Source organism: Callithrix jacchus, chromosome 1, assembly GCF_049354715.1.
Source record: "Callithrix jacchus isolate 240 chromosome 1, calJac240_pri, whole genome shotgun sequence".
Lineage (NCBI taxonomy): Eukaryota > Metazoa > Chordata > Mammalia > Primates > Cebidae > Callithrix > Callithrix jacchus.
In genome coordinates, this window is record NC_133502.1 from 20,822,182 (window position 1) to 20,894,270 (window position 72,089).

General features: G+C 35.0%; 1 long non-coding RNA gene across 4 annotated transcripts; it reads right to left on the reverse strand.

Moving 5' to 3' along the window:
• Positions 1-19,679: 19,679 nt before the first annotated feature.
• Positions 19,680-53,563, reverse strand: LOC118152306 (uncharacterized). Of its 4 annotated transcripts, XR_013525553.1 has the most exons (6): positions 53,355-53,563; positions 37,384-37,534; positions 35,670-36,472; positions 25,573-25,676; positions 24,954-25,140; positions 19,680-24,212 (listed from the first exon to the last, which is right to left on the reverse strand). It is a non-coding gene; the product is annotated as an uncharacterized LOC118152306 (long non-coding RNA). The 4 variants fall into 4 exon arrangements; XR_004740948.3 differs by having other exon boundaries at positions 19,680-25,140; positions 35,670-35,877; XR_008478148.2 differs by having other exon boundaries at positions 19,680-25,140.
• Between the last annotated feature and the right edge of the window lie 18,526 nt (positions 53,564-72,089).

The following is a 72,089-nucleotide window of genomic DNA, read 5'->3' on the forward strand; positions in this document are numbered from 1 at the left end:
TGACAACTGATTGCGCATAGGCAAGATGTGGTGACAAGAGCAGAAGCAAGGAGTTAAAGTTGGTGAAACTAACAAGGAATTAGTTATTTCAGCTTGGTGAACAAAGCATGGCCTTGAACTAATACAGTAGCTGTACTAGTGGTGAGAAGTAGAAATATTATAAACATGTTACGAAGGTAGAGCTAAAAGGATTTGTGAGTGGATTAACCATGGAGTGTAGGACAAAGATCCATTAAAGTTGTCTCTAAGGATTTTAATCCAAAGAAATGGAAGAATGGAGTTGTCATTTATTGAAATAAGAAGGAGTCTAGGATGAGCTCTTTTGAGGAAATAAGTGTGAAAACAATAATCTCAAGCCTAAAATGCTCCTGCAATGCAGGTATTACTTTTGCTATGGAGATGAAGAAAAGTTGCCCAGAAACACCAGGAATTAGCTGGAAGATCTTAAACATATTAGTGTTATCTAGCAAAGGCAAGGATGTTTGTTTACAAGGTGACAAAGAATAATACTTAGTACCTAGTAGGTACTCGACTAATAACGGTAATCTTATGCAAAACCTTTTTGCATATTTTACATATAAATTTGTATTTAGAACTTAGGTTTATTCCTAATCATGGTGTTTAATATTCTGCAAATTTCACTGAACACAATAGCTTTCAACAAAAAAACAGACTTTGACAAAACGAATGAAATTGTCATGCACCAAGAAGAATAAGGGATAAAATAAAGTAATTCGAATTTTATATGTGAAGCAAATAAAACTTCAAATAAAAGTATAGTCTTTGCAATAAAAGCAAATTAATTTCAGAGAACCACACAGGAAATATATAATTTGGTCACGTTACAATAAAGGAACTGTACATAAAAAAATTCTTGGTTACTTTCCAAGAAAGATTACTCAGTGCTTTCATTAATAGTTTCAATGTCTTAATATTTCCAAATATATTCAACTCTAAGTTATTCAGTGAGAGATTAGTCAACATTAGGATCTTTCAGTCACTGAATTCTCCTAATTATTCTTCTAAGTCTTTAGGCACTATCTCTAAGTTTATCACTGATAACTTTTTAATGGCTGAAGGCAGAAGAAAATTATGTTGTAGAATCTGGCTGATTATAATTGTTTTATTAAGGTATATGTAGAGAAGAGGTTGACACTTTAGACTTCCATAAGATGTTTAATAGGTTAACATTAAGACTTCCATAAGATGTTTACTTTATAAATTATGGAAACCAGAGAAAGCTGTATTTTAAAATTATTATTTGAAGTAGAAATCAGTGTTTTTGAAGATCAAGAATCTATGGTGAAAACTAATTATAAACTATGCTATTTCTCCCTCAACTTTCTTAAAATAATTATTTTGAATTCTTTTTCAGGTAACTCAGAGATCTCCATTTCTCTGAGGTCATTTTCTGAATAGCTATTTTGTTCCTTTGGGGGAGAAAAATAATTTTTGCTTCTTTTGTCTTCCTAGTGACCTTGCGTTGAGGTCTATAGGGAGAAGCCACCACTTTCTGCCTTTTCAAACTGGATTTGGTGAGGAAAGATATTCGCCGTGTGACTAGCTGCTTAGGGACTGCCTGGGTGTGGCACAGCATCTCTGGTTCCCAGAAGGGCACAGTGGCTTGGTCTCTCTGCAGCCACAACAGCTAAAGTAAATATTGTCAAAGACCCTGGGGGCCCACAACAACCAAAGCTATGATTGGCTGTGGCAACTAGTGTTGTTGGAGTCCTTTGTGGTGAAGGCTGCTGGGTTTATCTGCTTTTCCCTTTCTCCTGCTGGGTGGAAGTTCTGGCACTGGCATGTACAGAGCTACAGCAATTCTGGGATCTTGTGTGTAGGGGAGGCTTCCATAGCAGTAGTGTCAGTATTTAATGAGATAAAAGAGAACATAAATATTGGGAGGCCGAGGTGGGTGAATCCTGAGGTCAGGAGATCGAGACCATCCTGGTCAACATGGTGAAATCCCGTCTTTACTAAAATACAAAAATAAATAAATAAATAAATTAGCTGGACATGGTGGCATGTGCCTGTAATCCCAGCTACTCAGGAGGCTGAGACAGGAGAATTGCCTGAACCCAGGAGGCAGAGGTTGCAGTGAGCTGAGATCGCACCATTGCACTCCCACCTGGGTAACAAGAGCGAAACGCCGTATCAAAAAAAAAAAAAAAAAAGAACATAAATAAATATGTTACACAGGTCAATATCCCTGATGAACACAGTTGCAAAAATCGTCAGCAAAATACCAGAAAATCAAATGCAACAGCACCTTAAATGAATCAGACATCAATATCAGCTGCAATCTATTCCTAGGGTGCAAAGATGATTCAACAGGTACAAACTAATAAGTGTGATTTATCACATTAATGGAATGAAGAACCAAAAACCATGTGTTCATCTTAATACATGCATAAAAAGCATTTGACAAAATTCAACATTCTTTTTCAACAAAAGCACTCTACAAATTAGATATATAAACAATGTACTTCAATATAATAAATGCTGTAAATGACAAGTCTACAACTATCATTATACTCAATGGTGAAAGCTTTTTCTCTAATATTAGGAATAAGACTCAAAAGGCCAAATCTTGTCACTTCTATTCAACAAAGTAATAAAAGCCCTAGCCAGAGCAATTAGGCAATAAACAGAAATAAAAGACATTCAAATTGTAAAAAATGTAAAACTGTCTTTGTTTGCAGATAACATAATCTTACATATAGAAAATCCTAAAGACCAACAAAAAATTGTTAGAAGTAATAAATGAATTTGGTAGAGGTGCACAATACAAAATCAATATATAAAACTAAGTTGTGTTTTTATACATAAATCAAAAACTACCTGAAAATGAAATTAAGAAAGCAGTCCATTTACAATGACATCAGAAAAAATACAATATTTTAAAGTAAATTTAACCAATAAAGTGAACATTGTATGTATAAAACGTTGATGAAAGAAACTAAAGAAGATACAAATAAATAAATATATATTTTGTGTTTATGGATTGGAAGAATTAATATTGTTAAAATTACAGCTCTAGCCAAAGCAATTTACAGATTTAATGCAATCTCTAACAAAATATCAAAGACATTCTTCACAGAAATAGATCAAATAGTCCTGAAATTTACTTTGAACCAAATAGACCTCAAATAAGCAAATAAATCTGGAAAAAGAAGAACAAAGCTGGAATTCACATTTCCATTTTAGGCTATATTACAAAGCTATAGTAATCAAAGCAGAATTGTACTGGAATAAAAACAGACACATAGACCAAGGGAACCAAATTGAGAAAACTGGATAGTTACATATAAAATGAAATTGAATTCTGGTATTAAATCACTTGCAAAAATTAACTGAAAATGCATTGAAGATTTAAATATAAGCCCTGAAATTGTAAACATTTTAGAAGAAAACATAATAAAAGAAGGTCTATGATATTGATTTTGGTAAATGTTTTTGGCTATGACACCAAAATCACAAGCAACAAATGCAATAGTAAATAAGTGGGACCATGTCAAACTAAAACGCTTCTGAACAGCAAAGGAAATGATTAGCAAAATCAACAGGCAACCTTTGAATGAAAAAATATTTGCAAATCATATATCTGATATCTGATAAGTGGTTAATATTATATATATATATATGAACTAATAGATACTTAAAGAGTGTATGTAAGAAAGTCATACAGCTCAACTGGAAAAAAGTCAAATAATCTGATTAGAAAATAGGCAAAGAAATATAATTGACATCTTTCCTAAGAACAGTAAATGACCAACAAGTACACAAAAATATACTCGACAACCTCACCTTTCACCAGGATAAAGCAAATCAAAACCACACTGAGATAACACCTCACACCTGATAGGATGGCTCTTATCAAAAAGAGAAGCAGTAACACGTATTGGCAAGAATGTGGGGAAAAAGAAATCCTTGTGCAGCCTTGGTAGGTGTGCAAAATCAGCAGCTCAAAGACATGTTTGTACTCTTACATTCATTGTAGCATTCTTCACAATAGTGAAGATAATAAAACAACCTAAGTGTCCATAGACAGATAAACAGGTAGACACATGGTGAGATATATATGAATATTGTTCAGCTATAATAAAGAAGGACATCTTGACATTTGGGACAACATGGATGAACCTTGAAGGCATTCTGCTAAGTGAAATAAGTCAGACAAAATGCAAATATTGTAAAATCTTACATGTATAATCTAAACAATTAAGCTCATAGAAACAGAGAGTAGAATGATGGTTTCCAGGGATTGGAAGATAGGAGGAATGATGAGGTGTTAATCAAAGGTTACAAACTTCCAGGTATAAGATGGACGAGTTCTGGGGCTTTCCAGTGCAGCATACTGACTATAGTTTATATGGTATCCTAGATTTGAAATTTGTTAACAATGTCAATCTTAAATATTCTCACCACAAAACAAAAAACAACAAAAAAGGATAACTAAGTGGGATAATATAGATGGAAACTAACTTGAATGTAGTCATCATTTCACAATATTTTGCATATATCAAAATTATTATATACATTAAACTTGCATAATTTTATTCATCAATTAGATCTCAATAAGGTTGGAAAAGAGAGAAGCACCAAAAAAGAAAAAAGTATGCTATATCTCTGATACAAATATAAGTATATTCTATATGTCATGAAGAATGATTATTTTCCAAAATTATAGACTTTTTTTAAAGTTCAATATTTAGTGAGAAAAAAACATTAAAATATCTTTGGATAACTGGAATTGAAAAACGAATAGATCCTTAAATAGTCTAGATATTTAACAGGCATAATTTACATCTTTTGAGGAAAAATTGTAAAAGCTACCATACATGTTACAGTCTTCAATATTTATGTTGTGAAGCATAGAGCATGAGATTTACAAATTATAGTTTCCCATACTTTATATTATGTCTGTTTTTATCTTCTCTTTTTGTCTTACCCACAAACGTTTTTTAGTACAATAACTTCAGAAACTAAACAAGGGCAAAAACTTAGATGTATTTTCTCCTCCACACGAACAAGAGAACTCAAAGTATTGGTCACATGGTCACATACATTATGATAATTATTCTTGCAAAAAAATATTGCAATATCTCTTTCTAAAGAGTAGATGGCATTATTTGTCATCAAAATTGTGAAAAAATCAACTTGAAATCACAGGTTCTGTGAACATATTTACTGCATTATGCCTATATAATTTTAAACAGAGTATTGCATTTTGTATCTTCTAGGAACCAAGTATAAAGTACTGAACAATAACATATTAAAGAGTTATACCTTATTACAGTAATATTCTTGATTATTTATACTAGAACGTGATTGGCTATTAATGTGATTATTAAAAACAAAATATTATTTGTCTTATTTCTAATTCAGCATCAGATATTTATTGGCAAAAAACATTGTATAATGTTCTCAAGCATTTCTATTTAGTAAACAGTTTGCAGAGACTTTCACCATGTCCCAGTATGTTTATGTGACATATCAGAAAATGTTAGAAAAATGTGTCACTATGGGTCTGTGATTAAGAGTGTGAGAGAGAAGGTGCAAGATGATGAAAGATACATAGCAAATTCAATAAATAAGCTGTTTATTTTAAATGCTCCACTTATTACCATAAAGTAAATTAAAAAACATTGAAATAACCTAGCTGTTCTTGCATCCTGCTTATCTTAATGTATTGTCTCAATATCACTTTCAAATAAAGATGTTTGAAATAGTGTCTGCAATCTACATATTTGATCTGCCTAAATAGCTGCTGGCTTCAGCAGAACATTAATGCAAATCTAATGTACCTGCTGGTATGATTAGCTGAATCAAATGATGGCATTTAAGTAACACCTAAATAATCTTAATTAGGATCTTCAACTCATCTTAGCACTTAGAACTCTACAGATGGATAGTCTTAATTATCAGCCTTTTGATTAGGATAACAGCCCTAATCAAGATGATGTGGGCCTGATAGACAGAGTATCAGTAAATTAATGACTGCTGTTAAGTGGGAACATAAGCACAAAATATAGAGCCGCTTTCTATGAGAGATGGGATGATGTCTATGAGAAGAAATTAAAATGGTTGGCAAGAAGATCAGAGTAAAGAATTGTGAATGGGGATTACTGTTATTATATCAGATATATTTGAGACCTTATTTTCAACATGATTGTATTGCACGATTACATTAATTTAACATTTTCATAAAAATGACAAGGCAGGTTATTTTTATGAATGTTTCTAAGTTCTGTATTGGTAACTTGCTAAAACTTCATAGATTTGAAATGTGTTAATTAAAACTATCAGAAATGGATTTATCATGATGGAAATATTTTTTGCTTACTAGTTTCTCCAGAAATAGTATCTTTTATGAATTTTAACTTTCCAAATTACCAACTGCCTGATTAATTAGGCATAAAGCACTATGAAAAAGTGTTTTCTTGTAGTAGGACAAGGACTCCTTGATTTTGAGGCTCTCCTAGTGTTTAATAAATGAGAAAACAAAACAAGCATTGTATTTACATACTGCGTGTGGGACTGTGAATTGATGTAGAATCGATTTAAAGAGAGTGTTAACTTATTTCCTTTTCGCATGTGACCATACCAGATCTTCAGCATGAAGGCTGCCATACCATTCTGGCTTTCGCCAAGGAACTTTCCTTAAGGCTCACTCCCAAACCTGTGCGTGGGGTCTCATCTAAACTTCTCCACTTGGCCCCCCCATGCACCCCTCCTTCATCCCCGCTACCTCCACCTTCTCACTCATATTTTAAAATCATGCCTGGCATGTTCCGCCTCTCCTGTTCTCTCTCACTCTTTCTTTCTTTCCCACTTTCTCTTCTGTCTAGCATGAATCCTATTTAGACCCTGGTAAATATTCACAGACACCCCTGCCTTTCACTGAATAACCATTAAAGTTTAGACTCAGAATTCACATCTTGGAATGGGAAATGCTGCTAAAGATGACATCAGGACTTTGACACACTATTATTTCCTCGTGTGAGTAAGTGAGGAGGGCTTGAGCCTCTCCTTGGCTGAGAGGAAGAGAAAAGCAACACATTCATTACTGTTCAGCATTATAGGCGTTACAGATACATATAATGCATTGGCTAGGTGATGGGGAATTCAGCAGGAGTGTGCAAACTGTGGCAAATAATGCAGGTTAGAGAGAACAGTGTTTATTATTTCATGCTTAAATACTTCATCCCGAGAGTGATAACAGTAGCAGTAGCATATAATAATTAGGTGTGGCTGACCCTCCATTGTGCACTAATACATACAGCGAGAGACTTCTCTATGCAAAATCACAAACACTTCATCTGCTAATGTATTCACTAATTGATCCAAATCCTTGAGAAAGGAAAGCTGTAGAAACACTGCCTCAAAATCCAATGTCACTGCAGAGTCTGCAGTCACCTCTTCTCTGACCATAGTGTCTTCCATGTAATTAACAAGCTTCCTTTCATATACCAACCCCCTCAATGTTTTTCAAAATTCTGCCATGTGATTTTCCTACATCAAAACTCTGCTTTCATAATCTCATCTCCTCATAATAGTTGGTATTCACTTCTTTGTACCTGAGTATCTTCAACCCTGATACCTCTGTGTTTCCTCCGCTTATGTACCCAAATGCCTTGCAGGTGTTCCTATCTGGGTGCAGTCTAATGACTGTACATCTAAATGCATTATATTTCTTCTCACCATTATGTTCCCATCATTCAGGCCCAGATCCATGCAATCTTGTTTACTGTCTTCCCCTCACTGTTCACCTGCAGAAAATCACCAAGGCCTCCCACCTCTGCCTCATATGTGTTTCCTGTTTCTCTTTCGTTATCCTCATTGCTGACTAACTGTTCACGCCCTGCCTTGGTTACCTCTTCATCTTATCTCTAACAAGCTTTTCTTCCCTGACCTACTGGTCATTTAATAAAGTTCAGCTATCAGCAATAGAATCACCCCCTATGGGAAAAGACTGAAGTGTTTGCAACTGGAGCAGAAAAAGAACAAACTTTCCTTTGACTAAATCTAGTTCAGTACTATCTGGAGACACTTGCCCAACACTGTCTGGCTATTGAGGAAGCTCGTTTCCCACTTCCCCGTTCCTGCTCATCTAGAGATGCTTCCAATTATCTCAACCCATTTCTACTTCTGGAACACACACTCAGACTTGGCACCCAACTGCAAGGCTCAACTCTGCTTATTACCAGCTCTTTGAATTTCATTCCAGTCTCCAGAGGGTCTCCAGGATTTTAGGTGCCTTTCTGACCATCTGCTTTCACACTTGAATTTTGTTAGGTATAGCTAAGCTTTTCCTAGGATTTTCTTATTTCTATATATTGTCTCTTTTTCCACTAAAGGCAGGAACATTTCCTGACCACCTGCTGCCTCAATTCTGATTGTACCTTAATTGTTATGCCATTGGAGAAGTTATATCTAGTTGTGACCTATCTGCTGACATTTAGTCCTGATTAACGGTTAATATTCCTTCACTATTAGTGTTTACTTTTTACTCTTGAGTTGTCTAATACGAAAAGAAGACAATAAACCAGTTGATGTTGTTAAACACATATATCCCATACATAAAGGAAATGTACTATTGCAGACTGAAGGGAAGATTGTTATAATGTACAGTAAATGTCAGCAAAGGATAGAGTTCAAGTTTTAGTGGATCTAGCAGGATACTGGTATCTTGCCCTACCCTTAGATTTCCTCGGAATTACTCACTATCATCTATAGTCCATCTTACATCCAGCCTATAAAGGAAAATGTAGGGCTATCATTCTTATATTTGTTGGTTGGGAATATCATGTAGACCCAGAGTTATTATCTTATCCACTCCAACATATTCATTACATAATCTGTAAAATTTCTAGATTCCTTCATGGTGACAAGGCCACCTGTGGATCAGCCACCTCAAGGAAGTGATATGAATTTTTCCTTTAGGTATAAAGGCTGGGGATAGTAAGCCTTATACCACAAACTAGTTCCACAGAAAGAGCCAAATTGCCAGCTGCATTTGCTGTAGTCATCAAGAAAGTCACAGCAGCAGGTACACACCTATGTTCTGGAAAGGGCAAGAGTCTAGCACTGTTCCAAGGGTTATTGTCAGAAAGATACTGATTGTTTCTGAAAACACACGGAGAAATAATGTTATTATGTTCATGTCATATTGTGCAATTAAAAACTAGTTATGTGGCCGGGCGCGGTGGCTCAAGCCTGTAATCCCAGCACTTTTGGAGGCCGAAGGGGGTGGATCATGAGGTCAAGAGATCGAGACCATCCTGGTCAACATGGTGAAACCCCGTCTCTACTAAAAATACAAAAAATTAGCTGGGCCTGGTGGCGCGTGCCTGTAATCCCAGCTACTCAGGAGGCTGAGGCAGGAGAATTGCCTGAACCCAGGAGGCGGAGGTTGCAGTGAGCCGAGATTGTGCCATGGCACTCCAGCCTGAGTAACGAGAGCAGAACTCCATCTCAATAAATAAATAAATACATAAAATAAAAACTAGTTATGTTTTTACAGATACATTGACTACATTTTAATAGCTGGGATGTTCTGTAGGGTTCCACGTAAGTGACAAGAGCCTTGTTGGTTCGTTCCTCTTGACTATTACTTCAGAGCACAGTTTGTCCTCAATATGTTAAAAAATATAATTTGAATGTTATCGTTCAGTCTTCTTAAACTTGCATTTTTCTTGTGATTACCTGTTATGTCTACCAAAACAGTTATATCCTTCAAAACTAGTTATTAAAAGATAAAGCACTACGAAAATAGTAACAACACTATATCACACTAGGAAGCAAAAGTAAGTAGTGAGCCAACTCCAGTGCAAATGCGGAGTGTGAACCTAATAGTGGCTTGAGTCGCTAAGTGTGACAATTGTATGCAAATACCTGGAAGAGCAAAGCATGGCCAAAAGCATGGATGGCACACATATAAAAACTGGATTTTTTTGGTTCGGTGATCCGTAGTGCAATGTCTGTTGTAAAACTTTGTCAACTAGAAGTAGGATTCCATTGAAATGTTTATTTTCATCAAAACCAGCAAACCAACTAAAATTTCTGAGAACAAGTTAAAAGTATTTTCTCATACAAAATTAATTTTAATTAAGGTAAATAAGACAACAGAGCTACAAAAGCGTCATTTGCCGTCACAGTCTTATTTAAACAGACACAAGTCACCATATTTCGGGTAAGTAAATAATGAACATATTCCATTTGAAATCAGAAAAAGAAAGCTCTTAGTAAAATCCTTTAATCAAATCTCACTTAGACATAAACACAAATTTAAATTAAACTAATAATAATTGCAACCAATGTAAAAAAAAGACTGTATTATTTCTTGTTGGCTATATTTTGTTTTAGATTTAAATAAAACATTTTGTATTCAGAATGTTAATCAGGTCCAGATGTTTGTATTTTGAGGAGGAAAGAGCTCATCCACCGTTTGCTCTAAAACCTTCAGTCTGAATATCTTGTTTTGTTTATTTTTGTTTTCAGTCATAATGTGACTCAAGATTAACCCGATTTACTGGCACCAGTGATAAAAAATTTCCTATATAAATAATACTGTCTCTGTCATTGATATGGCACCTATATTTTATTTACACTAAAAATATACATTAGAGGCTTTATTATATTGTTTTTGAAGTATTTATTTCAATATTGAGGGCCAATATGCATGATCCACTAAGTGGATGACTCGATATTCAGAAATACTGACAAATTCTTCCCTTTAACTTTTACTAGTGAGTCTTTTTCATATCCATTTGACTTAGAATCAGTTATATTTTTCTGTTTATAAAGAAAAAGATGGTGGATGTCAGCAACCACCACAATGTCATCTATTGAGGACGTATGTTTCCTTACGGCTTCCTAGGAGTCTATACAGGCCTTAAAAACTGCTGCATAATTGACATCAGTTTTAATTATTAATATGATAATATCAACATTCCTGTTAAAAACATTTTATAATTTCCCACTGACTAATAGATTGAACTCAATCTGACATTCATACCTCTGTTCAAGGCTTTGTCCCCACACTTTATCCTAAGATTTCTCTGCTGTTGATCTCAATGAGCATAAACTCCAACCTAGGCTGTGTTTAGTTTTTAATTCCATTTGACCCAGCAATCCCATTATTGGGTGTATATCCAAAGGACTATAAATCGTTCTCCTATAAGGACACATGCACACGAATGTTCACTGCAGCACTGTTTACAATAGCAAAGATGTGGAACCAACCCAAATGCCCATCAATGATAGACTGGACTGGGAAAATGTGGCACATATACGCCATGGAATATTATGCAGCAATCAAAAATAATGAGTTCGTGTCCTTTGTAGGGACATGGATGAATATGGAGAACATCATTCTCAGCAAACTGACACAAGAACAGAAAATGAAATACCACATGTTCTCACTCATAAGCGGGTGATGAAAAATGAGAACACATGGACACAGGGAGGGGAGCACTACACACTGGGGTCTATTGGGGGAATAGGGGAGAGACAGCGGGTGGGGGGGAGCTGGGGAGGGATAGCATGGGGAGAAATGCCAGATGTGGGTGAAGGGGAGGAAGGCAGCAAATCACATTGCCATGTGTGTACCTATGCAACTATCTTTCATGTTCTGCACATGTACCCCAAAACCTAAAATGCAATTAAAAAAAAAAAGAACGTAACTAACACTTTTCCTCCTTCTCAGTCATTCATATCATTTCTTTAATCTGTAATTTTAAAAAATCTTTCTCAGTTGTCATTTTTCTGTCCAGAGTTAGGATCCAGCTCAAATTTTCTCTTCATATGAATAATTTTCTGTCATCAAAAAATATTATCTTCACTGACCCAATAGCATTTGGAATCATGTGTCTGAGTGGCATTACTTAATGGCAAGTACACATTCTGAGAGATGCCTCATTAGGTGTTGTCATTTTGCAAATATCATAGAGTTTATTTACACAAACATGTATGTTTAGCCTACTACACATAAAGGGATATATCATACAGCCCATTGCTCCTAGGCTATAAACCTGTATCGCAGGTCATTCCACTGAATACTATAGGCAAGTGTAACACAATGGTGAGTACTTGTGTATCTAAACATAACTAAACATAAAAAAGGTACAGTTAAAGTACAGTATAAGCTGTTTCTAAATGGTTCACCGGTATAAGGCGGCTCCATTGTCATCTTGTGGGACCACCATCATATATGCATCTCCTAGTTGAGGAAAAGTCATTATGCAGCGCTTGACTGAATTTGTATTTACCTAGCATGGTTTATGATCTTGTGCTTTGTAACTACTAAAATGAATATTTGCCTTAGGGAAAAGAGATTATATTCATCTCCTCCTCTTCATTATTCCCCCAGCCATAGTACCTAGCACAGTATCTTTATTATGGCCAGTGCTTCTTGTATACGTAGAAAAGAAGAATTAACACTATATTGTAAACGTAGAAAAATGCTCTTAATTTTTTGATAAAGCTGTACATCGAGAGAATCCTTATAAGATTTCTAAACAAGTCAATAAATTATACTAGCTTCAAGATCCTTCAAAAATCATTTTTGTTTTGGAGAGAAAAAATAAATTGATCAAAACAATGGTATCAGACATGTAAAATCTGAGAAATATAAAAGTTTTCTTATCTCACATCTTACAATTTCAAATGGATAGAAGATTTAATGAATAAATGCACAATTAATTTATTAGGAGGTACAGAAAAATTATAACATATCTTACAATATTAACCACAAAACATACAAATACAATTTCTACCAAATAAATTGTAATCAAAGTTGAAAAACAAAAAAAAACTAAATTTCATATATGAATATTTTAAATGACAGAGCATTGTATTTCTACTATGTAAAATAATTCCTACAAAGCAGCTTTTTAAAAAGTGAATACCCCATATAAAAGTGAGTCAATTTCTCCAAGTAAAAGTAAAACTAATGTCACATAAAAATATTCAACCCTTCTAAAAATTAAAAGAGCAAAGGAAAGCAAACTTATACATATATATGTATGTTTACGTTTGCGTCTCAGATTACTAAAGATTTAAATACCTCAGAAAATTTAGCGGTGGTAAACATTTGAGAAAATGAGCCTGAAGGTTTCTGAAGTAATGACAAAAATAGCAACTGGTTCAAAGACTTGGAGAATACGTTTGCTACATTAATCAAAATATAAACTGAGTAAATTAATGGCCAATGACTTCTACGTCCAAGAATTTATCCCACTAAGTTAATGTCACAAAAAGTCACAATGTTCAAAATATTGGGAAACTGTATAGAGTTTTCATTACCAAAGGAGTTGTTAAATTTAGTATGGGATATCCAAATAGGTGGTAATTAGAAATGATTTTAAGTTGTTAAAGATGAAGGACATTTTCTGAAAGAATAAGGACAAAATGAGTAGAGCTCAAAATAGATGACTCAAAAATTGATATTACAAATATATAAAAGACTAGATAGAAATAAAAATAAGTAAACTTACTGAATATTTACTGTGTCCAATGCTTTCTTCTAACTTGTTTCATGGCCATTCTAAGTGGGTAAATCGCCAGAGACTCATAATTACTAGTATCAGAAGAAGATTTTTAAGTAAGTTCCATCTGATTTCAAAGGTCATATTCTTAGTACTGGACCTTTTATTTTTTTCTTTTCTGGGAGATTTTTTTTTTTCTCTCCGTGACCTTCATGTTTTTGTATGAAGCTGATGGCACTATGGGAAAAACAACTATGCTGTTTTCTACAAGATAAACTGCCTTTAAATATCTTATTTCCTTTTGATTTTGGAGTCCAATCCATAGGTAAGTTAAAAATCTCTACTAAATTGTAGCTAACAATCATCTGAATTAACACTATAAGAAACATACAACATATTCATTGAAATATAAATTCAGGCCACTGCAACTGGAAATATATTTACCAGTATATACTATTCAAATAATTTTTTATTATTTTAATCTCAACTTTCCACCTTTTCTGAAAACAGACATTTAACATACTATAAAATATCTCTTCTTTCGTGTGAATACTTTAGCTAGAGATCTGCCACTTTTCCTAAAGCAGTTGATCAAGACCAGCTCACACACGCACTATTCATCCTCCATGCTTTTCAATTTTTGGGACAGGGTGCATTGATAATTACATTTATAAGAGGCCTGAAGAGAATAAGTGAGTTTTAGAATTAACAATGAACTAAATTATGTTGGTGAACTAATTCTCTTTTCCACTGGTATCATTAATGTTCATGTGCTTTAAGAATGCATATATTCACAGGAACAAGCAAACATTTAAAGTCCGTCACTATTTAAGTGAAAAGCATTCACAGAATTATTTTGGGTTTTGAGGTATTGAAAATGTCAGAATGGCTTTCATATAAAATATTTAAAAGATAAGTTTATAATAAGAAACATGTGTCATCCTGTACGAAATTATTTTGTTTTTCAGCTATTTTTTGATAAATATATTTATGATTCTTTGTTCTATTTGTGTCTAATAATGCCTAAGTATAGTTGACACCAAAAATAAAGTCCAGGTCATGAACTTTAGAATAGAATGGATCATTATTCCGGTAAAAATTTTTTTTGTAAAAAAAGCAAAATTGCCACAGTCCAAGACGTCCCCACCTTTGTTCAACAAAGAGGATGTTAAAATAAGATGTGGAAAAGCTGTGACCCAAATGCACTCAGAAATCACCTATTGGTTGGGAATTAATGTACAGCATAGTTATTTTAGTGAATGTTTCTGTATCGTGTAGTTGTAATTCGCAGAGAGATAGGTCTTAAGTATTCTTACTACACACACACAAACACACACATGCAAATGTTAAGTAACTGTAGTGATGGATATGTTTACTAATTTGATTGTGATAATCATTTCACATTTGATATGTGTACATCAAAATATCATGTTGCACACCTTGAATGTATACTCATCTTGTCAAGTGTACCTCAATAAAGCCAGAAAAAAATAAGTAACTTACTGTATACACATTTATTGCATCCCTGTCATCTGCTGCTATATGTTAGTCATTGTGCTTAACTCTAGGGAAAGTGAAGAAGAAAAAGGAGGAGAAGAATCTTCCAGATGCCTTTCAGCTCCTGTGGAGGAGAATCTTCCAGATGCATTTCAGCCACTGCATTCCAGGTTTGTATCTGCCATTTCATTAGATTGCCAGAACTTTTCCAAGTAGCAATACTAGGATTACATATTTTTAGTAAATTTTAATAAATATAGCAATAATAGGATTATATTTTTTAGTAAATATAGAGTCTTAGAACTCTACATTGGGTGCGGTGTTGGTGTTGGGTCAGAGTCTACAACTACTTTATAAAAATAGCAGGTACATCAATGTGGCTGACTGCGTCTGTTCTAGGGGAATAGAGTGGGGAAAAAGTTACTCTTTCCAATCTCACTCTTACAATTTAGATAGAAAAATAAATCAATAAAGTTCCTCATCCTTCCCATCACAGCAGGGATGGTTAAAAAGCAGGAATGGAGCCTTGGTGGGCTGGGTAGGGAGTGAGATTTGTCTGAAGGAGTCCGAAAAACGGCTCTTCTGTGTTCATGTTTCCATTGTTCCATGGCTGTGGTTCTCAAAGTGGGATTTGGGACCCTTGGAGGATGCTCACAAAATTTTCAAGGGATCCATAATATTAACCTGTGTTCCTAAAACACACAGGACACAGTTAGGACATCTTCAGCCTTTTCACCGTGGACATTTACAAGATGGTACTGTAGCAGACGCCGAGGCTGTGGCCACAATTGTGCTAATGTGCATCATGTCTTCACCACTTTACACTCCTGGGAGAAACAAAACTTCAGATCCCCATGAGAATGCATGTCCCGAGGAAGTCTCACAAGTTGGTAACGTAATTAAATCTTGACCTGTATTGACATGTTTCCTTTTCTGAAAGAATGTCACCCATCTACAGCATGTGATGGTTTTCTTGAGCGAAAGCACCCAGGCATTGTGGAAATTTTGAGCTGAACTAGCTGCTTTCTCTTTAGGGAATACCAAAAGGTGTTCATGAACACTTTTGAAAGAAGGTGAAGAACACCGTCTACTTGAAAGAACAACCGACAGAAATGAAGTATCCCCACATTTGGGCTATTGGCAGACATCCTCAAAAATGAATGAAGCGAGCAGATCACTTCGGGAAAACAACTGACAGTAGCTGTTGCCAGTAGCAAAACTCAAGCTTTCAAGATGAAGCAGAAATTTGGAAAACTTCTCTCTCTAAGAAAAGTTTCACAGTATCTGAATACTTAAATGTGATATTTCTTATATTAGATAATAAATTATGCCAATGTTTTGAAGATTCATATGTCAGAAAACCAGTATTTTTAAATGACGAAAGTATGATGCGATAAATTCTTTGGTGAGTAAAATGTTAATTCTAAGTGACAGGTATATTAGTGTCTTTTAATTAAAAAAGAGTACAAAGATGTATTCATATTGTTTCAGATTACACATCACAAGAAACTTTTAAAAGTCCATTTGTAAAGCTTTCGGGTGGGATGAGAAATAATATTATCCATATCTCTGTGAGGCTTACTATTTTATTCATATACTTTAACCAAGACAATGAATTGTGACATATTGAATGAAAAAGCTGACATGAAAATAAAGGTTTCTTTTATTAGGTGAGTCATTAAAGAGATATGCAAAAATAATAAACAATGCCATTTCTTCTCATTCACCTGCTTTTTGGTTTTGAAACATATTGATCAATGTAACCTACAAAATCAAAAGGCCTTTGGAATACTCAATACTTTTTTTAGAACATAAAGATCAACTAGTCTGAGAACTGCAGCTCTGAAGCCACCCTATAAAACATCAGAGAATAATGTGCCTTTCTCTATTTGTATAATGGAAATATAAGTATAGTTTGTTTTAAAATGTCATTTAAAAGGCATTAAAAAAATAAATAAAAATTAAGATAAATGTACTCCCTTCCTCCCATTGTAGAGTCAAAGCCTAACTTCCAGGAAACTCACAAGAAGGCAGACTTCCTTCGAGCACCTCCCAAAAAAATAGACAAAGAGCATATTAATTCTTACAAGTTACAAGTGGTTATGAATGCTTTTATAATTCCCATAATAACTTCTCCATGCAGACTTCCTAAAGAATAACTTCTCCTGTTTTAAATTCTCTGGGCTTATGTTTATATTAAACAAGTTACCACTTAATCAAATGCCAATTTCCGTTGCTCACTGTATAACTTTAATTTCCTTTGCCTCTTATCTTATGGATCTTAATTCTAAAATGAGATGATCATAAACTCATTTAAGAATAAGCTTGTGATCTAGCCTTCTTTTGAACCCTTTTGTGTTTTTCACAATTTTTCTTAGATAAAACAGTGAGCAACATTGGATCTACCATTGTTAAAAAAAACACACCAATGTCCCAAGTTATTGTAAACAAAGGCACAAGTGACCTTTGGTTCTTTTTGGGGAATATGTTTGGTATTCCCCAAAATATGTCTTCCTTTTGTGTAATGGTGCTGATACTATTCCATATGTTTATAAACTGCTTAGACATTATAAAATTATTATTGCTAAATACTTATTTTATCTGAAAATGGATATTTTACTTACAATGCTGAATTACTCTAAACTAAATATATTTAATAATTTATTCCTATTATAAATAAGTAGCTTAGGCAATCATCCTTTTATTGTCTAATACAGAACCAGCATATAATTTACTGTTACTTATATTCTTCAAGTATTTCTATGAAACTTCAAAGAAATAAAAACTTGTAATTAAAAATAATTTTGTTAGCATGAAATAACATGCTAATTTTTATATCAGTATTTTAAATGATACATATTTTTATGAAAAATTACTTTTGGTTACAGATAATTAAATATAATCTGAATTACATATCTATTCTGATATATATCTCTCTTATGTGTGTGTTTGTGTGTGTGTGTGTGTGTGAGACATTAAACGATGTGTAAAAATAGAAGAGATGTAAGGGAACCCTGGATGGCATTTTGATTGTGAAATTTGATTCTCAAATTGCTTCTGGTTTTCTTTAGTAATAATTGGCCATAATAGTTATGACAGTAATAATATATATTGTCTGTCTGCTATATTATCTTTAATTCAGTTTTAAATAGTTCAATATGTTCAGTTTTATAGATTTATATGCAGTGATTCATGGGAGTCTACACCCTAAGGATGTTTGCTGGTATCTAAAGTGGCCTCATTGGAACACCACAGTTGGAAGGTTTTATCACAGAAATTTGTTACTGCAAGAGCTTCGACTATCTTTATTTTGATCAATATGAGATGGCCTGACAGCAAAATGGATGCTAAAATGAACAGTGGTGCTTAAGATTCAGGTGGTGACTAGGAATATCTTTTAGGGACCCAAATCTTTCATGAATTACATAAAAGCTATGACTCTACTGAGCACAAAAATCTTAAACCACTTAGAGTGGAAACTTGGCTTTAGGATTATTAAAAAGTCTTATGTTAAGCAGCTCAACAGAGAATCAAACTTACATTAAAATGCTAGATAAATCTTGTTGCTAGAATCCCATTGCCTCTTTTGAAAGTCTCAGACAAGGTACTTTGCTACAATTTAAAAGGCTTCCAACTATCTTATAAAGAAGGTGTAGTAACAGTTGCTTGCCTATGAGCTACTAACATTTGTATGTGTAGGATATTTTTTTTCTGAAATTAACCTCTGATGCAACTTATTATCAGTTATAGACTTTACATGGTAAAAATTCTATAACCTCTTCTATAGGAAGCTACATATTTGGCAAAAGGAATAAAATAATTACCAATGGACAAGTCAATTTAAGTCAGTTTGCAATAATATTGTATTTCTTCCAACATAGACTATAAGGCAGTTTATTTGAGCATATAAGAGAAAATAGAAAAGGTAAATAATGGAGCAAAGTCAGTATCTAAAAAAAATCACTGAGCGAGAAAGGGCAAAGTCAAGAAAAGTAATAATATAAAATGCAGTGTGTTAATTTGCAATGCCATTTATTTACAGTAATTCTTACTTTATAAAGTGTTTTCCATAGGCTAATAATCACATTTATTAACTTCATTTCATTAGTAGACAAAATTTTTATTGTAAAACCCCAGGAATTTTTTGGCATTTTCCATGAACACATTGTTGCATTGGATGAGTAATTAAATCATAATTATGTAACCATGCATTTATAAGTAGTCTTTATGCACATGGTAATTTCCACATATATTACCATGAGGATGAGTTAACTCAGAAGTAAAATAGATAGGCTAAATCGCCTCCAACTTTTAAACATTATTGTAGAAATAACATCTAATTAACATAATATCTAACCACAAAAATGGTTTCCTTAGAAAGGTGGTGAATTGTTATTTAGGTAATTATACATTTATAGTCTGTGAAATCAGTAATTAAATGGTAACTAAAATGTACTTACATGTTTACACACCATAAAATTATGGTATTTTTAACATACAGTAATTAATTTATATTTAACATACACTTGTGTATGCTTGATTAAATGTCAATTAGGTATGTATTTGTGAAAAATTAGCCAGTACTAATTTATGAAAACATTAAGGTAGAACTATTTTTTCCTTTAAAAATTTTTTTTATGTTGGACTAAATGTCATTCTTAATTCATTTTTTAAAATATTTCTCAGCATGATTGTTTTTCTATTAAAAACCATCGACTGTAACTCATAGCACAATTCACAATGAATGTGCTTAACTTCAGGCGGCGAAATAAAAGGAAAAACAAACAAACTAAAGGTTCCTAGTTAATATAGATTATTTTTGAGATGAAAGAGTAACAAATTTTTTTTTTCTATTTCTTGTATCTGTCACCCTGTTGTTCCCCTCACTATTTTCTTGTACTTTCTGGCATCTTAATGATTAAGTTTGGCTATCTGGAAATTTCTCTTAAATATATTTTGCACAAAGTTTAAGTAAACTATAGTTTCAGAAAATTTTATAATTATCACTATTTTAATCACGTGTATTGTTCTTTAAAAATTACTATTGCTTACAGATAGTTAAATATGAATAGGCCTGGATTATGTAAATCATTTTTAATAATATACAACTCTCTTAATGATATGATAATGATACAACTCTCTTAATGATATACAACTCTCTTTAATGATATACAACTCCCTTGTGTGTGTGTGTGTGTGTGTGTGTGTGTGTGTGTGTGATAAAAGACCTTTAAAAATAGGACAGAGACATAAGGTAACCCTTGATGGCATTTTTGATTATAAAATTACTTCTCATTTGCCTTAGTACTAATTGGTCTCTAAGATTTTCCCATTACAAATTATATGCTTCTCCATGTCAGGTTATTGCTATCAATTAATTATGAAAATGGCATTTTCATAGGAGAATCCGTTAGCCCAAATATCTAGAAAAGTTACACATTTCAAAATGGAGACCAGAATTCTAAGGGTATTGAAAGACAGGTGTAAACACACATACACACACATATACTCCTGTATATGCAACACACAGACACCCACACACTCTTGGATAACATAGCATCTTACACATAATAGCAAGTACTATTGTATTTGACCCTTTGTATGGGCTTCAACAGTATTTCTCCATTCACTGTAAATAAATAAAATTGCTTGTGGACCTAAGAAAACTGCTTGATGGGTTACTATTTGCTGTTAGGAAACTCCTCAATAGTGATAGCTATATAAATGGTCTCAAGGGTCCTGTGATAACTGCTGCTTAAGCTAACATTTAGTTTTATTAATTAAATAATATTGATTATATATTGTAATATTCTATTTTTAGCACATTGTTGCCATATCAATATGCTGCTACATTCACAAAGAATTAGCAAATGTGGTAAAACAAGTTATTGGCATTATATAGACAAGGAGCTATTAAGGCATTTTTAGTTTAATTATCAACTTTATTTTAGTTATAGTGATATAGAAAGTGCTTGGAAAGTTGCATAAGTTTGTAGCTAGAAATTAAATGTAAACAAAGTGCATTGCAATCCAATCTGCTATGAGGGACCATCCCAACAGTTTCCCCAACTGTCCATAGTTTTTATCCAAATGAGGAGTCCCAGTGCTCAAACTGTAAAGAATGCTAAGGACCCATCAGTATGTTCTCTAAGATGACATGGCGTACGAGGGACTGACACAGAGCATGACGATGACTGACTGATGAGTGCCTCTGACTTAAAGGGTACCAGTACAGAGACCATGTCCAATCTGGGGAAAATCACCGTATATCATTACAATTGGCTCTCAAAGACTAATTTACTGAAGACATAAAAGCATTCCAACGTGGAGCAACATCAGAAACAGGAGTTTCTCACTACTATTTACTCACTTCTCCAATTCCTCCGAAAACATCTTACTACGGAAGATGATCAGCAATCCCTGTTTATTACATTTGTCCAATCACTTAATAGGAAGCATCATCGAGAGGCACATATAAAAATAATTATCTTTTTGTTTTCAGAAGCCACTGACCAGCAGTGCTGGCAAATTACCCCAAATTTATTCTTACCTTTGATTCATTCCTAATTGTATACCAAATACTTCCCATCCTCCAATATAAGCAAATGCATGCATTTGAAAGAAGGTGTCTCAAAATTAAAATTCGAACAGTAGTTATGGAAACAATTCAACTATATGCTAACATTTATAATGAAGACTCTGTCTCTTAACACTCTGTAGTAACAAAACATGTCAAATAGTCTCAGACTAAAATAATATATTTAATTGTCAGAAAATTAAAAGCTGTAGAATGTGAGTTGGTGGTATGGTATGGCTCTGTGTCCCGGAACAATCTCAATTTGAATTGTAATCGCCATGTGTCAAGGGAGAAACCTGATAGGAGGTGACTGGAGGATGGGGTGGTTTCCCCAATGCTGTTCTCATGATAGTGAGTGAGTCTCAGGAGATCTGATAGTTTAATAAGCGGCTGGCCTTTCCCTTGCTTGCACTCCCTCTCTCCTGCCTGCCTTCTGAGGCCTCTCCAGCAATGCAGAACTGTGAGTCAATTAAACCTCTCTTTTACAAATTTCCTAGTCTCAGTTATTTCTGTATAGCCATATGGAAACAGACTAACATAGTTGAGATGTGCAGTATTTAAGATACACAGTTGGTATTATATAATGGAAAAACCTTATATTTTAGTGAAAAGAGAATATGGAAGATACTGAGTAACAGTCCTGAAAATTGTAATGAAGCTTCAGTTTTTGCTTAGGAAATATATCAAGCTGATATTTACATACCTTGTATAAATATATACTTACATATATATATATATATCCATCCATCTATATATTTATGAACATTTAAGGATACTTTATCTATTAGATGCTCTCAAACACAGAAATGAGTTGCTCAACTGTGTCTGCTTTCGAGCTATTTACTAAGTCCTCACAGCCTTAAGTACCTTCTTATTTATAATTGTATCACTGCTCTAAGCACTTATGTAGGATAAACTTTTGAGTAAATGTTTCTGGCCTTTGTTTAATAGATTATATTAATATCTTAAGTTTATGGTAGTGGTTAACTGCTCTTCATTTAACTTTCTTATATTGTAGTTGATAAAGCCTCTAGCCCCACACAAATCACATATTCAAAATTTTAACACAACAGAAAATTTAGGAAATCACTGAAACATAAAAAAAGTTAGAGCTAAATTAATTTAAGTAGAGCAGAAATATGTTGACAAATCATCACCAGCCTGTGTAAATGTATCACTGGGCAGGAAGAAGGCAGAACAAATAACTGTTTCCCAAAATATCAATGCAAAGGAGCTCTTGAAAGATGTGCAACTTGTTACCATAATCAGGGATAGCATGGAAAGTGTTTCACAAGTCAAACTCACTTCTTTTCCTCTTCTCCACCTTTGTCCAAGCATATATTTTCCATTTAATATAGAAATATAAATAACAAAGATGAAAAGGATTAACAGCAAGGACTCATGGTATCTTGGAATATCACTTAACTAGATAGGAACAGAGACAGCAAAGGTTCCAGATGTAGTAATTCTAAAGATACGGCTTTTCATGTTTTCATAGACCAGTGAAATCAAAGGAGAGTGGCATGGTATTGCAAATTCTCATAGTCACATGAAATTCTTAATAGTCAAAGAAAAAGAAATAGTATCAAAATTATTAACCTACCAGGAGAGAGTAACAACAAACCCAAATTCTCATTGCCATAAAACAATAAAAGTTTATTTCCCATGTACACAAGACTGCTGTGGGTCTCAGACCATACTGCAAAGCAGCTGCTCTCCACAACCCAGATATCTCTAATTTTGTCTGATCAAACCGATTTATCACAACTCTGCTTCCAATATCATTGCAACAAGGGTGCAAGGAGAATCTAATAAACCCCCATGGGATTTCCACTACCACAGACGAAATTTCTTTCCTAGTAACAGGGGCAAATATAGATATATATTTGCTTACAAGGAGAAGCAGGCGTTGGTAAATACTACTAATGTCTACCAAACAACTTGCTAAGTATCTGCTAGATGTGTCGTAAATTTGTTCGAGAATTTTGAACCAACTTACTTTCTGAATGAGATTCTCTTAACCTTCCAAAACACAGCAATTAATATAAACATTTCTTTGAAAATCATTGGTACATACCACCACAATAGAGTATTTTCAAATTGTTTTTGGTGCATGAAAGAATTAAAATAAGTTTTCAAAGTGGCAAAGTAAGACATTTTGAGAGAACCAGCTATAAAAAAAAGATCGAAGAGACTCAGTGAAGAAATGGAAAGATAACAAAGGAGATGAAATATGTGTGTATAGGGCTTATATAAGAAGGCAAAGAAAGAAAGAACACTATCAGGAGTATGATGGCTATATTAAGGGCACCTTAAGTATAATAAAATGGAATTTAGAAAAAAGGGAAAAAAATGAGGAATGACATAACTGGAAAAAAAGAATTAGAAGTAACAGTGAAATATTTATTATTGAAGAAACCAACAAATAAAATGCAGCTTAGCTTCCAGTGTTTTTGGAAAAAGAACTGAAGTGGTGTAGTAGAAAATACATTTAACTGTAAAATTTCCAGTGGCCTCCATCATAGCGGCCCCTGATTACAGCCAAAGCTGAGATCTCAGCACACTTCCAGTCGGCACTAATCAGCCATGTCGAGGAGCTGCCTTGGAAATGAAAATGCCAGTCTTTGCCAAGCTGCCCCAGTCGATGCCTGTGGAAAAGAGATGAGCCATTCCTGCCAAGCCCTACACAAAGTACAGATTCGGGGACACAAAAAATAATTATTATTTTAAGTCACTAAATGTTGGGGTGGTCTGTTATATCACAGTAAATAACCACATCTTTGGCATGATTTATTAGAACAAATAGGAAACCAAATGGATTATTCATATTAGACATCCCTTCACTGGCACTTGCTGCTTGAAGACAGGAAGAAACATACCATCTTCAGTGGGCCAAGGCGGAGATCATTCTGTGGCTTTATGCGTATGAAGATTAGAGAAATGTGAGTTGGATATACGCATCGTTGAAATGACTGATCCATTTATATAGCTAATGAATTAAATAATTTAATTTGTTTTTGGAATGCTATTCTAGATAATGACTGGATCATTTAAAACACAGTAGGTCCAAATGAAGGTGCCATGGAAGTAAGAGATGAGCAGTAGAATATATGTTGAGAATATCGTCTTGTGATTGCTTTAAGCAGACTGTATGTTATACCAAAATGTACTTATTACTATTGCTATATATTTGTCTCTGTAACTTTGATTTATCAGTGGAAAGGCCTATTTATCAGAAAGTAGTACAATGTAAATGTAATAACTAAGTTACATGAGAGAAGAATTATTTTGGCTTTTTTTCTTTTTTTTTGAGCCAGCGTCTTGCTTCGTTGCCCAGGCTGGAGCACAGTGGTGTGATCTCACCTCCCAGGTTGAAGCAATTTTCCTACCTCAGCCTCCCACGTAGCTGGGATTACAGGCACGTGCCACCACAACAAGCTAATTTTTTGTAATTTTAGTTGAGACAGGGTTTCACTTGTAGTCAGGATGGTCTTGATCTCATGATCCTCCCTCCTCTCGGCCTTCCAAAGTGCTGGAATTACAGGTGTGAGTCACCACACGCTGTATTTTGGCTTCCTTTATGGGAAAAAAAACAAAAACAAAAACAAACCAACTTACACAAGTTAAAAATATAAGCTAATGGGAAAGCTGCATTTGAAAAAAAATTGTGAATTATTTCATAATTGTACATGCATCTGACAGTTACACTAGGCAAAGTAATAATATGGTTCTCTTAGAAGTCAGAACTCTGTCAAAATCTGTTTCCAGGGGAAATTATTAGATTTAATAGGTAATTCATCTGCTTATATTTTCACATTGCTTAGTGATTTTCAACATATCTTGCAAGCAATCATACTTAAGGCTTTCTTACTATTTTAATGAATATGGCTTATCTCATTGAATCTCAAAAATTAAATCAAGCAGAATCCCATATTTTACTTGACATGCAGACAGAAATATTGAGAAATCTGATGTTTGATCACCTATCATTTCTCTTAAGGGTATTACCTCCAAAACTCTTTGTTGTTCAGCTATATGTTAAAAGTTTCACAGGAGAAATAGTTTTTGAGCTGTTGAAAAGCATCACGTTTGTAGTCATTAACACTTCTGCCCTGTGGGTGGAAAAGCAAAGAACAACAAAGACAAAAATGGGTCTGAATCCAATTCATGTGTGAACTGTGATTTACCATCTCAGGCAAGTACATTAGCCTTTAAATTTTTGACTAAGTACGTTGTTGACTCCAAGGTATGGCTGTGTTCACAGTGTCATGAAACTGCAAGTTAATTTCTTTTGCCTTGATATTTGGCACGTGTATATTAATTACCCTCATTTTTTCAGACTATGTAACAGACTTATTTATAAGTTTATTAGTGGAAAAAATAACAAATAAATGTTTAAACAGCATTTTCAACATAATTCCTAACAATTCAGAAGCAATTGAATATAATACCAATGTATTATATTTCCTCACCATTATCCTAATATTTGGGTTTATAACAGATCGAAGTCACGCTTGCATAAAACTTTGGAGTTGGAAGGGACCTCAGAGAACACTTCATTAAATTGCTAATTTCACTAAGAAAGAGATTCAGAGAAGTTACTTGACCAAAATCACCGAAAGAGTTAAGTGTAAAGTTCTCACTTGAACCTATTTTTCCCAATTTCTGCTCTGGTACCATTTCCATGACACAGAACATACATCCACAATTTCATGAATATACGGAGTGCATCTCAACACAAAAGTGGCAAGAAACAAAATTTTTAAAAGTTGAAATTCCTAAACTATATAATTCCATAAAAGAAAATGTTGGAAATGTTACTTCCTCTTTTCAAAAAAATTTTAATGTATGGTTTTCGTCTTTGGTAAATACCAGTGTTTATATGTGTCACTATAATTTTTTCTTTATGTGTTAATATAAAATATTTAATACATGCCAAACCCAGTATGTTATGTATTTTTATAAAGAAAAATAATATATAAAACCTAAATCTATCACGTCACCAAAGAAACTGAATGTAGTAATCATTGGCACATACTTTGTACCTTGTCCTCACCCCATCTCCTGCCTCTCACTCATAAGTCACCACCATGTTGGGTCTTGTGTTTAGCTTTCTCTTGTCTTGGTAAATTATTTCATCACATATATATGCATTGCTGGGAGACATATTTTTAAGTTTTATTTAGTTTTAAGCTGTATAAAAGTAGCCTTATTCTGTATGCAGTCTTCGGAAAATTGGTTTCTCTCAACTTCAGGTTTCTAACATTTATCTGGGATGATCCATGTGGATTTATTCCATTCATTTTTACTATTGTAAGAGGTCCCTTTTGGAGGCATAAAGCAAATACATCCCTTCCCTGAGGAAATAATGTTTTCTGAAATATTTTGAACATGACTCCTGAAGCACATCTCCATTTAAGTTATAACTGATTCACAACAAGTGAGCCCCCAAACTGGTGTTTCGCCCAGGGAGGTTCCTGGCTTCACCTGGAAAAGAATTCAAGGGCAAGCTGGTGTTGTTAGATATTAATCTCTCATTGAGCCCTGATGCTCCTTTCAGAGCAGATGGAACTCACAGGCAATGCTTCCAGAATCCCCAAAAGATGGTCTCTTGGCAACTGTATCTATTTCCATGATACCCTCCTTCAATTACCTGCAAATTAAGGGGCAGGCTAATGCTCAAGTTATTTAGAACTTTGTAGAAAAAGGGCTGCAAATTCTCCTGCCTCAGCCTCCTAAGTAGCGGGGATTACAGGTCCCCGTCACCATGCCTGGCTAATTTTTTGTATTTTCGGTCGAGTTGGGGTTTCCACTATGTTGGTCAGGCTGGTCTCAAACTCCTGACCTCAATTGATCTGCCTGCCTTGGCCTCCCAAAGTGCTGGGATAACAGCTGTGAGCCACCACACCCAACCCTCACATTTGCAGTCTTTTATCCCTCACTCATTTCCCATCTGTTCCCTCGAGTCCCCAAAGTCCACTGAATCATTCTTAAGCACTTGTGTCCTCATACGTTAACTCCTCTTATGAGTGAGAACATATGGTGTTTGGTTTCCCATTTCTGAGTTACTTCATTAAGAATAATGGCATGCAATTCCATCCAGGTTACTGTGAATGCCATTTCTTCCTTTCTTTTTATGGCTGAGTAGTAATCCACGGTATGTATGTATGTATATATATATAATTTGTTTATCCACTCATTGATTGATGGGCATATGGGCTGGTTCTATATTTTTGTAATTGTGAATTGTACTCCTGGAATTCACACTTTTAGATAGAAAAATTGCTAGTGAGAATTGATTATAAAATGCTATTTTAAAACTACATTTAAGCAGATTATCAGTGTACATAAAGGCAAGGAGATTTTGTTGATAAGATATTTACAAAGGTAATGAAAATATAGTGCTTTTGTCTTATGTATTCCTAGATCCTTTAAAACTCCAGGCAGAGGCATGTAGATCAATGAACAGACAAACAGGGGGTCAAAATAGTGGGTAAGTAATTAAATATGTTCATGGTTAACAACTATAGCATATAATTGGAAATATTTTGAAGCTATATTGCTGGTGTTATTCAACATCCATGGCTAATGTAAGTCATTTTTGCATTTCTGTGTTTTCAAGAAAGTTCAAATAAAATACTGTTTTCCATAATTTGCTGTCAATATAGAAAATAAATATAAAAGTGTATGAATAGGCCAGCCTCAGTGGATCACGCCTGTAATCCCAGCACTTTGGGAGGCTGAGGCGGGCGGATCACGAGGTCAAGAGATGGAGACTATTCTAGCCAACATGGTGAAAACCCATCTGTACCAAAAATACAAAAAAAAAAAAAAAAAAGTAGCTGGGAATGGTGGGACGCACCTGTAGTCTCAGCTACTCGGGAGGCTGAGGTGGAAGAATCTCTTGAATCCGGGAGGCAGAGGATGCAGGAAGCTCAGATTATACCACTGCACTCCAGCCTGGTGACAGAGCAAGACTTCGTCTCAAAAAAAAAAGTGTCTGCATATTGCTTTTACTTTTGTTACTGACATGATGTTTTCTGCCCCCCAAAAGTTTAGATGTAATTATATCTCTTAGCCTTTGTTTAGCTTTTTGAGTATTTATAGGTAATTTGGCTTGATTAGATGTCTCAGATGTATCCAGTCTGCATTGGCTCTTGACAGAATGAGGTTATGTACTAATGGAAGCTTATCCTGGAGTTAACAATAACCATCTAGAATCCAACAGATGACATGTAACTGATTATCTTGATAAAAAGCTTGCTATCGACATATCAGTTAACAAATTTACCTTGTTTATTGAACAGCAACATGCATGCTTTACTATTATAAATCCTCCCCTTATAGATTTATAATAAATAATTGAGTGAAATTTATTTGTTTTAAGGGAAAACCTTTTGTTTTTGAAGTTTCTTCTGTAATTAGATTACATGACTACAATTTAGTTTCCATATGTCTAGTAAATAATATATATTTATATTTATACACTGATAATATACTTGTAAAAATAGAGACTACTATTTTCTGGAAAAATAAACAGGGCCTGATGTCTTATTAAAAATATATCATTTTATCTTTTATATGTTGTGAGAAACTGAACCAAAAATCTGTATGAACATTGTATTGTCCTCTATACTAATTTTAAGCTAATACTGCAGAACTAATGACAGCCTTGAGAAATACTATTATCAATTCCAGCTGTCTCTTGCATCAAGAAACCCTGAATTACAGCAACACCTTTTGAAATGAAGCTCTTCATAAAATCCTTTACAGACAAGCTCCTGTTTTAATATTTTGCAGACTCCTTTATATTGTGGCTATCTTCTTTCATCACAGGAAAAAACTTATGACAACCTCAGTTATTTTACTTCTTTTTTTAAAGCATTTAGTCTTGTTGAATGAAGTTACTGAACAGCTTACCCACGATCTCATGATTTGAAATATCTCCAATTGATGTTGGTATATTTGATAATGTTACTCAATCAGCCTTTCTCGAGGTCTGAAAACAGTATGAATTGTCTCTTCTGTATTCTCCACTTTCTTAAATGTAAAACTACAGCTCTTTTAGGGTGTATTTATCTAATCAAATTAGAATTTTAATAAAACTCTTATTCTACCAAGTAACAAGTTCTTCCCAGATTCTTCAGATGAAAATAGACTCCACTGCCATGCATCTACTGTAGCAATTACCACCTAACATTATTTATAGTAAAATTATTTACACATATACTCATCTTCATATATCTGTGACATTATTGAAGGTATTCCACACATACAGTTAGATGTGAAGAAACATCAATTTATATAGACTTTAAGCATTTGTTATTATATTTGTTTAGTTACTCACTCTTTAAAAAAAATCTTCATTAGATACCTATGGTGTTTCAACCTAATCTTCCTTTTGAAGACAAGAAAAATAACATAATCTTTGAGAATTTTTTATAAATACAGTGTCATGCATAGAATGGATCATGAACTTACAAACACACACTAATTTCAATGACCTAAGTGCAGGTGCATATTTATCAAAAAAAATGAACTCTGGATGGAGAAGAGAGGCTTTAACTCTAAATGGTAATGAAAGAAGCTATACTAAATAAACATCATCTAAACTAAACTTAAAATGATGGGGAACTGCTCACCTCCATGAAGAGATGTGTGTAAGTTAGAATTAGAAATACAGTCTCCAATGTACAAAAGGAAGAGAAAGAAGACGGATCTTGTTTGCCTGACTATATGCAAGCAATTTGTAATGGCTGCAGTTCAACTTACCTGCCAGTAACAAAAAGACAACTTTTATACAATGAATCTATAAAGCTGGGCAAGAACCAAATTGGAAGGGATTTCTGGTTAACATGCTAAGACTAATGGCATTAAAGAGCAATTGAAGAATTTTGTGTCACGGAGTGACATGAGAAAACTGTTTAATTTTAGAAAAGTCATTTTTAATGTAACATTTTGTATTCATTAGATGTGAATAAGAATGTATGTAGCAGATCCCAGGCAAAAGGTTAGAGATGATTAACAACAATGCTAATATTTACCGAGCATTTATAATAGAGCAAGCATTATTCTAATTTCTTTAAATACATTAGCCCATTTAATCATTCATGACTTAGTTATTACTAACTGCATTTTATTTACAAGGAAACTAAGTTGCAGAATATTAAATAGCTTGCTCATAGTTACAAAATTTCACATGGTAGAGCGGAAATTAATGTCTAGCAGTATACTGGGAAGAGCTTAACTTTGCTCTCCCAACTTACTGCAGATGAGCATCAAACTCTGCTGCTTTCTCTTAACTGATCCTTTCGTGCTTTTTTTCTAACTAGGCAATCACTGTCTGTGCTTCCATACATGCCTCATTGATTTCTGTGTTTGTGATTTCACACAGGCATCTGGTATATGGGCAATTCTGACGTCATCCTGTAGAATCGTTCAGAGCCCTGCCTGAAATTCTCACTTAAATTCTACTTCTCAATTTTCCCTAGTATTTCAATCACATGGATATATTACTTTTATGTGATTGGGTTGCCCCCATTTATGATTTTTTAATTGAGGCTTTTGTAAGATTTCTTACTAGTAAGAAAATCACATCAGTCTGTGAATTTTGTATTTCCCTATGGTCCACCCAGTTCAGAGTCTCGAATACAGCTGTGTTTAATAAATCCTGTTTACTGACCTATTAGCAGCTCATGATTCAAATAAATATTTCTTTAGTTCTTCTTTGCCAGAGACCTCAATGGTTGCTGGAAATCATGAGAAGATACCAGAAAGAATTACAGAGTTATACTCTACTTGTCTCTCTTCCTTAGGAAGCATGAGCAGAATACAAATCCTGAAGAATGTAAGTGACTCTTGTAACTGGAGCCTGTGATAAGGTGAGGAAGGGCTTGAGGAAGAAAAGAAATTCCCTCTAGTGGTTTGACGGAGCACCAGCAGTTGCCACCATATTCAGTAAATGCAGAGAATTAAGAACTGGACAAAATGACAGAATGAGGACAAAACTACCCGTTCATGTGAAATCTACCTCTTCAAAAAATGGTAAGAAGGGAGTTGATACCTCTTATCTTTTAGAGAAGGTCAGTGGACTTCCCAGGTTCTTTCTTTCTTTTGTATAGTCTGCCTTTTCTCTACCACTTTTTCTCTCATTCCTTAAGGTCTCATTTCTATCTCTGTTTATTAACTTTACACTCCCTTGTCTGTAAACAATAGCAACAACAAAAGACTACCTGTCTTCAGCAGGATAATTAAATTGCCTTCTTTCCTTTGGCCTCATGCTTCAACTTTCTGTCCCTTTCTAAGATCTTCAAATCTAAATTGTTTTCTAATTGAGGGTCGGCCATTTTGCCTCCCTCTCTACCTCTCATGGCTTCCATTTGTCCTCTATTCTTCACTCACCCTCTACCATATTGAATTGCAGTCATCACTTATGTTTTCATATTAAATATTTTTTCTTGCACGCTATGTAGAAAGCATAATGATACAACAAACACAGGTGGGGTCCTGACACTAACTTCCAGACTCAAGACTTATAATAAAGGGATAAGAATCACGACAGTGTAGTATTGGTGAAAGAATACACAAAGAGATCAATGGAAAGAAATAGAGAGGGCAGAAACAGACACACACAAATATGGTCAACACATCTCTGACAAAGTAAAGACAATGCCATAAAGCAAAGATAGACCTCTACAAATGGATCTGCAGCAGCTGGGCATCCATGTGCAAAAAGCAAACAAACAAAACAAAAACAAAAGCAACAAAAAACAGCAAAGAAAAAGCAAACAAAAAAGGAATCTAAGTGGAGACTTTACATGCTTCAAAAGAACTAAGTTAAAATCGGTCACAATTCTAAATGTAAAGTGCAAAAGACAGAATTCCTACAGGATAACACAGGAGAAAAACTAGATAACCTTCGGTGATGACTATTTAGGCACAACATCAGAGGCGCAATCAATGAAAGAAATAATTGGTAAGTTGGATTTCATTAAAATTAAAAACTGCTCTGCAAAAGACAATGCCAGATGAATGAGACAATAAGCCACAGACCAGGAGAAATTATTTGCAAAGGACACATGTGAGAAAGGACTGTAATCCAAAATATACAAAGAACTGTTAAAAACCCAATTAAAAAATGACCCTGGGCCAGGCGCGGTGGCCTGTAATCCCAGCACTTTGGGAGGCTGAGGCGGGTGGATCATGAGGTCAAGAGATAGAGCCCATCCTGGTCAACATGGTGAAACCCCCGTCTCTACTAAAAATACAAAAAATTAGCTGGGCATGGTGGCGCGTGCCTGTAATCCCAGTTACTCGGGAGGCTGAGGCAGGAGAATTGCCTGAACCCAGGAGGCAGAGGTTGCGGTGAGCTGAGATCGCGCCATTGTACTCCAGCCTGGGTAACAAGAGCAAAACTCTGTCTCAAAAACAAACAAACAAAAAACAACCCTAAGGCCTTAACAGACACTTTACAAAGAAGATATATAGATGGCAAATACACATATGAAAAGTTGCTCCACATCATACGTCATAAGAAAATGCAAATTAAAATGAGACAGAACAGCACACCTACTAAAATGGCCAAAATCCAGAATACCATAAACATCTAATGCCAAGGAGGATGGAGAGCAGTGCCTTCACTGCTGATGGAAATACAAACTGATACAGTGTGACACTTTCTTACAGAACTAAACATTCTCCTTTCATACCATCCAGCAGTCATGCTGTTTGCTATCTACTTGTAGTAGCTAAAAACATATGCCCACGTAGAAACCTCCCCATGGATGTTATAGCAGCTTTATGCATCATTGTCAAAAGCTGGAAGTAATCCAGATGTCCCTCAGTAGATGAATGGATGAGTAAATGGTGGTAAGTCAGGAAAATGGAATAGTACTGAGTACTAGAAAGAAATGAACTATCAAATCATGAAAAGACATGGAGGAGCCTTAAATGCATATTAAATAAAAATAAGCCAATTCTAAAAAGTCTATATATGATTCTAACTATATGACATTCTAGAAAAGGCAAAACAATGGAGGTCACGAGAAGATGTGTGGCTGTCAGGGGCTGGGTGGAAGGAGGATGAACAAGTGGAACACACAGGATTTTCAGGGCAGCGAAAACTGTATGAGAGTCATGGCAGATATGGATAGGTGCCACTATACATTTGTCAAACCCTACAAAATGTATGTCAACAGTGAAGCTTAATGAACTATTTGAACGTTTGGTGATTATGTCAATAAGGTTCATCAATTGTAACAAATAAAGCACTCCAGTGCGGATATCAATCAAGGGGAAAGGTATTCGTGTGTTTAGGCAGAGGGCATGCAGGAAATCTCTGTATCTTCTGCTCAGTTGTGTTGTAAACCTAAGCTGTTTTTAAAAGTAATAAATCCCAGAAAAAAATATAATTACAACCCAAAGAACAGTTACTATCAGGCTTTCTGTTCTATTATACATACACACATACATACATACATACATACATACACACACACATGCACACCCCACACACACGCACACACAATTATTCAATCAATATATGAGCATTAATATTAAGATGAAACTATACATAAATGTATTTACCATTTACTCAATTTATCTTCAGTGCAAACGATATAGTAGTCTTTTCCATAATCATCATTTTAAAAGGGAAGAAACCAAGAATACAACGTTAAGTAACTTGCCCATGACACAGTCCACTAAAGGGAGAGCTGGGTTTTGAAACTGGCACCTGAGTAAGGAAGTCAGGCTGCCATCCTGAGTCTGTTAGTCTGGTTTGGATGCCTGCAGTGAATAATCTTACAGGATCATACACATGCCCTTTTCTGTTTTCTTTAAATGCGTATTTCCTCAAATAATAACATGTTTAGTGCTTGTTTTCTCTGCTGGGCTGGAGGCTCCCTGAGGGCAGGGAAAGCATCTGCTTACTTTCCCCTGCGTCCCACCCCTGGCACACAGTGGGTGTCAATCAGTGCTTATGCACGGACTCCTAGGAGAGCAAGCCAATTAGAGAAATTCACAGCAAGAAGAATGCCAACTGCTGAACGTGTTGACAGCAAATTATTTTCTGCTTTGTTGACTTTTATTTAGGACAGAATAGAAAACTGTCACATGTGACTCAATATAAAGTGGTATTTCTCAAAGTTATACCCCAGAAAGGATATCACCTTGTATTTAAGACCTCACAAAGTGTCTCACATTACAGGGCACCTTTGAAATGATTTAATTTTGAACCACAAAGTACTGTTTGGGGGAAGATATGTAACCTGAAACAACTTCAATTAATGATGGCTCCAATGCTTATAAAAGCCACTTGAAGTAACAGGAGAAAAGGAGAGAAATTGAATACATCTTTATGAATTATTTGGAGGGAATGATCTCACAGGTTCAAAGGCTGGATGTCATTATAAACAAGTGTTTTATTTTAATATGCGTTAAAAGTAATAGAGTAAATAGTTTACCCACATCATGAAGCAGATGAATTTACATTCATAAAGCAAACTACATTTACAATGTTCTTAACATGACATGAAGGGAAACTTGTGGCTTGAGATTCAGTTTCCAGTAATGGCCTCGTATGTGGACCCCCAAATGTGCTACATGTCACACAACTTGGATGGATGTAACTAATATTCAAAACGTGAGCACAGAGTTTGAATTAAATTTTTAAATTAAGTTGCTACAAAAATGCAATAGCTCTGTATTGATCATTTAGAATACCTCTGTAAAATTTGGTTTTATATACAGACTTAATAAAATAATTTGATATCTTATAAATATATAAATATTAAAAGCATTTATAATGAGAAATTTACTACATATAATATATAATCTATTTTGTCCTATAATTTACATGTAAATAATAATCATGTATAAATTATACATATAAATACCAGGTGTTACTGAACACGTATGCATAGGTGAGTATATAATTAAATCCATTCAATTTTGTATATTCATATTGACCTAAATATTTTTTGATATTTTTATTGAAAAACTAGAGACAGGATTTTGTATTCATGTTCACCTTACACATGTAATTCCTGCTACCCCTCCTCCCTCCCTTGACATCCACCCTCATCCACAGTGTCATATACACCAACCTTAGCGACCCGGGGAGGTTGCCACCTTCACCTAAGTACATTTTGCATCAAGGTCCACAGTTGTCCTCCCTGCTTGTGGGTGTGATGGTGACAGGTAAGAAAGCAACAAGCCTTGGAACACTTGTCCGTGAGGCAGGAAGGACCAACATGCTCTTTCTACGTTCTTCTCTCCCTCGATCCTTCTTTTTCCCCCCTTTCTTCATTCCATCTGAAGTTTGAAATACCACCATGGATTATAAAAGTATTGTAAATTATATTTATCAAATACATTTATTTATATCTAAACAAACAATTCTTTTAATGGCAGTAACAATTTTATGTGAATTATATTGGTGTCAGATTAACTTGTTATAAATTTTGTAGAATTATATCACCAGTAGCTGTCCATAAACTCTCAGTTGCTTCAGTTTACAGGCCCCGTAATGATAAATTCATAAATGGGAAAAAATCCGAAACATCAAAGAGAACACAGCCTCTGACAGTCCCAGGAATTTATACCTATAAAGGTGAATATACAATTAATTTTAAACTGGCCGGGCATGGTCGCCCACGCCTATAATCCCAGCACTTTGAGAAGCTGGGGCAGGCGGATCACAAGGTCAGGAGTTAGAGACTATACTGGCCAATACAATGAAACCCATCTCTACTAAAATTACAAAAATTAGCAGGGCATGGTGGCTGGTTCCTGTAGTTTCAGCTCCTCGGGGGGCCTGAGGCAGGAGAACCTCTTGAATCCAGGAGGCAGAGGTTGCAGTGAGCCGAGATTGGGCCACTACACTCCAGCCTGGTGACAGACCAAGACTCTGTCTCAAAATAAAGAAATAGATAATTTTTTAAAAACCATCACTTTTAAACCTACCATTATTTCACTTAGGAGACATATTACTATTTTTTCACTTTATCGAATGACATACTTCCTGTGGTGTGGTCTACTCCCTTGTGCTTATAACAAACAAAACCCTGTAAAACATCTGTTGTGTAGGTGTATTCCAGAGAGTCTATGCATAATTGCCAAAACCACAAATATGTCAAATTCCTGTGGGGATGTTTCATGTGTAGCACTTTTTCCTTTCTTCTTAATCTTCATGTTAACCTTTGAAAATAAAGATTTTTAAAGTGTTTATTAAATTAATATGTATTTTATTGTAAATAAAAATCTCAATTTGAGAGTTTTATATCCAAGCAATTGTTTTAATAAAAGATTGCTTTTTAATCATTCATATCATATTCAAGTATAGCTGTAGAGTATCCTTCCCTAATTCTGAGATAGCTGTTTTCAGAATGTAAGGGTCATTTGAGGGTAGAATTGAAGAGACAATGTCCATGTGTTCCACATTCCTCCCCTGTTGGGCACCATGCACAATGCATCTTCAGCAAAAACGCTACCCTTCAATGTGCTGTAAATTGTATCTGTCTCCCTTGGAACCTTTTTAAGAGAGCAGCATGTAATATGTGGCTGTATGTTTTAGATCCAAATGTCGGCCTCAGTGTTCTCAGATAGAGTGAGCCTCAAAGAGAGTGGACAGATATAATGTTATAAATTCAGAGACTTTTAATTCTTGCCAGGTGAGAAATTCATTGCGCTCACTACAAAATTTAGGGAGATAAAAGTCCCTTTCTGTTTTAATCATTATTTAAAATTCCTGGTGATATTAATATGTTTTCCCACTGACCGTTTTCCAGTTCTCACTTAATTTCTGGGAATTTGATTTACCTGCACTTCCAGGAGATGTCAGCCTCTGAAAAGACAGCACCGTCAACAGGACGAGGGCTGGAGTCAGAGCCAGGCTGCCTGGGACTGTCTCTGTTCTCTGCTATTTTCAGATACGGCCTTGGATACATTTAATGTGGCTCTGTTTCAGCTTCTGCAGTTATAAGATGAATATAATAGTTTTTACCCCGAGAGAGTTATTTAGAAAATTTAATGAGTTAATACATGATTGCTTAGAACAATTGCTGACACATAATGAAAGCTATGTGAGTTTGCTTAAACATGATTACAGAAATGGTAAAGTGAAAAGAACCTACTCGCCTCTGTTTTTAGAGGCATCACTATGCAGTAGCTAACATCATTCATTCTCCTGCGGTCCACTGTGAAATGCCTGCTACATGCCAGCATTTTTGTTATTTCCTTCTTCAAATGCTTATTGAGCCCACTGTGCACTGGGCCCCTTATTAAGTGGAAATGACAAATTCTAAAAAAGTCAGGATATTTAAGCTTCAGGAACTGGTAGCACAGAGGGGAGAAGCTCACATATATAGGAAGATAAAGGCTCATAAGCACCTTAGGTAAGCATCTTTGCAAGGTAAAGAGGAGTGGGGAATTTTAAATTAGGGCCACCCTGGTATGACCACAGCTAGCACTCTGGAGCCAGTACACCTTAGTTTAAAAGCTAAATCTGCTAATTATCAAACTTCTAAACAAAAATCAATTATCTTACCATTTAAGCTTCCATTTCCTATCCGCAAAATATGGAGATCACATTCCTCTCTCCAAAGTGTGGAGATCACATCACAACAGTGATGTATGAATACTTTTTTTTACAATAACAGCTAATATTGATAGAACATTATAATTCAGGTAATATGCTGCAGATTGTCTGTGGATCCTGAAGAACTGTACAAAAAGTTGTTTGACTAATGCCTCCCATATTAGCAGGCATTTTACAAACAGCTGTTAATATTTGTTTTATTTCCTTTAACATAATATAAATCTGCATCTGAGTTGAAGGGATAACTGCTTTTCAGTAGTAAATTGTTCCATTGGGTTGATTTTAGTTTTCTCTCTCCTTTCTGAATAGTCTGACTGAATCTATTATTGAATGAACACAACACAGGATCAGAAAGTCTTCTGTCCAGGATGGTTTATGGAAAAGCGTTTCTAGAGTGTTTGTGTGCTTCAGTGAATGGGGACAAATTATTAATTCTGAAAGGTCCTTGTAGCTTCCAAAGGTATCTGACATAATCTGAACACCTAAAATGCAGTGAGGGGCGCATGGTGGACAGAACACAGCCAATTTAGTCTCCTCAGACAAAAGACAAGTGAGCACACTGTGGTCTTCTATCCAAAGATAATGTATTTCCCAGACAGATAATGAGTCAGGCTGTTCTTAGCTCAGGCTCACTGGTACTTGGTTAGACGTAGAAAATACAGTTATACAATAATTTGGCATGATAGATTCCTTTCGTTGTAATACTCAGAAGGCAAAAAGAGACTGTTAGGAGACAGGGTCAGAGCAAGTTGTGTTTAGTCAGCAAGGGAGAGGAATTTTAATTATCTCTGAGGCTGATGACAAGCTACCTGAAGATTTTAAGCATGAGAATGTCATGATATATTTTATGTGGTTTTAAAAGTTTATTTGGCTGCTAGATGGAGAACACATAGAAGGATTAAATGGTCGAGTGGAAAGCCAGATAACATGTATTTTTAGTAGTCCAGGCAAGACATGGAAGTGACTCGGTGACTAACACCCGTAGTCCCAGCAATTTGGAAGCCGGAGGCAGGCGGATCACTTGAGCCCAGGAGTTTAAGACCAGCTTGGGCACTGTAGAGAGACATCATCTCCACAAAGTTTTAAAAAATCAGCCAGGCATGGTGGCACACACCTGTGATCTCAGCTACCCAAGAGGCTGAGCAGGAGGATCTCTTGAGCCCAACAGGTTGAGGCTGCAGTGAGCTGTGATGGCACCAATGCACTCCAGCCTTGGCAACAGAGCGAGACCCTTTCTTGAAAGAAAAAGATATGGAAGTGCCTTGGATGAGGTAGTAATACTAACAATAAAAAATGGTATATTTTCATGAGATAGTTTACATATTTTTGATCCCAACAATCATAGCCTTGGAATGAACTGTATGAGGGAGTAAGCCAGAGAATAAACAACAGCAAGGTCTTGATTTTTAGCTTAAGCAGTTATTGATTCTACTTCTCTAAGTATGGAAATCCGAGAAATGCAATTTTGGCAGTGTGGGGAATGAAGCTTTGTTTTTACTGTTAAAATTGAGAGGTCTATTAGATACTTAAATTGATATATAAGATGGCAGTTGAAAGTGTGATTTTAGCCAGGTGCAGTGGCTCACACCTGTAATCCCAGCACTTTGGGAGGCTGAGGCGGGTGGATCACAAGGTCAGGAGTTCGAGACCAGCCTGGTCAAGATGTTGAAACCTCGTCTCTACTAAAAATACAAAAATTAGCCAGGTGCGGTGGCATGTGCCTGTTATCCCAGGTACTTAAGAGGCTGAGGCAGGAGAATTGCTTGAATCTGGGAGGCGGAGGTTGCGTGAGCCGAGATGGTGCCATTGCACTCCAACCTGGGTGACAAAGTGAGACTCTGTCTCAAAAAAAAAAAAAAACAGTGTGATTTTAGAATTAGAATCTAGAATCTTAGTTACATATATATTTGAAGATGTTGCCTTGGGTATAGAACCTAGTTCAAGAGAAATGTTGGGACTAAATACAATTAATATTTAAAATCCTGGGACTGAATGGAATCACTAAATAATAGAGAATATTTAGAGGAGAGAAGACAGCTCAGAATCCTGGGGAATGTCATTTAGAGGAGAAGAGATAGGAAAGGAGTCAGAGAAGAAGAATGGAAGAGAGGTGTCTGAGAGCAAGAACAACAGGCAGAGGAAGGCAGTGTTCAGGAAGTCAAGGGAGGGAAGAGAGATGTGGTGATTTTTGGATGAATGTTGCTGAGCTATTACTGAAGAAGATCTCAGAGATGCTGAATGTGGCAGTATGGACACTTTGGAGACCTTGATAAGAGCAGCCTGTGGGAAGCAATGTGGTCAGGGTCAAGTCTGTTTTTAGTGGCAGTGAGACTGAGCAAATGACTAGAGACAGGAATGTCAAGATGTTTTGTTGAGGAAACAAATTGGATGGGGAATCAGAAAAGAATGTGAGCTAAAGGGATATTATCTTCTTTAATTTTTAAAATATTGTTGATATTATGTCATGTTTATAGAATGATGAGAATAATCTGATTGGGGGGTAGAAATTAGAGATGCAGAAGAGGAATTACACAATTGCAGAAGAAAATTTTATGGAAATTTGGCAATACGGGATGGTATCCATCAAATAAAAGGAACAATTTGGCACTGGTGGAAGGGTCCTTTCATCTTTAACGACAGGTGCAAGACTAAAAACTATAATTTCACAAGCAGATAGATTGGCAGTTACGGTGGTGAGATGATGAGCATATTTTCATCAGATGCTTTAGGGCATTCCCTTTTCATTCCTGTGACTGTGGATACAAGATGACTGTCCTGTGCATGAGCCTGGGAGGCATCTCTAGGTTGTCCCTGTGATGCTGAGTCATGGGCCTCCCTCCCCAGCTGGCTCTGTGTCTTGCCCAAGCTTAGTGCCTTGGTAACGCAGTGTCCAGATGCTGAGAAACTGGCATTTGCTAACACTTTCCTAAATTGAAAGCTTGAGATCAATAAATTTGTTCCTCACTTATAGTGCTGCCATGCTCAACTCATAAAACAAGACAGCAGTAGGGTCATAAAGTTTCTCTCCCAAAGGTCATAGTCATGGTTCCACTCCATAGAATACCAGGAAACAGAAGCTATACACCCATTCCAACTGCCCATGTTTCTGTGCCAAATGCAGCTTGCTGGAAGTTTATGCACGCAAACTTGTGTGGATGCTCTTGACCTGGCGTATGGCAGTGGCCTTAAACTAGGTCATCTCAAGGGCTGAAGTCATCTCCTAGGGTATAGAGTAAGTTATAAGAATGGACAAAAATTAGGTGGCCATGTTGCCAGTCTGTAGGGCACCACTGCTCTTGAGTTTATGGGAGCTGGCATCTCCCTTGATGGTGATGGTAATTCATTGTGAATACCAGATGGCTTGAGAATAGAGGTATTATTTACTTCCCAGGTGTACACAGGGTCCATAGGGCATTAACGCCTGTGATAAGGCAGGTTACATATTTTATATGTCCAGGGCCACACACTCCTGAGTAGGCAGATCATTCAGAAACCCTAAATTACAAGGGACACCTAGAGTTATTCTGCCGCCAACAATTCAGTCACTTGGCTCCCCTCCACAGTTGGAAGTTCTTCCTAGCACTAACGATAAGGAAGAATGGCTAAAAACTGTCCAATCCAAATCACTCCATGCCTCTTGGAATCCCAGAGAAGAAATGCTGAGCTACCTCTCCCAAGAGTACCCAAGGGGAAGAGAAATCTCGGGATACAGAAGATACATCCATATAGTCAACTATACCAATCAAGAGCTTGGTGACAGGGAGTTAATTTCAGACTCCTACTGCAGATATCCTTCTCTGAGTTCAGGACTTAGGAGCAGTCTACTTTATTCCTGAGCTGGTTTTTGGTGACTCTGGAGCACATCCCACATAGCTTTCTGAGAGGCTTCCTGACAGCCTTACTGAGACATAAATGTAAATCAGAATCCTTTAACTGAAGCCACTCCCAAACAGTGTGTCATATATCATGGTTACAGGAAAATTACAGGTTATGTAAATGATGTCAGGAAATGGAACTCTCTATACCCAGGACTCTTTGTCTCTGCCCAAAAAGAATATTAGAAATAAGATAATAGGGGAAGAAGAGATTAACCATAAAAGGAAAGATAAATTATCACATAGACTTCTTCATGTAACAGAATCTGGCAGTATCTCTGACCCAGATGTGTGGTGTAACCAAATATTCTTGTCAGAATATGACTTTTGATCTGTCTTGGCTTTGTGTCCCCACCCAAAGCTCATATCAAATAATAACCCCACATGTCGAGGGTGGGACCTGGTGGAAGGTGATTGAATCACAGGGGCTGTTTCCCACAAGCTGTTCTCATAATAGTGAATGAGTTCTCATAAAAATATGATGGTTTAAAAGTGTGACACTTCTCCCATCCCTCTCTCTCTCCCTTGCCACCATTTAAGAAGTGCCTTGCTTTCCCTTCATGCTTTGCCATGATTGTAAGTTTCCTGAGGCCTCCCCAGCCATGCAGAATTGCAAGCCAATTAAACCTCTTCTCTTTATAAATTACCCACTCTCAGGTAGTTCTTTATAACAATGTGAAAACAGACTAACACAACTTCTACAATAGGCCAAGAGACAAGGCTCCCTTGGGTCAGCCAATATTGTGTCCATGAGTTCCCACACTCAGTAATACCTGCTGTTCACCCTGAGCACTCAGCACTACAGATGGACTAAAAACATGAATTACACCCGCACAGTACATATCAAACGGATTCTAATTGAAACCTGTCATCCATCAACACTTTTATATCTTAGTCTCATTAATCATATCAAAAACATATAGTAAGACTATTTCTCTACAAAGATATATGACTAAAATCATCACAGTGTTTTGGACAACAACTAGACCAGCATTTTGGGATCCAGGAATCTAGTTCCAACATGCATGCACTTAACTGTTGAGACTTGGGACAGCCATCACAACTTGGTTTTCCTTATCAGAGTGTACAGTGCCAGGGACCCCTCTCCAGTGGGATTATGCTCATGACTGACACACCACCATCATTAGTGTCAGCTTTCCTCAACAGGGGCGCTTATGGGTGTAATGATTTTAATTAATTTTGTCTTATTGTACTCATGTTGTCCTAACAGACTACCATTAGTTTTTATTGTTCTTCATCAATGAAGAGTTCGGGGTCCTTGCTTTTGTGAATAAATTGCAAACAGGTGACATCACATTGCTGCTGTTCTTCCTGCAAGCTGGTAAAATGATGGTTTCTATTTTTAGTCTAGCAGGAATTGTAGATTACACTCTAGTCTAAATTAAAAAAAAAAACTGTTTTATTAGAGAAAAAACAGAATTTGTGGAATATATTCTCATTTCACCAGTTTAAGATATCTAAGTGAATATAATTTGATGTCAACATTGAAATACAGTGATGACAACAAACACCTAAAAATAAATGAATGTGCAGCATGTTTTTAAAATTGCTACAATTTCAGTTATGATATAATACATGTCTAACATGTATTGTGCTTAACATGTTAATTTTATTTATATGTATTAAAATATTATACCCTTATAAAAATTTAAATGATTAATTTACATAGGGGATCACCTCATTTATTGTCTGTAATACTGGTCTTAATTTGGAAATCAAAGAAAAATATTAAAGCAAAGAAAACAAAACAAATGTATGTATTATATGTCAAAAGTTTTTGAAATTTAAGTAATATATTATTCAGTTGGAAACATGAGCCATTATCAGTAATGTCATGTCATTCTAGAATTTTTATAGATGAAAAGCAATGTTCAGATTTGGTAAACTGATGAAGTTCTAAATGTACAGACTGGATGTTTAAGGTACTATGGACATGTGCTTTATATTCAAACAAGACTGAATTCAATATGATATTGTTTGGAGCATAATTTTGTATCAGTGATACAAAGTCATTTACATCTATAATATTGATAAGACATTTAGTTACATTCATTATTTCATTGTGTTACAAATCAAATGTGCTGAGAAGAATATTTTACATCTTTTAATCAGTATGGGAATTAAAACAATACATATTCCTCAAATATATTAACTATCAGGGGCACTGTCTAATTTCAAAAATTGTTTTTTATTTCTTATACCTAACATATATATATATATATATATATATATATATATATATATATATATAAACATTTGTTCAAGAGTAATTTATAGATTTGTATTACAATTTTAAATGATCTCACCAGAAGTTTGCAGCTGCCAGGAGCTAGCTGCTGGCTATAGTTAAGAGAGATTATCTCTAGCAGAGGATCAGAACAATCTTAATTGGGATGTGAGTAGATTAAACAGAAAATATTACGTCTATTAAGGCCATGTGGTAAGCAAACCTGCCAATCACCCTTAGGACATACTGCTAACAAGCTCTTACAAATTCTCTACATTAGATGGTGATTTCTTATACTTTTGAAGTCACTTCATATATTTGTCATATAAAATGATCACCTCTAAACACAGCTGCCTATACTAGACTCATAGGCTTCCAAAATAATGGTTGTCGCTAGGAAGGAAAACCGAGTGAGCAAGTCTATCATCTCTGTTTATTTTCTAATAACATTTTAAAATCAAAGTTCTTGATCATAGCTTTGAAAATGTTCAAATGCTGGAAAGTATATGATGAGATTACTTTTACTGTATAAAGCGTGGCAAAAAATAAACTAGTTCAATCTTTCTGGAAAACATTTTGACAAGGTTTGCAAATAGCCTTAAATATGCCCACAAATTTAAATTTAATACATTATTTCAACTGTGGAGTTCTACTGTAGGAAAGTATTATGTTTTATAGATAGATATATACATATATAAATCAGAGGCAAAAGTTTAGAAAGGACAAGTAGAAATCACTCAACCTTCCAACTTATATACTGTTGATTTTTTTTAATTTTTATTTTTCATTTTTATGGTTATATAAGAGTTGTGAAGATTTATGGGGTACATGTGATACACTGATACAAGGATATGACGTGTAATGATAAAGTCAGGGTAACTGAAGGACCTATCACCTTAAACATTGATCTTTTTGTGTGTCTTAGGAACATTCCAATTCTAATTTTCTAGTTATTTTGAAATACATAATAAATTACTAACTATAGTCATGCTACTGCGCTACCATTTGCTAGCTATTATTCCTTTTATCTATCTGTATGTTTGTGCCTATTAACCAACCGCTTTTTATTCTCTCCTCCCCTACCATTCCCAGCCTCTGTTAACCATCAGTTTACTCTCTAGATCTATGAAATCAGTATCATTAACTGCCACATCTGAGTGAGAACACGATATTTGTCTTTTTCTGCCTATAGCATTTTATATTACATACTGTACTCCAATTCCATCCATTTTGTTCCAAATAACAGTTTCATATCATTTTATGACTGAATATTCCATTGTGTGTGTGTGTGTGTGTGTGTGTGTGTGTATATATATATATATATATGCAATGTGGTGTGTGTGTATATATATATACACACACACATACACACAAACACATATTTTCTTTATTCATCTATTGCTGGACACTTAGGTAGATTCTATATGTTGGCTATTACAAACAGTGCTGCAACAAAAATGGGGGTGCAGACATCTCTTCAATATTTGTTAATTTAAATTGTTCTTTTAAGAGACAGGAATTATTTTCTATTTTATTGATCAATTTATGACATTACTAGGAAAATAAAAATTATAATAATTTAATTTTAATACTTAAATACATACTCCATGAATAAAAGATTCATTGACAGTTCCAGATAGACCAACGGGTTTTAATGTAACATTGCATGAAAGGCTTGTCAATATGGTTTTAGTTGTCACTAATCTTTAAGAAACCACCATTTCTCACATTTTGATGTAGTATCAAAAAGAATATTTACAAGTATCTGGAACAACCATGAAAATACCATCTCTCTTTTAACTACATGTATTTTTGAGGTTGGTCTTTCATTTTATGCATCAATCAAGACAACATATTGCTACAGATTGAATATAAAACAGCCAGGAGAATACAGCTAGCTTCAATTAAACCTGGCATTAAAGAGTCTGAAGAAAATGTAATGCAATTTCAGCCTTGTTATAGTTCTTTTTCATAAAAATATAACATTAATAATAACACTGTATGGGCTTATTATTGTCACTTTATAAGCACATATTTATTTTTTACTTTTAATGTCTAATAAAGTAAATATCACTGGTGTTGCTTCACAGTAATTTTTAACAGTGTCAGAGACCTAAGATGCAAAAGTGTGAAGATCATCTTTTTGAGGTTCATAAGAGAGAGAACACCTGGACAGAGTGGTTCAAGCCTGTAATCCCAGCACTTTGGGATACCAAGGCAGGCTAATCACCTGACGTTAGGGGTTCAACGTCAGCCTGGTCAACATGGTGAAACCCCATCTCTACTAAAAATACAAAAATTAGCCAGGCATGGTGACACACACCTGTAATCCCAGTTACGTGGGAGGCTGATGCAGGAGAATCACTTGAACCCAGGGTGGGGGGCAGAGGTTGCATGATCATGGATAGGAAGAATCAATATCATGAAAATGACCATACTGCTTAAAGTAATTTATAGATTCAACGCTATCCCCATCAAGTTACCATTCACTTTTTTCACAGAATTGAAAAAAAAACTACTTTAAATTTCATATGGAACCAAAAAAGAGCCCACATAGCCAAGACAATCCTAAGCAAAAAGAACAAAGCTGGAGGCATCATGCTAACTGACCTCAAACTATGCTACAAGGCTACAGTAACCAAAACAGCATGGTACTGATACCAAAACAGATATATAGACCACTGGAACAGAACAGAGGCCTCAGAAATAACACCACACATCTACGACCATCTGATCTTTGACAAACCTGACAAAAACAAGCAATGGAGAAAGGATTCCCTATTTAACAAATGGTGTTGGGAAAATACCTACAGAATGGGAGAAAATTTTTGTAAGCTATCCATCTGACAAAGGGCTAATATCCAGAATCTACAAAGAACTTAAACAAATTTACAAGAAGAAAACAAACAACCCCATCAAAAAGTGGGTGAAGGATATGAACAGACACTTTTCAAGAAGACATTTATGCAGGTAGCAAACATGAAAAAAAGCTCATCATCACTCGTCATTAGAAAATGCAAACCAAAACCACATTGAACTATCACGTCACACTAGTTAGAATGGTGATCTTTAAAAAGCCAGGAAACAATAGATGGTGGAGAGGGCGTGGAGAAATAGGAATACTATTACACTGTTGGTAGGAGTGTAAATTAGTTCAACCATTGTGGAAGACAGGGTGGTGATTCCTCAAGGATCTAGAACCAGAAATACCATTTGACCCAGCAATCCTATTACTGGGTATAACCCCAAAGGATTATAAATCATTCTACTCTAAAGAGAGTAATAGTAAAAATATTCTCCCATAGTATTTTTTAAGAATTAAATGAGGCAAAGAGTACAACATGCACCCTCTGAAACATAGTCAAAAGTCAATCAATGAAGCTACTCCTTTAGCAATTATTTGTAAAATGGAATCACAGACACCAACTCCTTTGTGGTCTCATTAAGATTAATGCACCAATGTGCTATAAAACACTTAGTAATATCTGAGATACATTAGTATCTTAGAAATGAGCGCTTTCTGATTGCTTAACAAGAAGCAAAAAGAAGAGCATCCCTTTTTCAGTATGACAAATGGGGAAGATGAGAAGGAATAGATTCCAACAGGCACGAATTTTAAAAAAGCATCCCTGCATGAAGCTGCCCTGTGGGGACAGAGCTAAGGAAAATACAGCTCAAGAAACAAAAGACAATCCACATGTCTGTGGTCTAAGTCACATTTCCAGCAGAAATCATATTCTGAAAGCTTTAAGTGGGACTGTTAAAATATTCAGCATATTCACTAATATTAGACATTTGCATGTTTTGACTATGATCTACTAACCTACGAACTTCTTTTTTCTAACATGACATGAACTTCCTCAGGAATATTAATGTTAGGTCTATCTAGCATGATATAAATTGTTCCAAATTTTCCTTCTAGGTATGTTTTTCATTAATGAGCCAAGGACTAGAACTACCCATGTAAATCATGCCCTAGGCCAAGCCCAGTTTAATTCCAAGCATGCTAAGACGTATGCACTGGCTTGGGAGGGATATTTTAATTAAAAATAAAGATTTATATTTTAGATGGACGACCTGAAAGTACCACGTGGCTCAAAGAGTCTGTCCACTTTTATCATAATTCCATTCGCGGACTTGCCAGTGTGTGCTTTAATCCTTTTCCTGATGTAAAAACATCTGCTTCTTACGCTCATTTATTTACTTTCTTTGATGGTCATTTTGCTCAATGCATTCCATATGCTTATTACACAATGTATGGAAATGTTGCGTCTAAGTTCTTTACATATTTTGAATCATCAATATTTCTGTACTATGGGTTGTCAATTTCTTACTTATCTAAAAACAACTCACTTATTTTTCTCTCCGAAAGTAACTCCTTTTTCTTAACATAATCTGTTATTTTCCAAAATAATGCAACCAAGGAAAGCTTGCCCCCTGTCCCCCTTGTGAAGCTTACCAGGAGCTTTTGATACTAATACTCCTAAGAGCATGCTAAGGACTTGCCAGTTGAAGTTGTGCTGAGGAAATCCAAGAACAAAGTTCAAAGTGGATCAGGACCAGGGAAAAAGAAAGAAAACTAAAACCAAGTCTGTACATAGGTACGGGGCAGCAGCAGGTCAGGGCTTGATTTATGCCACTTCCCTTCCATGAGGAAGCCATTCAATGCCGCAGATCATCCCACCGTTTGCCACACAAATGTAGTATCAAAATGAGTTGATGTTGGCCTCCACTCTCCACCACCGATACAAATTTTAGGAATAATTTTCCTTTTTTACAATAAAAATAGACTTTAAAAAAGTTTACCATAGAAAGCCAAAGAAAATAATTCTGACTTCTAGTGTTTCTTTTGGTATTCTTATATTATATTAATGAGGATATCATATTAATTAATTTTTAAAACTAAAAATTTAGTAGGTCCTTATTGCTCCTCTGCCCAACTCAAAAACTACTTTTAAGTGAACGTCATATTTACAATATATATATCCTAACAGGTTGGTAAATTTCTGTACTTAAAATGAGTTGAAATTATTGACAAAAATCCCAGTTAACTTATTTAGATCTCTTGAAGAGACCAGGTGTTTCATTAAGGTTAGTTTTTGGAGCTAATTACTGTTTGGATAATTGAGAAAAGTGATGATAACCCATTTAGTATATATATTTGTTAATCATTTAAAAATAAAGTCAAAATATGATTGCATAGACAAAATTTATAACTGCTAAGTTTACTTTATATATGTAATCTAAGAAGTACAACATTTAAACAGGTGTTGAAATAAACAAAGCTGGTGAATAACACTCTCTATTGTCAAAACTTAGAATTGCCCACTTCTCTTTTCAATATTCACTGTTTTACTTTCACATAGGAGATATTTTCTGATTGCTTTCACTTTCTCTTGTCTGCACATGTATCTTGGGTTATACTAGAATGGTTTCAGAACACAAACTCTGAATAATTAACAGTTTCATTTGTCCCTAGTCTTATCTGGTCAGAGGTTCTATCAAATTGGCCAAAATTCCTCTTGTATGAGCCATCTCTCAAAGACTTTTGGTGTTTTAATATACAGAAGCCTATACATTTCTTCTTCAACATTAAGCCAGTGGTTCTTAACAGGTGACAATATTACCCTCACCCTTTCAGGAACCATTGCAATACCTGGAGACATTGCTACTGGTCTCTCAAAGGTAGAGGCCAGGTATGCTGCTAACATTCTACATGATCAGGAAAACCCACACAACAAAGAATCATCTGGCCCTAAATGCCTATAATGTCAAGATTGAGACAATCCATCATAGGTGATTCTAAAATGACACTTATAACTATAATTACATTGCATTGATTTAATTGTTCCTCACTCCTGCCCTGAAATCTCTTTTCTTCTTTACAGTGACACCAAAATTGGCATTTTATAGGGAGCAGGATTCTCAGCAATGCAAAAAAAGAGAGAGAAAAAAGCATGCTCTAAGTAATTGTCTACAAACAATTGTCTCTACATCAATATTTGAACTGTATTGTAATATTCAAAACATACATTAATTAACAATGTTTCATTCCCATTTTACATTTTGTTGATGCCATATACTTTTCTGCTCATGATTTTCATCTTTTTCACTTGATTATTAATAATATTATTTCAAAATACATAACAAAGTAGTAGTAGAAATTATTTCTGAATCTATGGAGTTTCCATCATTTGGTTTTATTCTAAAATATAGCATGGTAAAAGTATATATGTATACTTTAAAAATGCACTTATTATGTAGCATTAACTACTATAATGATAATGACAATCATGATGACAGCTTATCTATTTCCAGTGTAACTAACATTAATTTTTTACCCATCAAGTGTCAAGCATGGTGGTGAGAACTTTACTTGTATTATTAATACATTTAAATTTTAGAAGGTTGAAGAATGTCAGCATAACTCACCCTGGATTGAGGTTCCTTCTTTCTCTCTCTCTTTTTTTTTTGAGACAGTCTCCCTCTGTCACCCAGGCTGGAATGCAGTGGTGCAATCTCAGCTCACAGCAACCTCTGTCTCCCAGGTTCAAGCAATTCTCCCACCTCAGGCTCCTGAGTAGCTGGGACTACAGGCACACACTGCCACACCCAGCTAATTTTTGTATTTTAGTAGAGATGAGGTTTCATTTTGTCCCAGGCTGGTGGTGAACTCCTGATTTCAGGCAATCCACCCGCCTCGGCTTCCCAAAGTGCTGGGATTACGAGCTTGAGCCACCACCCCCGACCAATCTTTCCCATTTTAATACAATTTTCTCACTAGTCTGGAAGATAATAAGCAGTTAGTATATACTAACTGGATGAATTAATGTTTGAAGAATCTAATCTCATTTTACAGACTTAAAATACACCAGTCTTCTATTGATTTTTCTGGATCATTCCTTAGGTTCAATACGGAGGCCAGACAATCATATTCACAACTTCCTCTCACAATACAGTGCCAAGAAAATGTTGGTTTCATAAAAGAAACTGAAATAATTGCATGAATGAGTATCTGAACAAATTATTTTACACTCTACTATTTCATTAGAAACAATGTAAATGAGACTACAAAGTAAAGCATTGGACAATGCAACAGTTTGCTTCCTTGGGGTTAACTAAAAAGTTGATGAGAAAAAAATGTCTTTCAGATAAAACCTTATTACAACTATGTGACTTTATTAGGTCTTCTTGACAGTCTTAACATCGATCTATCTTTCGATCAATCTATATACCTATTTATCTTCCTGTTTATTCATTCATGCCTACTCTGATAAAATAAATAAAAGACTGTGGGTTGCTTCATCTCTATTCAATAACATTCATTATCAAAGCCTGTGTCTCTTTCTCATAAAGTAAAAGTACCACAAAATTTAACAAGCACTAGGTATTATTATTTATAAGAGAGAGTCATTTCTCTTTGCTTGTTAAGGGGACAGATTGCCATCAACAATTTCATATTATTATCTACCATCTGTGTGATGGCTTTACATAATTTCTTACACACTGTATCTTTGATAGCGCTTATTTCTGATACACAGAAAATAAAATTGAGCTCTCATGTGAGATCCATTACAGAGGAGGCTTGGAATAAATATAGTAGCTTTAATTTTTCCCTTTCACAAACCTGATAAGGCAGATGCTGGAAGGCTCACTTATAAATCTTTGTTTACAAAGAAATTCAAAATGATGAAGCTTTAGCTGTTAATGACAAAATGTGCTATATGGTCAATGGGAAAAGAAGTGTTTCCCAGGCTTCTGTCTTAGATACATCAAGATTAAAAGAATATGGGATAATTTAGAATGATAGATAATCATTTTGTGCCACTGAATTTTAAATCAACACCTGGGTGAGGCCTGGTGAGTAGAAAGGGAAGCCAAATACATTCTAGGAAGCACTAGCATTTGCTTTTAATATTCATAAAGTTTTAAAATTGAAGCTGTACAATATGTTGTATCACAGGTGGTACTTTAAAAATTATGTCATTTGATGGGAAATCGGCAGGTGTGTGACTATTAGCGTACGAAATGAGGTTGGACACAGGTAGGAGACTGAATGCTGAAAGGAAAAAAACAGCAAAATACGTATCCAATCTGAATATGTAAAAATCTATTATAAAGTGAGAAATAGCTAGGACACTATTGTCCACAAAAATTACATGTCAGAAATTAAGTTATTTTGCGAAAGATGTGAAAAATCACACTAACAAAAAAAAACATCATCATTCATTAACATAATGTGAAACATGCAAATCTTAAGTGTTACATCTTATTACTTTTGGAAATTATTTATACCTGTGCATCTAAGACTTAAAGAAACTGAACATCTCATCATCTCAGAGAGGTCTCTCATGACCTTTCCAGTTCACTCCAAGGAAACTCTTTTTCATTTATGTGTCTATATTTGTCCCAGTTGATGGGATAATATAAATCAAATCCATTAGCATGTTAATATTTGTGTCCATTTTCTCTCACTTAAAATTCTCTTGTTAAGTACACACATGCTGCTTCACGGCTCAGCAGTCTGCATTCTTATTGCTGACTAGTAATTATTTGGGTGAACTACAGTGTCCTTTTGTAGTTTCAGCCATTCTTCTACTGATGTGGTTGGATTATTTCTGGTTTGGGGCTCTTATGAATTTGGCTGCTAGGAAGGTTCTTGAAAAAAATCGTTTTATGAACATATGTTTTTCATTTATTTGGGTATGATCAGGAGTGGAATTGATGGATGGTACATTGGCTGTGTACTTAACTCTCTAAGTGCCAACTACTTTTTCAAGGCAGTTGGGCCGTTTGACACTTCCACCAGTGAAATATGAACGTGCCAGTTCCTCTATATACTAACACACGGTTTTCAGTATATATTTCTAAAATTTTAGACATTCTAGCAAGTGTAAAATAATACCTTACTGAGATTTAATTTATATTTTACTGATAACTAAAAATGCTGATTATCTTTTCATGTGAATATTGTCTATTCACGTATGATAATGCGTCTTTTCATGTTGCAGTGTCCAAACCTTTGGCTACTCATTAAAAAAATAATAATTTTGAGGTGAAGTTCACATACCTGAGAAGAACCATCGTATTAGTCCGTTTTCACCCTGCTAATAAAGACATCCCTGAGACCGGGGAAAGAAACTGGGTTTAACTGCACTTACAGTGCGACGCGGCTGGGGAGGCCTCCGAATCATGGCAGGAGGCGAAACACACTTCTCACACCGTGGCAGCAAGAGAAAATGAGGAGGAAGGAAAAGCGGAAACCCCTATAAACCCATCAGATCTCGTGAGACTTACTCACTATCACGAGAATAGCACGAGAAAGACCGGCCCTCACGATTCCATTACCTCCCCCTGGGTCCCTCCCACAACAAACGGGAATTCTGGGAGATACAGTCAGAGATAGGAATGGGGACGCAGGCAAACCATAGCAACCACTTTAAAGTGAAGAATTTAGTAATACTCAGTTCATTCACAATGTTTGCAACTGCTTCCTCTCTCTAGTTCTAAAACATTTCCATTTGTTTCAGACATAAAAGCCACTTACCCTCAAGCAGTTGCTCCTCATTCCCGACTCCCCCCAGTTTCTGGCGACCACCCATCTGCCTTCTGTCTCTATTGATTAATCTATTCTGAGTAATTCGTATAACTGGTTAGAATGTGACCTATTGTGCCTAACTTCTTTTACTTGATATGTTCTGAAAGCTTCTTCACATTGTAGCACATACTGGTACCTCATTCTTTTAAATAATATTCCACTGTATGCCAGATATCACGGTTTGTCCATTCATCTCTTGATGACTTTTTGGGTTGTTTCCAGCTTTTGGCTATTGTCAATAGAGCTGCAATAAACATTTTGTTTAAATGTACTCTTTTCCGCGTTTTTTTGGATATATACTGAGCAGTGGAATATTGGGGTTATATCATAATTCTTTGTTTAATTGTAGTATTTTCCTTTTAAGTGTTGACTTATAGGAGGAGTTCCTTGTATATGTGTATAAGTCTTTCATCAAGTAAGATGTAAATATATTTTCCATTCTGTGGTTTAATTATTCTTTTTTTTTGTTGGAAGCACACATTTTGAACTTGGAAAACATTTACTTTCTTTTTAAAAATAGGTGATGCTTATTGTATGACAGGAGAGTTAACAAAGAAAGCCTTTTACAACTTTTATTTTGCCGATAGGCGTAATGGAATGAGGGTCAGCCAATTGGGTGCAGTGGTTATATATTTCCCAAGTCAGAAGTGGCGTCAGTACAGAGGAAGGAACAGTGGCTTTGCCTTTTGCTATGTAGGCCGGTAACATTTGTGGTGACTTTCTTTTCAGAGAAATTATTGAGCACAGTTTTAGACACTATTCCTATGAGCCTAGCAAAGCTTTGTTCTCTAATACACCCTTTCCAACTCTGTGAATTATCAAATTTCTTTATAATAAACTGCATCCCCATATCATCCCAATTAACCAAATGCTACCTGCAACAAGAACACTGACCAATAGACCAACAATGGATATTATTTTTATTGCTAATTTTATGGTGAAGTTGACTATCTAATATTTGATTATTTTTTAATATCACTGATTATTGAGACAGACCATTTTAAAATACTTCATTGGCCTATTTTATTATCCTGTAAATTATATAGTTTTCCTGCTTTTATAAAGAGATTTCTTCACAAAATTTTTTAAAGAATTTGTAAATATATTGTATATGCATATGGCTTCTTCCACCAGTTAACTTGTTAATTGTGATCCACACTGATTTAGCTACAGCTCTAGTTAGCTCATGAGTAGAGAAAGAGCTGGGTCTGGAATTAATTTTACCCTATACTATGACTTAAAACCTGATTGGAATTACTTTCCGAGTCAGTGTTCCCTTATTACCATTTCTAAATTAGGTGTCTACTTCTTTATAACTGTTATAGCATCTTCCCAGGATGAGCTATATAATTTTTAGGGCCCAGTGAAAACTGGAAATATGATGTCCTTCACTAGAAAATAATTCAGAATTTTCAGGAGGTGCCAGCAGAACATGAGCACAAATGCAGGTCCTTCTACGGTATCTAAATGACAGCACAGCCTTTGAAATAATAAAGCTGGCCCTGCTTCCTTCCACAGTGTTTATCAGAACTTGTGGTTATATTTTTTATAAAATAAGTACTGTAACTTTTTGTTGCTTTTGTTGATTTTCTAGAAAACTGCAAGCGTCACGACCATGACATGCATGCCTTATTTCTTGTGTCAGCTCAACATCTAGCACAGTGCCTGCTGCAGCAGACACCGATAAACTCTGGTTGAGTAAATGAATAAATGAGAATCTAAACCAACTAATTGATCTTTATGTAATAATGTTAACATCTCAGTTATTATTTAAACCATAGAGAGAATACGAAACCGCACTGTCTATGTAGCAATGAGAACACTACCATAAGCACCGCAGTTGCTTAATGGGAAACCCCTTCACCCTCTGCGGGTAGTGCTGCTGGCCTCATCCACAGTGGAGCTGCAGAAGACTAAATGCTATAATGCCTGCATACCACATCACTTAGATCACACCAGTCTACCCAATCAGTAGAAGGAGAGGAAGGAAGTTGGTGCGAGTCCCTTAAACAGATTTTAACTTGATTCAACTCAAGTTACATCCTGATTTTCAGGACTTCACCAGTGTTTCCTGCTGGGATAACCCATAGGTAGTATACATTCACTGGTTCCATTGGTCTTTAGTACATTAACGAGGGAAGACAGGGTGCAAAATAGAATCGGTATCTATTTCCTCTTTATGCCCCTACTGCAGGTATGAGTTGCTCATGGTAGACACTAAAAATATGTTTAATTATCCAAATTGAGACACTTGTGACAAAATAACAAACGACCCTTAACATTGCATCTTTCTCATGACTTTCTTGGATATAACACAAAAAATAGAAATACAAAATTAAAAAACAGAAAATACAAATATTAAAAATGCAATAAAAATAATAGGCAAAATTGAATATATACATTAGACTTATTGGCATGTTAAATATTTTATAGATTTTTTTCCCATTTGAATGTATTTATAATGACACTAAAACTAATTTTTGGAGCATAGCTTCCATACAGGTAAAAATAAGTAGTATTGAAGCTGCTTAAAATATAAAACTTTATTTTTAATCCATTTGCTACTGAACAAATATGAAATTTAACAGCAGACACTGTTGGCAGGGAATAGAGTAGATGATGTAAGATCATGTGATTAATGGAAAATCACATTTACCTAATGGGAAAACTAAGCAGTGGCTTTATTTTCTAATATTAGTACCTTCTTGGTGTCTGCTTGTCCTAAAAGATAAACAACAGCTAGCATGCAATATGAGTCTTTTGTTTATTCAGGACAAAGAATATATACTTACTATCCTTGTATTTCAATATTAACTTGCCCTAATGGAAACATTTCATTACCCTGTGAAAGATAATTGCTCTGCATCTCCCTCTGGGAAACAGGTTAGCAGTAGACCTAGGACATCTTGAAATTTGGATTTTCATATTCAGAAACTGCATATTACCTGCTAGGTGCATTTGAGTTACAGCAATCTAGGCAGGTGATGGGGTTCAATTTCAGTATTGTTCCGTTTCAGGCAATGAGAAGTAATGGAACAAGAGAAGATCTCTCCCTTATTGCTAAATGCAATAAAAGAGCTGCCTTCCTTTCTCCATTTCAATTGACACCATCTTCAGGTTGCTGAATAAATCCTCTATTGTTGACATTGAAAGGAAGAGGAATTCAATTCCATAGTATCAAGAAGGAGCCAAGTACATGGTAATTGATACTCAGAATAACAAGGTAACCTATTTTCACAGAAAGGTCTTGAAAAGTAACAAAAAAGACTTAGAAATTACCCTCAGAATCTGAAAATAGTGGCCGCAGAATTGGGTGGTATTAAGTATTATGCTATCATCTTTTTTTCAGGAAAAATAATCCTTACTTCTAAGAAGGAAGGGGTATGTGGCAATTTAAACACTAAGAAAAAGAAATAAATGTTATATTTTAGAAAAGATTAAGAAATATATCTTCACATTTTTTTGTGAAAGGGAAAAGAATAGAGTACTTTACAGTAGTCCAGAAAACAAATAATTTGTTGTCACACAAAATAAATGAATATATGTTATACAAAACAAATAAATAATTATTTAGACAAATAAATAAAATGGAATTTGCATAATTATGTGTGTAGTCTACAAAAGTATTTTGAACTTTTAGTCCTAATACTGAAATACTACCATTGACTTCAACCTAAATCTGAAAAAGGGGTATAAATAGAAGAATGAAAGATAACTGAAATGAAAACAGAAACTACCATCAACAAAATTCCTTTCCTAAATATGTTTCTCCATTTGCGTTTATGTGGGTACTATGGTGAGAAATATAATATGCTGAGAATAAAATAATACTTATTTGAATTGTCATTTTAATTACGTAAATGTAAGATTCTTTAACTTAGGCTAGCTTAAAACTTAAAGCAACATAAAAGACAAATAGAGAAAGGGGGATTGGTCCACACAATTTAGTTAATATCTCAGATGCTTCTTCTTTCAATGAATCTTCAGTAGTTCCCCAAACAGAAAGCAAATTCTCATCCTCCAAATTTCTGTACCTTTTTATGTCCAGATGCCTTGTGCTGCTAAAGATATTGCAGTATGGTTGTTGAAACTCCTTAAGTGCAAGACTGATGTCAAACTTAATTACCTCTGTCTAAGATCAATTTCATAAAATGCATTCTTATGATAACAATTTGCTAGAATTATATCACTATACATATAGTAACATGAAACTCTTCAGTGAATAATATTTGCAAAAATAGTTCAACATATCAATGGTTTAGCTTAAAACAAAACATATTTTAAAACTAGGAAGGTCTGAAAGTAAGTGAACATTCCTTGTATGCCGATTAAAGATGAAAGCAAAACGTAAATATTGGCTATTCCCTAATAAATAATGAGTTGTGTTACAAAGGAGACATTGTTTTATGCACTGTAATCTGATCTCATGGCGTCCTTATGTAGGTTCCTTTTGACTTTCTTAAAGAAAACCTTGACTTCTCTTGTTTCCTCTGCCTGCTCCCCCCACCTTTTTTTTTTTTTTTTTTTGATCACCACCTCCCTTCTCTGAAGATGGGTGTTCCAAGACCTTTCCTGGACTATCCCATTCTTTCTTATTCCTCTTGTGATAATCTTGTTAAATCTCATGACTTCAGATCACAGATTTCTTCAGAAAATTAACAAACCTTCTTCTCCACTTCAGCCATTTCCTGAGTTTTAGTACCAGGTTTCTAATTGCCTAATGAATAAACCCACCCACACTTGGTCTTCAAACCCAATATGTTCAACACAAAACTCATTACCTGTTCTTTGAATTTCTTTCCTCTAATTCTTTTGTTTCTACGTTAATCGCACCGACTTCAATACCAACCAAGTTTCAGCATTCAGCATTGATTTTTATTCTACCACCTTTCTTGTTCCCATATCCATGTATTAGCTAAGGTTAAGCCTGTCTCTGCAGTGACTTTTGTGTCCATTTCTTTAAATCCTAATACAACACCAGCCCTTCATAACCTTCCCTCATTTCCCTCCCAATAGTCCAGTTTTAAAACTTACCAATATGTTCCTGCCTCTAGATTCTTTTTAGCCCAAACCATGCTTGCTCTAAACCTAGCTTATTCATCCTAGGTCATGGTTTCTTATCATGTTGCTCCCTTAATCACACTCAAGTTTAAATTATCCATGATAATACAGATAGGCAGTGAGAAGCTATTAAAGGTCCCTGGGAGCTGCTTCATCTTTTCACTCTCATATCCTACCCTGCTCTTTCAAGCACACTTCGAATATTCAGTCAGCCCTAGTCGATGCGCTCATCACTGCACGGAGTTCTCAATTCCAGAATATTCTCAGGCAGAAACAGAAAAAAATAACTTTCTCAATCTTGACTTTTCTGCATTCCCCTCTTTCTTCAATACTCCAATTAACAATTACCTTCGCCACAATGCAATATTCACCTGGAGGGCAAATTCACTTTCCATATTCATCTTTTCAGCCCTCATACCTAGCAAAATTTATCATCCATCCTAACATTCAAGAAAGATTTATTGACAGTAATTGAATCACTTGAAATAATTTCTTCTTTTGAAATTACTTTAAAATATAACTATACTTTTATTGCCATTTTAATATTATTTCCTTAGCTTTCCTCATGTTATATTTACTTTTATACTGGTCTTACCTCTCCAAGTAGAATATAAAGTCTTACTTGGTAAGATTAACCGTTTTACCCCCAAAAAACCTACAATAGATTCTCTCATAGAGCAATAAACTCAAGCAAAATTTTAAAGAAAATGTCTTTGGGATTTTTCTGATAGAATTCTATTGAGTAGTTTACGAAGTTAGGCACAATATCTATTTAAGCCATCATAGTTGCTGGCATGTTTAGGCATGCGATTTCCTTTAAGGAGGTAAATATTTATTGAGCAATATGAATAATTAAGTAGAACATAAAATAGAAAAAAATACTTTTACTATTGGTTTGCAATAGGAGCTGTGGAGTCAGAAGCAGATAAACGAGAATGCTGCATAGATTCTGATATGAAATTCTGTGCCCTTTATGAGGTGCTATATTAAAATGATTCCCTATATATCTGTAGATGTATGGGTATATGTGTGTATATGCTATGGTTCACCACTTCAGTGAAAGGAAAACCAGGAAGAATTGGAAATTCTGAGGTCTAGTGATGCAATTATTATGTTTTTAGCTTGGTTACATTTGATAACATCAGGTATATATGTGAGAAATTGTAAGAAATAGTAACTATTTTTTGGGTGAAACCTCAGTTTTTTTTAACTTGGACATGTGTCCTTCAGTTGTTTAGAGCCTGATATACACATTAAATACATGTGTGCATATGAGCGTATCCACCCCCACCAAACACACACATGCACATTTATCACTTCACATCTTTCTTATTCGAAGTTGCCACCTAACCTACTTCCCACTTAAAATTCTGTGGAAAAGTCTCAGACACAGCACGATGCAGCAACTGCAAATTTGCACAATGCCTGGCATCCTCATTAGTCGGATGTGAAATCCAGGAAGAATGTGGAATGAAAGCCTCTCCTTCACGTGGGATGCGCTAATCTGACTGAAAACAGAGCCTCCAACACGGTGCTCGTCCTAAAGGAATTGCCCCTTAGTGTGGACTGACTGGAAGAAAACTGCGAAAGGCTTTCTGTAATTTTATTTTCCTTAACGTCTCGGTCGAAAGTATATACTCTTCCTTTGTAATTTTATTCAATGATAGCCCTAGAAAAACCTAAGTAGAAGGTGTTAAGAAATTTAAAGAAAAGTGCAGCAGCTGAATTACATACACTTGTGTCTCCCCTGAACTCTAGGTACTCTATCCAACTGCCAAGAGAGAATTGTATAGCCTCTTTTATTACCCTTGTAAATGTACCCAGAGACTATTATGTGATGCGGGTGCATCCACTAAATAGGATAAATAAGTTTATGGGATAACCCATTCAGGCAACCTTAAAAAGACCAGGCAGCTAAGCAGTCACATGACAGCGAGTTTCAGACAAGCACTAAAACTAAGCAGGCCTTCCCAAGTCGTCAAATGCCATTACTCACTCGGCTGTGATTAGAAAATGCGAATGGGTCTTCCTTCTTTAGGGCTCCTACTGCCTTTAAAATTTGATTATGTCTTACAGAGATATCTCAAACATATCCCGTCAGAGAGAAAAACATACCAATATTTTATGTTTTATTTAAGAATACCAGGCGTAAGTGTCTGTGAGAGGGCTAAAGGATGTCACTGTACCGCATGAGCTCAGATGCTCTATGTCGTTACGCTACCATTAAAACAAAAGAATAAAGAACCTTGCAGCCGCCGTTTGAAGTTTTAGCTCGTTTTGAACCTTCAAACCAGAAACATTTTCCTGAAATGTGTAGACAAATAGATAACAAAGTGCTGCAAAGTGTGCCAACATTATAGCTTTGCTTCATTGTTTTTAAAACGTAAGCACTGAGCTTAGATCCTCTGTTCTCTTGGAATGCCATTTAAGCGACTAATAATTGGCTTTAAGTGTGTAGCTTCAAGCATTCTTCTCAATACCTTAGAAAAGTAGGAAATACTGCTGACACATTGTTCTCTACTGCAGGCCCAGGAGCTTCAGGAAAAAAAGAGAGAGAGAGAGAGAGAGAGAGAGAGAAAACTCCTTACTGGATGTTTTAGCATGCCATGATCTAAAGCAGAGATTTGTTTTACTTTTTCACTTTTAAAATTGTATTTTGATACCAACACGACAATTATGGTGAAAGGATTTTAATCATTGTTAAGCACCTAACATATGCCAAGCCCTGAGCAAGGTAGTTTTACAGCCTACACAATTTTCCCAAGTTCCGCTGATGGGAAGAGTGCTATCCCTACCAAGAAGGTGTTTGGTGATCTTACAGGCAGCAAATGGCTGTGGCCTTTACAACATGAGATGCACTTTTGGTCCATGTTCCGGTCAAAAAACAGCCCTACACTGGGACGAATAGGGCATAGGTCTGATCTCTCTTAGCAGATTTCTTTTTCAGAAAGAAAACCACCACCATCAACAACAAACAATTGTCTCTTATCAAGAAATCTCTCACATATTGCTGTATATAATTTGACCCTGAATTGGGTTCACCCTAAGATTTACCCTAAAGTTTCTGATATCCAAAAAAGGTTAATGAAATGGCATCTATTCCACAAGTGTTTGTAACTGGACTTATATTCTTTGTGTTGCTGATGCATGTCACCACTGGTTCTCAAAACTGTCTACACACCAGCATCGTAAGAGGACCTTTTAAAAATACGGATACCTGGGCTCCTGCCCAGACTTACAGAGCTCATAGCAGATTGTTAAAAGCAACCAAATTCGAAACTCTGCATTAGACTTTGTATGTATATACAGTGTATATACACAAATACACACATTTATGTATAAAATTTAATTTTATACTTACAAAACTTCTCTAGGCAGGCATTTTACCTGTATTTTTTACAAAGTAAGAGTCAGGCTAAGGAATGAATAATAGGCTCAAAATTGTATATCTAAGTGAATGGTAGGCTTCATATTATAAGCCAGGTAAAGCTATCTCAAATTCTATGCTCGTCTTATTTATCACACTACCTCACCAAAAGGAAATCAAATAGGGAACTATTTCAGAGAATGAATGAAAAAAAAAAATCTTAAAGGAGTTCTCAGGTGATCCTGAAAAGTGCGATAACCAAGGCACCTCTAGGACCTCTTACAACGTAACATTCATCAGTTGATTCATCAGCCCGTCAGTGAGCAGTCATCTACTATGTGCCGCCTACGTGCCAAGCACTGAAAATATGTAGAAAATAAAAAGTCAAAATAATCCCAAAAGTATTTATTTACAAGCAAATATAGGCAAAAGTAAAGTTAAAAAGGAATTGAAGTCAATCTGTCCCAATTTCAGTGGGCTTTCTATAAAACATAACATTTATGGGTTGAATATTTTCTATGCAAAAGATGTATTGAAGTCCTAATTCCTAGTATCTATGAATGTGACCTTAGCTGATAATAGAGTCTTTGCAGATGTAATTAAGATGAAGTCACACTGGAGTAGGCTGGGCCATTAACTCAATATGACTGGTGTCTCTGAGCGAAGAGACGGTGACACACACACACACACACACACATACAGGTGCACACACACACGCGTGTGCACACACAGAGAGAGAGAGAGAGAAAGAGAGAGAGAGAGAGAGAGAGAATGCCTGTAATCCGAGCACTTTGGGAGACCGAAGCAGGCAGATCATGAGGTCAAGAGTTCAAGACCATCCTTGCCAACATAGTGAAACCCTGTCTCTACTAAAAATACAAAAATTAGCTGGGTGTGGTGGTGCACGCCTGTAGTCTCAGTTACTCAGAAAACTGAGGCAGGAGAACCACTTGAACCTGGGAGGCAGAGGTTGTAGTGAGCCGTTGTGCCATTGGACTCCAGCCTTACAACACAGCAAGACTCCATCAAAAAAAAAAAAAAAAAAAAAGGCAAGAAACTTCAAGCCAAAGAATGGTAAGGATTGCTGGCAACAGCAGAAGCTAAGACAAAGACATGGGGCAGATTGTCCCCTGAGGACTTCAAAGAGTGCCTCTGAAATTTAGATTTCTCGCCTCCAGAATCATGAGAGAATAAATTTTGGTTGTAAGCCATCCAGTTTGTAGTTATTTTTCATGGCCATCCTCAAAAATAGTACACAGGGATTCTCAAAATTTTGAAGTCAGAACCTATTTACATTCTTAAAAATTATTGAAGACTCCAAAGAGCTTTTGTTTTCATGGGTTATATAATCAATATTGATGTGAAATAATTAAAAATGGTAACGTTTTAAAATAATTTACTTAAAAGAGTAGCATCCTCATTATGTATTAACATAATATATTTTAAAGTAACTATTTTTTCAAAAAGAATTCACTTAGATGAGTGACATTGTTTTACATTTTTGCAAATCTCTTTAATGTCTTGCTTAATAAAAGGCAGCTGGGTTTTCATATCGACTTCTGCTTTCAATCTGCTTCAATATGTTGTTCTGAGTAGAGTATATTCAGGAAATATGGCCTCACACAGATACATAGTTGGAAGAGAGGAATATTCACTTGTCTTTTCAGATAATTAAAGATATTCTTCTTGGATGCTACACCCAAACTCATTAAGTGGTAGTATCTTAAGCTTGTTGCTATGTAGAATCTGAAAGTTTACAAATTTTTTATACCCCTTTCTATTAAATTCATTGGTCCATTAATATCCAGCTTTTGCTTTGAATGGATCCTTTACACATGCATCATTTTGTAGCAATGTGCACTAATTCTTTTGAAAATATTGGTTTATTCACTTAGGACTAATCTTCCAAACGTTGACACATGTCCTTAACAATAAAAAAAAAAGATCACATGTTAATATCAACAATCTTAACTAAACATTCTTTAAGTTTTGCATAACTGGCAAGCTCATGGTGGCCCATACAATTTTTAAATTCTGATTTTGATTGGTAACAAAAATTTTATAATTCATAGTTGATACTCTCAATAGTTATCCTTGAAGTGACTATTGAGTCACTCAAATTTCATTCAGTTTGAAAATGTCTGACATATACCCGATTCCTAATAAAGATCATTTATCTGTTAAGCACTCTTTCGAGTAAACATGGTGCTCTGTGATTAAAACTGCAGGTTCAGCTTGTAACTAAAGAACATGCTATTATCCCAAGACATCCATCAGAATTTGGGATGAAGCATAAGTGTTTTTTCCCATTTATTACAGGGAATATTTTTTAAAGTCCATTCAAGTGTAAAAATTTAATAATATTTTACTGCTTCTGATTTAACAAGAGAAGAAAGAGAATAAAATGGTGCATGAAGACATATAAATAATATTGGGACTGTTTTCTACTTTGGGACAGGTCCAACAACTGGACAAAAATCTTTTCAATTCATATGATAGTTGTGTGACCTTAAAATTCTACAAAAATCTCTTTAGGCCTCAGTTTCCTTAACGGCAGAACAGCTTCCACAACATTATTATAAGTCTCAGATTAGATTATTTATCAGGCATCCAGCAAGGTGCCTGGTACTTCTTGGTGAAAACAAAAGATGTAGTCCTATACAACACCAGTCTCCCGACAAGGGCTCTTGTCCAAGGTGTTAGAACATTGACGTTTGTTTTCACCTGACATGCAGGTACATTTATTTTTCCTCCATAGAGCATTGCAGGTGCTGAAATGGTAGGGACATGAGTACCTTTACTTACTGAGGGTGAGAAACCAATGACATAGACAAAGAGATATTTAATATTCAGATGTGACAGGATGTGGGAGCAAAATGTCAAAGTTCTCAGGAGAATATAGGATGTGGATCACAGAGGAAAAAAATAGAAGGCCTGAATAGGAAGGGTACCTCTTCAAGAATAAGAAGAAATAAAGAAATCAACACTGAGACCTATGCAGATAAGTTTTCATGATATTGAAATTGTAGAGAAATACAATTGTTTTGATGTCTTTTTGTTACCGGGAAGGGACTGAGGTCTCTGAGCTTCCTGCAAACCCATGTGGATGTGACAGAACAGGAGGACCTGGGGTTGACTTTAGGGTCATAAGACCCAGCACTGCTAGAGAAAGCTGTCTGACAGTTTAGGACAAGAGGCTGTGAGGGTCACAGTGTGTGTCCCAGTGTTTGTTGGAAAGAGGAAGTGAGTGTCAAAGGAGTCATCTCACACTTTATAGGACTGCCCTGTCACCTGACAATCAGGATTGTGCCATTATGTAAGAAATTCTACAGCTAAATTTCTTTGCTATACACTTGAAAAATGCGATTCAGCTTATTTCCTTCCAATGAGAAAAAACTGGGAAATATTGGCTAACACAACTCTTGTTATGTTAAAATACATTTGTTTTAAATGATTCAGTAAAGGAAGTGGGATTGTTTACTAAGCTCGAACTCAAAATGAGATGTCCCTGATGTCATATTAATAGAGTCTGGTACCCCAAGCTTTATCAAAGCATAGAATTACCTGTGAAGACAAAACAATGAGAACTTACCTTTCTACTAGGACTCGGTGGTATACAGTGACTGAATTTTTCAAAATACTGCTTTCTCTATGTGGAGAAAAGATAACGAAAGTGTAAATATTAAAGTGCTAACTTATTTCTAAATTGTCAAAAATACAGATAGGGGAGTTCCTCTGTTTTGTTCTTTGTCCACTGAAAGAATTTACCTTATTTCATGTATTTTTTCACTATTTAGTTTGATAAATGTTTCAAGGAACTAATTTGTAACTACCTTTTGATAATGCTAATCTCCTTAGATAAAGAGTCCCTAAAACACAATTCCATCATGACTGAAATATGTGAAATAGTATCCTAGTCTAATTTTTTCCTTATGTGCTCATTTCCCAAGGTGTTGGCTGTTTTCAGAGCATCAAGCACCAAAGCTAGTGCTACTTTGCAGACTCTTTTTTTTCTCTCCACACCCTCCTCTTCCTCTTTCTTTTTAATATGATTGTTTTCTTCACTTAAATATGAACTGATTGAGAATGTTTGGGGAGATATTCTACAACAGTTTACATCATGTCAGTTTGAGATAATGTGATTGAATTTCTGCTGTACTAATTACCCCAGGGATTAAGATGGCTGAAATTTATCAGATTGTCTAATTTGTCTACCGTATAGAAAGGCAGTTATATAAAGTGATCTTTTCATTCGAGTATTAGAGACATAAGTAGAAAATCTCATCTCCATATCTTGAAGCATAATTCTCCTTTTGCTACAAAGAAAATATTTCACCTTCTACCTCTTGATCTAAAATTTGCTTTATTACTCATAGTTCTTCAAGAAATAGCTCCTCCGCTGCCTTTTTTTTAAGGCTACTTATCTGACTGTATTTTATAAGCACCTAATTTTTGTGGTGGCATTCTACTCTCACATGTATCAGTGCACTCAATCAATTCTATCACTGCCCTGGAACTGTGCTTACTCAAATACCTTTCCCAATACAGTGAGGGGCTTAAGATGAAGAGTACATTTTTTGAAGTGTTGTATCCAAACAATGAAGCTGCTATTGAATGGACATTTGACATAAATTAATAATTAAGAAATAATTGTATTATGATGCACCTAATGCCATTTCTGGCATATGACAACCATTAATAGAATCAGGACACATTTCAGCCTTAGGATTTATCTCCATGTTCCATGTCTTATATGGGTATAATCAACCTCTCTAGCTCACACAGGCACAGAAACTCATTGCAGTTTCTATAACCCCCTCCAAAAAATCTTTTGCTTTCCTAAAAGCTACTTACATATGAATCTAGTTCAGATGAGGATTGAAACATTTTTATGTTATGAATCCACGTTAGAAAAGTCAACAGCATACAGCAGCAAGAAGCTATTCTCATTGACCTAGAGAAAACAGACTTTTGCAAGAGGAACATAGTTAGATGATTGGCCCCCTCTTCTTTTGGAGACTATTGTATATGTGAGCCACCAGAGATGAAGATGATGACTGACTAAAGTTTTATAAATCAGAAAAATAGCTCTCATTTTGAACATCATAGGAAGTAAAACAACTAAGCCTCATAAGAAAGACTTTCAAAAGTAGAATAGAGGATTTTGCAGTTTAAAAACAATGGAAGAAGGTGATATTACAGAGATCTCGTGATACTATTTTTTCTATGTTGTCCAGGTTTTATTAACCCAACTGAACTTTGCTTTTCTGTACTTACCCATCAGTGCTAGTTTAACTACTTCAAGAGCAGCCCTGACTGCAAGCCAGTGTGACCTTATGGATTCTTGGATATCTTCTTTCCACTTCTATAATGCAGGAAGGCTCTTAAAACTTATAATTAGATCATTTGTAGATTTTAGTTAATAGATCAAAGATTTAATTTTTTCAGTTTAAAAACCTTGATTTGTGTTAGACATTTATTCTCATTATACAGTACAATTCATGGGCATGGAGCTACACAAATAACAATACTGAGAATAACAGATTCATCTCACTAGATTAAACAAGACAGCTATTGAATGCTTTATTAAAAACAAAGTGATAATAAGAACATATTTCCAGAGATTCAATCAAATGGCAGCACATACACAATCTACCAAATAAGCCATCATAAAATAATTAAAAATTTTTAAATAATTAGCTATTGTAATAACTGCATAGTTAAGTTGATTTAATATTATCTAATTATCTGGGGGATACAGTTCCATAAAAGATGGGTTGGAGTATATTTAGTAATATTGATAGTCTCTTTTTTTTAAATTTATAAATGTTAGGAGTATAAAAAAGTAGCCTATTTATCTGAAGATGACAAATATCTAATTTTTAAAATCTTCACTAAAACACCACTGCAGAATTTGAAATGGCACTAAGTTTTGGGTTTAGGGGCAAAGAGTTTAAAAAACATCTGGAGAAGCTGAAATAACCTGCATTCATTTATGTTATTTAGGTTGTAAAATCATATTCAATCTTGACCCACTCAGGAAATCTAACATAAACGTCCTGCTGATTTTGACAGTCATACAGCAAAAACACCCTCTAATGAGCATTTAATAGTCACCAAAAGTTTTGCATTAAGTACAAAGCCCTTTTGATTACTTATCCCACTAATTTAAAGTAAATGCTTTTACAGATGGCATCTGTTAGGCTGCAGAACGTGTGCTGCATTCATATGCAGTCATTGAAAATAGATTCCAGCTTCACTAGAAAGATTGAACCAAAAAGATCAAACATGAAACACTCAGTAAACATTTACCAGTGATGTATTTTCTTTAAACCTCTTCATAAATACTTATCCAATAAGAGAATACAATGCTTAGGGTTGAGCAGTAATTGAGAAATACCTTGGCAAATTAACACCCACAACAAAATGATCGAGACAAAGACATGGACTCCCCATTCTACCTCTCATCTTCTTAAGTGGAGAAGCATATAATATTTCAGTCCCCTTCAAAGTGTATTATATTACATACATGAAAAATGCCATGAAATACTTTCAGATGTTAGAGCTGATCAGAAAAAAAAAAATGACAACACATTGCTAAGACAAGCCAAAGCAAGCCAAAGATGGCCTGATAGACAGATGAATGGATAATTTTCTGGTTTTCTTTTCATTAATAGATTTGCTGTGATTAATAATCCCTTTAGACATCAAGAGACATTATAATGAAGGACTAATATAAATTTAATTATGAGATTATAGAACTGAACTTTATTTATTCATAAGAAATATCATACAATGAGAAGACAGGAAATGAATTCAATGTTACTAGTGTCTAAATAACTCTGTTTTTCATGCTTTGGGCTTAACAAGAGCTCTCTCTGGCCCATGGAGTATAATATATAATGTAATAGAATCATAAATGGCTCCCCCATAAATGTAAATGAAGGTGAGAACATATCCCACACTTGCTAATAATGCAAAAAGTCGTTTAGAAAATACCAAAAAGTAGCCATTCTGATATCAAGTGACTCATTGATTTGTAAGTTTGAAACTAATTCATGAAACTTCAAATGGGACAAGATTACAGTGTTGGATAAATACCAGCACTTAGTTTTGTGTTAAGAAATTAAGTGATATAATAAATTTACATGAACATTTCCTTTCAAACTTTTTCAAATATATCAGTTTGTCCAGCTTGGTACTATTTCATTGCAAGCTGGATAATTCTTTGTTGTGGAGGGCTGTTAGACACACATGAGAGATTTAGCAGCATCTGGCTTTGTCCCACGAAATGACAGTAGCATCCCCCAGTACTTGCTGGGACATTCAAAAATGACTCCAGGGATGCAAAGTAGTTTCTGGATGAAAACTTGTAAAATAATAAATCTGGATGAAATAGAATAATCACTTAATTGAAGTTATATTACATATGAGTACCTAAAACATATTTGAAACTTTGATAATTTGTCGTGCTACTTTATATGGCCTTATGATTTTCAGACCTGCTAAAATCCCATCTTTTTTATTTTAGCTAGTATGTGTACTATTAGAAATATAGGGTATGATTTCAATTTCTTTTCCACATTCTCTTAAAGCAATGCACAGTTTTATGGAATGCATAGTTTTATGCCTACTATGAGACCGAATGCTAGCTATGGAGTTTCTTAAAGATCTATGAGCACTTGAAAATAGAATAAAGCAGGTAGGAAATTGACAACACCTCGTCATATCATAAATAGTTGACAAAACTGTGATGATTATTCTGGGGGAGGGGAGGAATTCAAGTGAAGTTGGACTTATTAGAAGCTGTATATACTTAAAGCAAATACATTATGGAGAAGCTGGAATACAATTATTCAGATCTGTTTGCAAAATCTTTATTAAGCACCTACAATATGCAAGGAAGTTTGTTATGTTCTAGAGCTAAGTAATAAATAAAGTACTCTGATTTGACACATCCACAATTAAGGCAAGTAGTATACATGAATGTCATTGAATTTTTTTATTAAAAAAGATAATTATACCTATATGTAGGCATGTGTATAAATACACATATAAATGGAAGAATTAATGCATGTGAAGACCCATACAGTACTTAAAAATATTTAATGCCCAATAATGCTTCTTTGTAGATAAAACTGCGATACGTTTTCTACTAGTATCTAACATATTAACAAATCAATTACTCAGAGATTTTTTAAAAAATCTGCCGACATAAGTGTATACAGTTTATACATTCTAAGATCAACTGTAAGTAACAAGATTTATTTCAACTAAACTAACAAACTGAAGCTTGATTCAGTAGCAGGTTATTACTATGCTTACACTTTGTTTCTTTTTTCAGAAGTTGTAAGTTAAAAAAAAATTACATTTATTGCCCTGAATGTTCAATGGTTTCAATGGAGTAACAAGATTTATGTATTGCAATTTTTATGCATAAATAAATGAATATTATCTGGGCACTGAGAAAATAGCAATTACAAAAAGTTTCATTCACAACAAGCAAGAACCTTTTGTGGATTATTTCTTTATAAACTTTGGGTGTTAGCCTAGTTGTTCTTATCTTGTTAATATTCTCCAATGTAAAATTTCCAAAACCAAGGTTCTGATATGTACATTGCCTCCCCTACAACACGTTTGTTTATGCAGTGGAGCTACATTTCTTAATACTATATGCATCCAAGAAAAGACCTAACTCTCATGACAGCTCAGGTAGGATCCACTTCCTGAAACTCCAGATAGGCTTGGCCTCCCACCCTCTGGTTTCCACTGTGCTTGTTGTCTGGACCTCGCTGGGCCTCCCAATTCCACAGTGTTCTATGCAACGCTCTTGACCATCCACCTTCTCATGTGAATACAGGGAAACAAAAATTCTGTTGACTCTCTATTAGAGTTGGTGTAAAAATTTGTAACTGAACTCAATAAATGAAAGTAATTTAAGTAGATTTGAACAAAAAAGATTCTAAGGACTTATAAACTTCAGTAGCCAGCTACATATTATATGTGATGTTTCATAGATAGAAGAGATTCAGAGAAGTTGTTGAACAAGAAATGTTTTTATTTTCATTCTACCCGGAATACAACTTTAATTAAACCCCAGAGGTAAAATAATAAACTGTGACTGATTAATTTGATCAACAGTTATGGTTCAACTCATGTTATCTGACCCCTAATTTAACATATTGACCCCTTCTGTAAGAATAAACAAATTATAATTCGAAAATATGTATTACCGCATTTATATTTTCTTATTTTTTAATATCTTAATGTAAATATATGGCCAACTCTAAATCTGTGCGTTGGACAAGACTGATATTTCTGGTTCTGTAACATTTAGAAATTGATTATCTATATCTAATCAGTTAGAATAAAATTATATTTTAATTTATTCATGTCCTTTCACTTTACAAATTGTTTCAAAAATGTTTATAGTGATAATATAAATACTCATTACCCTGAGTAGAAATTAATCCTTAATAAAAATGAGAAAATTGATAGTTACAAATAAAGATTATAAATGATGTAATACTTAACCATAAAATCTAATTTTTGTTTTTCTAGATTCTGGGGAAAACAGGTGAAAACAATTATGTAGATTTTATTATCTACCAATAGAGAGCAAATTAGTTCATTAAAAGAAACAATCCTTTTCCTGGCCTTAAGGTCAAAGAAAAGCTTATTTTGAATTTTCGTCACAGATAGATACTGAAGGACATAAGTGACACCATCACTTTCACTATTTAAAAATTCAGATAAATATTCCATAGCTCTATGTATTA